The sequence below is a fragment of the Hevea brasiliensis genome, chromosome 14 (assembly GCF_030052815.1).
Source record: "Hevea brasiliensis isolate MT/VB/25A 57/8 chromosome 14, ASM3005281v1, whole genome shotgun sequence".
Lineage (NCBI taxonomy): Eukaryota > Viridiplantae > Streptophyta > Magnoliopsida > Malpighiales > Euphorbiaceae > Hevea > Hevea brasiliensis.
The window spans coordinates 23,470,333-23,542,421 of record NC_079506.1 but is presented as its reverse complement, the minus strand read 5'-3'; the positions used below and the strand labels follow the sequence as shown (position 1 = coordinate 23,542,421).

At 31.5% G+C, this 72,089-nt stretch overlaps 2 protein-coding genes, 2 non-coding genes and 1 pseudogene across 7 annotated transcripts; all 5 read left to right on the top strand.

Annotated features, from left to right (window-relative positions):
• Positions 1-1,789: 1,789 nt before the first annotated feature.
• On the top strand, positions 1,790-2,839 carry LOC110651409 (G-type lectin S-receptor-like serine/threonine-protein kinase LECRK3). Its single transcript, XM_058134459.1, has one exon. It carries the CDS (start codon positions 1,790-1,792, stop codon positions 2,837-2,839), a length of 1,050 nt encoding a protein of 349 aa, XP_057990442.1.
• Positions 2,840-2,900: 61 nt separating this feature from the next.
• Positions 2,901-4,223, top strand: LOC131172915 (G-type lectin S-receptor-like serine/threonine-protein kinase LECRK3; annotated as a pseudogene).
• A 13,142-nt stretch (positions 4,224-17,365) lies between these two features.
• Positions 17,366-22,886, top strand: LOC110651408 (protein NLP2). Of its 4 annotated transcripts, XM_058135318.1 has the most exons (6): positions 17,367-17,531; positions 18,996-19,313; positions 19,390-20,027; positions 20,407-20,454; positions 20,531-21,539; positions 21,764-22,886. In XM_058135318.1, exons 3-6 carry the CDS (start codon positions 19,419-19,421, stop codon positions 22,621-22,623), a joined length of 2,526 nt encoding a protein of 841 aa, XP_057991301.1. In that variant the 5' UTR covers positions 17,367-17,531; positions 18,996-19,313; positions 19,390-19,418; the 3' UTR covers positions 22,624-22,886. The 4 variants fall into 4 exon arrangements, with proteins under 4 accessions (XP_021662438.2, XP_021662436.2, XP_057991300.1 ...); XM_021806746.2 differs by having other exon boundaries at positions 17,366-17,531; positions 19,160-20,027; XM_021806744.2 differs by having other exon boundaries at positions 17,366-17,531; positions 18,996-20,027.
• A 33,776-nt stretch (positions 22,887-56,662) lies between these two features.
• Positions 56,663-56,769, top strand: LOC131173703 (small nucleolar RNA R71). Its single transcript, XR_009144016.1, has one exon. It is a non-coding gene; the product is annotated as a small nucleolar RNA R71 (small nucleolar RNA).
• Positions 56,770-65,139: 8,370 nt separating this feature from the next.
• Positions 65,140-65,210, top strand: TRNAC-GCA (transfer RNA cysteine (anticodon GCA)). Its single transcript has one exon. It is a non-coding gene; the product is annotated as a tRNA-Cys (tRNA).
• The last annotated feature ends 6,879 nt before the right edge of the window (positions 65,211-72,089 follow it).

Below are 72,089 nucleotides of genomic sequence, written 5' to 3'. Positions count from 1 at the left end.
CAGTAATTAAATTTTATCAACTAAATCAACCTCATTCACGATAAAAACGTAATTATTGAAAACTCATGAGGTTGTCAAAGTCTGAAAGAGTTCATGAGTTTTCAATGATCAAGACCCAACAATGATCATAAAATCCTGGAAGTTGCCTCTGAGTCCGTGCAACTGTAAACCCGTCAATGGGTGTCTTGCCTTCGTACACGCTAAGGTATCATATCTAATAATGCACAGTCATGGGAAAATAATACATAGTTAAAAGATAGTCTGTAATCCATTCTTCATTCCCATGCATGAGGATGTAGGTCTTTTAAGTTTATTCGGTGATGTTGTTGAAATTGTTGTTAAAAAATTATTTTTTAAAATATATTAAATAAAAAATATTAAAATATAATTTAAAATTAAATTTAATAAAATTTAATAATAAAAATATTAAATTAATAAAATAATTTTTTAATTATTTTATAATAACAATTAAAATGATATTTTTATTAAAAAAACAATTTAAATCTTCTAAACTCGTTGCTAAATAAGAACTAAGTTATTAAACCAGGGTTGACATGAGAGGATTTGAATATATATATATATATATATGAGTTTGAGGTTCAGTTTAGCGTTACTTTTTATAAGAAATACTAAAAAATAAAATGTATATTTTAAATATACACAAGATTTTTATTATATTTTTATAAGGAAAATCTTGTATATATATATAAATGATTTTAAGCTTATTGTCTTTTGGATATTGAAATTAATGGATTTAACTGCTTTGAAATTTAGACCAAATTGTAGTTTAATTTAAAATACCCGGAACAATTTTATAATGTTATAGGCCTAATAATAGAAAAAAAAATGAAATTTTTAAAATTATGTTATAATCTTTTAATTTTAATAATTATTGAAATAACTTTTTTTCAAATTTTTTTCAAATATTGGTTTTAATTTAGCTAGATAAGGATTTTTATTTTAAATTTTCCTTAAAAATTATTAAAAGAAGGATTAATTACTTATATATATATATATATATATATATATATATATATATATATATATATATATATATATATATATATTTATTTATTTATTTATTTAAAATGAAAATTCTAAAAAATTGTATTATCCCTCCCTCCCTCCCTCCTCTTAAATATATTTATGTGATATTTATGTGAAATTTTATTATTAAAAAAAATATCATAAGTAGCAATTTAAGAATTAATTATTGCATATTTTTCTTAATTTTGATTATAATTGGCATAAATTTTAAAAGAAGTTTATATATTTAATAAAATTAAAAAAATTGACTATAATTATAAATTTTAGTAAATATTAAGATTTTTATCAACATTTACCTTTTTATAAAAGTTAATTATTTTTTATACTTATTTTTTTACAAAGTATGTATATATATATAGATCTTCATCCACCAAACATAATCAAAGAATTAAATATTACGTAAATAAATAAAGAGGTAAAAGAAATCAACTTTCAAATCAATGGTTTGATTTTTTTTTTTTAATATGGATTTCAGATGTGTAGAAAGAAGATTTTAATTTTGAAAAATACATGTTTAGATTTAGCATTTCTTAGACTCAGGACATAAACAGTTAGATTTTATATACTTCATGACAAATTTTATAGTAAATAATTGATTATGATGAATACCTTGTAGAACGGTCATGGAAATTTATATGTAGAATCCACCATTCACATTATGTTTGCTCTTTACTTTGTAATGTGCATTTATAGAATGGTTACAAGGTCTGACCTGCATGCCCATCGACAAAGCAAATAAGCAATGGCTTCCTTCAATCTCCATTATCTTTATTCTCTCAGTTTGCTTCTGCTTCTTCTTCTTCTTCTTCCTTTCCTTTCAACCGTCTTCTCCCTTAATTGTATGATAAATTTCAATGCAAGCCTATCTTCTGGAGATGCGAACTCTTATTGGCTTTCACCAAATGAAGAATTTGCCTTTGGATTTCGTTCGCTCCCCAGCAATAAAAATCTCTTCTTGCTTGCTATTTGGTTCCATAAAATACCTGATACTATAGTTTGGTCCGCAAATCCTAACAGTCCTGTACTCCCAGGGTCTACGGTCCAGCTGACTAGCGAGGGAAAGTTTGAACTTCTTAACCCAAACAACAGCAAAGTATGGGTGCGCCCAACAAACCAAGCCAAACCAATATGCGGGGCAATGAATGACAATGGCAACTTTGTGGTCCTAGATGAAGCTAATAATGTCATATGGCAGAGCTTCCAAGAACCTACTGATACAATCTTGCCTGGCCAGTCACTAGGAACACCCAGTACTCTCACGTCTCGCCTCGCACCGGACGATTACAGAGACGGGCATTTCGGTCTTGTGTTGCAGGAAGATGGCAATCTGGTGCTCTACTACAATGCTAAGGTAAACGGAACTATTGCTCTGCCATATTGGGCTACTGAGACGATAAAAAATAATGCATCATATAATTTTGTCTATGATGTGAATGGGCATATTTTTCTTCAAGATGGGGTCAAAATTATCTATCGCTTCACGGAAAATGTTGCTGGCCTTAGTCAAGATTTCTACCACATGGCCAGGATGGATTTCAATGGAATCTTTGCGCAATATCGTTACCCAAAGAGTTGCAACTGCAACGGAAATTGGAGTGTGGTGCATAAAATTCCTACTGATATTTGTATGGCAATTTCACCAGAGTCGAGTAGTGGAGTCTGTGGGTTCAACAGCTACTCTTTTATCATAAATGGGGAGCCGGATTGTCTATGCCTCGACAATTACTCTTACCTGAACCGATCGGACCACTATAGAGGCTGCAGACTGCAGACCAAATTTTCAACTGCCTAGCTGCCAGCCTGAAGGATGGGAAGCAAATCAAGAGCTAGTAAATTTTATTCAATATGACAACATGGATTGGTCACCATCTAATTATGATGCTCCTGCTGGAAGCTCTGTAGACTCACATACCTGTAAGCAGTTATGCCTCAATGACTGTCTCTGTGCAGTAGCTGTTTTTGATGGGAAAAGGTGTTGGAAGAAGAAGTATCCTCTGTCAAATGGAAGACAGAGCTCAAGCTTGAACAAAACAACTTTTGTCAAGGTACCCATGAAGGAGGCATTTGTCTCTGTCAAAGAACGTTGCAAGAATCATGATAAGTCAACTTTGCTCCTTGTCATATCTGTACTCCTCGGAAGCTCTGTGTTTCTAAATTTTCTTCTGATATTAGCTGTGTTCTTGTATAACAAGAAATTATTCAACTTCTCATCAGTTTCAAGTGTTTCTGAGGTAAATGTGAAAAGGTACAGTTACAAAGAACTTGAAGAAGAAACCGGTGGCTTCGAGCAGATACTGGGCAAAGGCGCTTTCGGAACAGTTTATAAAGGAGTCTTAGCATCAGATCCTAGGAGGTTTGCAGCAGTGAAGAAGCTAGACAAGTTGGCACAAGAAGGGGAGAAAGAATTCAAGACAGAAGTTAGCGTGATTGGTCAGACACACCACAAGAATTTGGTTCGTCTGCTTGGCTACTGCGATGAGGACGAGCATCGGCTTCTAGTGTATGAGTACATGAGCAATGGTTCTTTAGCAAGCTGCTTGTTTGGAATCACTAGGCCAGATTGGAATCAAAGAGTACAAATTGCTGTTGGTATTGCAAGGGGTCTAATGTACTTACATGAAGAGTGCAGTAGTCAGATCATTCATTGCGATATAAAGCCTCAAAACATACTCTTGGATGAGTTCTTTACGCCAAGAATTGCTGACTTTGGATTAGCAAAGCTTTTGTTGGCTGAACAAACTCTAGCAGCTCGCACAAACATAAGAGGGACAGTTGGGTACTTCGCTCCTGAATGGTTCAAGAAAGCATCAATAACAGTTAAAGTTGATGTATACAGTTTTGGTGTTATGTTGCTAGAGATCATTTGCTGCAAGTCTAGTGTTGTATTTGGATCGGGAGATCAAGAGGAGGCACTAATAGATTGGATTTATGAATGCTATTGCAAAAAGAAGTTGAATAAGTTAGTTGAAAATGATGAAGAAGCAAAAAATGACATGAAGAGGCTAGAGAGGGTGGTGATGGTGGCAATTTGGTGCATTCAAGAGAATCCTTCACAAAGACCCTCAATGAAGAAGGTGACACAAATGCTTGAGGGTGTTACCCTTGTTTCTGTGCCCCCATCCCCTTCAAGCTTTAGTTCAATATGAACTTCGCCAATCTGGTTATATTTGCTTTGAATAAAATCTAAAATGTATTGCTTTGTGTGAATGTTTTGTTTGCTCAATAGTAAATAAAGTCCAGCACTAAAACCAACTGAATGGAGTTGGCTTTATGAAATTCTATTTCATCATAATATGCCATTATTATATTCCAGTTAATTACTATTTAGTTCCTTAATTATGTCAAAATCATTGAGAGAAGCTAGCCCAACCTGGGAACATCACTTCAACTAGTGGTAGGTCGTGGAATTGAAGGAAAGCAGCAACTAATTGAACTCTTATATTTAATTCGGTCAATTATTTAATTTTTCGATCAATTTTTATCAATGTAACCATTACTAAGGGACTAAAAAGTATCAAAGAGGCATAAAATTGTTAATAATGATAAAAACTCAAAGGTAAAAATATTTATAATAGTAAAAACTCAATAATAAAAGTGTTTATTATTAATGATAAAAATTAAAAAAAAAAGATAAAGAGATGAAAATATGACAAAATTAAATTTTAAGAATTAATAAATATATTTTTTAAAATATAAAGATCAAGTCATTAATTTCGCTATGATATAGAGATTAAATAGTAAATTTCTCTTCCATAACTTCACATCACAATGCATCTAAATAAAAAGCAAGGATGAACTCACCACAACACAACCATTTTTCTGCTTCATTTACTCAAAAACCAGATAGAATTTTAATGGAGTATCCTAGACCATCTATTAAATATGAGCTCATAGTAAATCAAGTGCTCAAGAAGCTCAATTGGGCATCTTTGGCTCTCTCAATATGCGTGGTGAATCAAGAAGGGCATTGATCAACTCTGCCACTGCAGTTCCAAACGCCTCTGCATATATCTAGACATGGGCCCAAAGGGAGAATTCTTTACCCAAGCCCAAGGAAAATTTATGTGTCTGGCTGGATACTTTGAAAAAATCAAGGACCTTCCAACAAAACAGAGAAAAAGAAAGCAATATGGTTCCTCAAATGCAGAAGATTTTTGTATTTTTTTTAATTGTTAATAATAATTCAAAATGTATAAAATCTTTAATAAGAAGTGCAACATTTCCTCTAAAAGAATACAGTAACCTACTAAAACTTACAACTTGTTTGGATTATAATTCAAATTTACTTTTTTTTTTAAATGTCACTTTAGAAAATTATTGAAAAAAATATTTTGAAAAGGTTGTTTAATTATTTTAAAAAATCTAATTTATAATTAATTTTTAAGTAAAATATTAAATATTTAAAAATATTATAATATTTATAATAGTATTTTTTTACACTACAACTCAAATAATAATATCAATTAGACTCTTAATCTGAGAATTTTTAGAGTTATAATAATTCAATTTGAGATTTGGTAAAATTAGAAAATTGGAGTACAATCGATGATATAATAAATGTAATTTTATCTTAACTATAAATTAAGGGAAAAAGAGAATAATTGAATACTTGTGCCAATTGGGGCGCTTAAACTCTTAATGCATCTCATTTTCATTTTTAGTTCTCAATCGAATCTGGCTAAAAGAATTTTAACTTATATAAAATTAATGTTAGATGATTGTTAACTCCGCCTAAGTAGTTTGCGCTTAACAAGTCCCAAGCCCGGATAAAAGAGGAGGGTTACGGTAGGTGACAACCAGCGTAAAAATTTTGTCACACCCTATGATATGGATTCAAATGATATAAACGTCGGGGCGTCCTATACTAACGACGTGCTACATCGGAGCTCGGGTGTAGTGAGAAATATGCAAGGGTGAATGGCATTCACCGAAAGCGACGCGCCATGCCGGCGCTCGGGTGTGGTGTTAAGTGAGCAAGGGTTCCCACATCATGGACGGGTGTGGGTAAAGAAGTTAGTCCATAGGACAGATAGTAGAATAAATAGTGGAACAGAACACAAGATAGACATAGAAAATAATAAAAGATATCATAGAAGAAGACCAATTAGAAAGGAGCAGGATAGGAGGAGGATCAGGGTTGGTACTTGGAATGTTGGATCACTTACAAGAAAATTAATGGAGCTTGTGGATACCTTGGAAAGGAGAAGGGTGAATATTGCTTGCATTCAGGAGACTAAATGGGTAGGAGAGAAAAGTAAGAAAGTAGGTAATTCAGGGTACAAACTGTGATTTACCGGAAAGAAGAGAAATAAGAACGGAGTGGGCATAATCATAGACAGGACATTGAAAGACTCAGTAATAGCTGTGAAAAGAGTAGGAAATAGAATTATACTAGTAAAGCTAGTACTAGAAGGAGAAACAATAAATATAGTTAGTGCTTATGCCCCACAAATAGGACTAGACAGTGAGAGTAAACAAAGGTTTTGGGAAGATATGAATGATTTAATGCAAAGCATACCGAATGAAGAGAATGTTTTCATTGGTGGAGATTTGAATGGGCATGTAGGAAGTGATAGACAAGGTTATGAGAATGTTCATGGAGGTTTTGGTTTTGGCAATCGAAATGAGGAGGGAAAAAACATCCTGGATTTTGCTATGGCATACGACTTAATACTAGCAAATACCTACTTTATAAAAAGAGAGTCACATTTAGTGACTTTCAAAAGTGGGCAACATAGAAGCCAAATCGACTTCCTCTTAAATAGGAAGACAAATAGAGCTCTATGCAAGGATTGCAAGGTCATTCCAAGAGAGGCTTTAACAAGTCAACATCGGTTGGTGGTCTTGGATGTCAAGTTTATGAACAATTCAAGTAAGGTCAGAAGAAATAGTGTAGCTCGAACAAAGTGGTGGGAGTTCAAAGGAGTAAAGCAAGTGAAGTTCAAAAATGCGCTTCTCGAGTCCGAAGTATGGAAGCTGGATATGGAGGCAAATGATATGTGGATACAGATGGCATCAAAAATTAGAGAAATAGCTAGAAAAGTACTTGGAGAGTCTAAAGGACATGGACCACCCTCAAAAGAGATGGTGGTGGAATGAGGAAGTACAAAAGGCAGTGAAGAGAAAAAGGGAATGGTATAAGAAATTACGTAAATATGATAATAATGAGGCATATGAACAGTATAAGATAGTAAAAAAGAGGCAAAAAAGGCAGTTATTCAAGCAATAGCACAGGCCTTTGAAAAGTTATATGAGAAATTTAGAACTAAAAAAGGGGAGAAAGATATTTATAGATTAGCAAGGAGGAGAGAAAGGAAATGTCAAGATCTCAATCAAGTTAGGTGCATTAAGTATAAAGAAGAAAAAATGTTAGTGAAATATGAGGACATTAAAGAAAGATGGAGAAATTATTTTAATAATCTCTTTAATAATAGTCAAAATGGTAATAGCGTGAATATAGATTATAGAACAATAGAAAAGAATGTGAATTATACTAGAAGGATTAGATCTTTAGAAGTAAATGAAGCACTTAAGAGAATGAAAGTGGGTAAAGCCTGTGGACCCAATGAAATATCAATTAAAGTGTGGAAGTATTTGGGAGATATGAGAGTGGAATGGTTAACTAAATTATTTAATAAGATTCTAAATTCAAAGAAAATGCCTGATGAATGGAGGAAGAGTATTTTAGTACCTATTTTTAAAAATAAGGGAGACATACAGAATTGCTCAAACTATAGGGGAATTAAAATCATGAGCCATACTATGAAGTTGTGTGAGAGAGTTGTGGAGCATCGACTACGTCATGATACTTCTATCTCTTTCAATCAATTTGGTTTCATGCCCGATCGTTCAACTATGAAAGCGATCTTTCTCATTAGAAGCTTGATGGAGAAATATAAAGATGTGAAAAAAGATCTACACATGGTTTTTATTGATTTGGAGAAGGCTTATGATAGTGTTCCAAGAGAGGTCTTATGAAATGTGTTAGAACAAAATAGGGTATCTATTAGGTACATACAAGTATTGAAAGATATGTATGAAGGAGCAATTACTATTGTGCGCACAGTGGGACGAGACACAAGAGATTTTCCAATCTCAATTGGATTACACCAAGGATCAGCCATAAGCCCTTACCTTTTTACATTAGTTTTAGATGAACTGACGAAACATATAAAAGAGAGTATTCCTTGGTGCATGATGTTTGCGGATGATATTGTTCTGATAGATGAGACACGAGAAGGAGTCAATAGAAAGCTAGAACTTTGGAGAAGTACTCTAGAGTCAAAGGGTTTTAAGTTAAGTAGAACGAAGACAGAATACGTGCATTGCAAGTTCAGTGAAGGCCAAACTGGTGATAGGGAATGAGTTAGTTTGAATGGAGTGATACTGCCCCAAAGTAATCACTTTAAATATCTAGGCTCAGTCCTTCAAGTAGATGGGGGATGTAAGGAGGATGTTAGTCATAGGATTAAAGCCGGATGGTTGAAGTGGAGACGTGCCACGGGAGTTTTATGTGATCGTAAGATTCCCAATAAATTGAAAGGAAAATTTTACCGTACAGCCATACGACCGGCTATGTTATATGGTAGTGAGTGTTGGGCACTGAAAGAGTCGTATGCATCTAAGATAAGAGTTGCAGAGATGAGAATGTTAAGGTGGATGAGTAGCCATACTAGACTAGATAAAGTCCGTAATGAGAGTATTAGAGAAAAGGTAGGAGTGGTGCCAATTGAAGAAAAGTTGAGAGAAGGGAGATTAAGGTGGTTTGTCATGTGAAGCGTAAACATACGGAGGCTCCAGTTAGACAAGTAGAGCACATTAGGTTAGAGGATAGAAAGAAAAAAAGGGGTAGACCTAAATTGACTTGGAGGAGAGTAGTACAACATGACCTAGAAGCATTACACATTTCTGAGGATTTAACCCAAAATCGTTCAGAGTGGAGAAAGCGAATCCATATAGCCGACCCCAAATTTTTGGGATAAAGGCTTAGTTGAGTTGAGTTGAGTTAGATGATTGTTGTGATACAAATTCAAGTTTAGGGATTTTGTTAAAATAACCCATAAAATTTAAGGATGGTGGGTGAAAATTAGTTTTATATTTTCTATACTTTTTTGGGTAATAAAGAAAAGAAATAGTTCAATAATTTTTATGTGTGTATGTGTGTACATCCATTCATAAAAGTTAGCCCATGAAATTAGTTAAGTGTGATTTAATAAAAAAAAAAAAAAAGAAAGAAAAGAAGGATGTGTGCAATAGGAGGGTGATGGGGAGCTAGGGTTTTATAAAGAAATTTGTAAATTTTTTTTTTCTCATTTTTCCTATGATTCATTCTTAACTTCTCTATGAAAACTTCTCTATGAAAACAACATCGAAGATAGAAACTGCAAGCATTCAGAATATAAGGAAAAAAAAAACCTTAAATCATTCAAATTGCAAGCATTCAGAATTCAAAGTCTCTTAAACTAATATATGGTCGTGGCTACCTCATGCTACTGTACAGCACAAGCAAACCCACTTATAGATTCTGAATCTATTTAATGCAATATAGAAATGGGTAGTGGGTTTGACATTTGATATTAATTAGTTAATGATCAATGACAAATTTTAGATCATCAACCTTGCCAATTTTTTAAACATCATTTCACAATTTTATTATTATTATTTTTTTTTACTTTGTTGAATTTTATGTAATCATAATCTAGAAATATAATATGTTTGTAAAATAAGCAAAGTCCATGAAATTGCAAGATTGATTATGACATTACCGGCCATTGAAAGCTCCACATAACCGGAGAAAAATCATAATTGAACTATTCCAAGTCAACTGCTTGCTTCTTCTAATTGCAGCATAGATGATGATTCTATGAATCTTGAATAGTTACCCAACTTTAGCTCAAGTATTTTCCTTAATTAGTTCACCTGCTCATTTCTGATGCAATCATGGTAAACTTCCTTGATATAGCCTTTTTATTTATTTATTTTTCTCAATAAAGCAGAAAATTATTTTCAGCAAATGGTTCCCTTGATACCAACTTAGCTGAAGAAATTTACAAAACAAAATTTAAATTTACCATAGATATGGGTAATAAATTTTTACCTACTCCCCAACTCAATATAAATTATAGAAAATATTTGATTTAACTTATAAAGATCAGTCAATGCTTATAAACTTATAAACATTTAAAGCATGTTTAATTAAAGTGCTTATATTTGATTAATAAATATCTAATACATTTAACAAAATTACTCTTAAAAATTAAATAAAAATAATATAAAAAAATATTTAATTAAATTAATTTATAAATATTAAAATAAAAAATTAATTCTCTCAATTTATTTTTTATTTTCATAAATTTAAAAATTATAAATAAATATATAAATTTATTTTACAGTTTATAAACTGTTGATACAAATGCTACAAGATAAGGGCCCCTCCCTCTCACACAAGGTGGTGTGATCAGTGGTTGTACCATTAGGCAACAGCGAGGTGGATATAGAAGAGTCTCTAATAGCATTGAAATATTAATTTATGGATATATTCCACAAGGAATCCTTTGGTGGACTAGCCTGTGGAATCCATGGGACCTTTTTTTTTTTTTTTAATTTTTCAGATAATATATATTATAGAGAGATGATTTCATCAACTGCAAGCCTGACTTAATCCTTCACGTTACTGTGTGCTTTTTCTGGTTGCTGCGTCATGGGTACAGCATTATTTATTCAACCATACCTGGAATTTATTATACATATTTTATTTTATACAATTCACTAATGCTTAATGAGGCTAAAAATGCAATGAAATTATTAAGAATTAATGTGTTCTATTGCAGCCTACTAAATAAAGTTATATTTCGCAATAATTTTAAGGTAATATTTAGTATTTTAATTAAAATTAAAATATTATTATTTTTATTTATACTATTTAATAGCATATATTTATATTAATATTTAAAAATTAAAAAAATAATTCATATAAAATTACTCATTATAACTTTTATATGTTAAATGAAAGTTTTAATTAAATCAATAAAATAATAATATTATTTTTATATTTAATAATTAATTTAATATTTATTTTTATAAAAAAAATTTATTTTAAATTAATATATAAATAATTAATTAATTATTAATTAATATATAATTATAAATAATTAATAAAATTAATTAATAACTAATAAAATAATTAATCACTGTTAGCGGAAGAAGTAATATCTGAGAAGAGTTTATTTACCTTGTATACAACAATCATTGATGAAAATTAGTTGTCATTATCGTGGTGATAGTCATCATCGATGGAAAATATTTTAAGTGAAATGATGGGTATGTATCTATAAAATATTATTAGGATCGAGTTTCTGCATAAAGTTGCTGCCACTCACAAGCAATTATCAACAAGCTGTGACGTAAGATATGATTCAATCATGAAAGGGAAATGTTTTATAAATTAATTTTCTAATGTAATTGTCCTCTCATTATATTTAATTATTAAAGGGCCCACATTTATATTTGTGTAAAAAAAACTCCCATTTATTTAATAAAATTGATTAATAACAATAATTTGAAATTGTATATGCCTCAAGTTTAATCAATTCCAATTAATTGTAGATACAGTTGATTGCTTTTGTTCTTGTTGGACATGAACAATCACCATTGGGTAACATATAGCTCTAATCAATTACCTATTTTATAATTGATACTATTTTCCTTTCTTGCGGTTAATGGATATTGGGTTGAATCTGCAAGGAAAAATAGCAATGGATAAATTAGATAATCATCATTCTGCTTAAATTAACGATGAAAACTGAAAAATAGGATGAATCGAAAACTAGGCATTACGCATGCCTGATGAGCCTTGTATAGATCTTTTAGATAATCTTCTAATAGAATTAGGAGTTCTGTACTTGAGTAGAATTAAGAGTCTACTTTGCTTGTTGAGTCTTTTAACGAATATGATTCTAATTATGGCAAATATGTCAGGATCTTTATCCTTGTTAATATAGTCCGAGTATCACTGATATAGTTGGACGAGTGTCCAAATATTAAAATCCGTTACTCGGTTACCCATTATTCGGTCTTTATTATTATTTTGGTTATTGTAATATCAATAATTAAATCAACATCCACCATGACTAAGTTTTCCATTTTTCCCTTTAAAAAAGAAGTCTTCCATTTTATGTTATCATCATATGGACTTTACCAGTCATTTTATAACCATAATAAAATTAAGGGAAATTTACAAATTGATCTTTGATTTTTTTTTTTTATATTATATTTTAGTTTTTGAATTTTGGATATAATCATTTAATTTCTGACTTTTTTTAAATTGTATTACACTTTAGTACTTGAATTTTGATAAATGAATTATTTAACCTTTTAATTTTAATATATACAGTAATTTAGTCCTATAATTTTAATATTTACAATAATTTTATCCATTGACAGGACTAAATTATTCTATATATTAAAATTAAAAGAACTAAAATATAATATAATATAAAATTCAGAGACTAAATAATTAATTTTTTAAAATTCAAAGATTAAGATATAATATAAAGCAAAACCCAAATATCAAATACCAAATTACTTGTAAATTCACAACATAATCAATTAAATTAAATACATGTTTATCTAACTTATCCAAAGAATAAAGACATATTATTTACCTTAGAAAGCTAGATTCAAGTCTTTATTCTCATAATCTCTTATAAAAAAAATAATAATAAATACATTATCCTTGCAATGGTGACCCCAGCTTAATGTATGAACCTTGGAAATTCAAGATCGACTTCTCTCCTCTTATGTTTGTAATTAAAAAAAAAATATAGTTTTTATTACTCTTTTCATCCACATTTATTTATCATTTAAAACTTATTTTATCTATAATTATATGTCGTCTTTGAGAATATTAAGTGGTATTAATTAATTTTTTCTTATTTTACTCCTATTTTTATTAAACACAATATTTATTCCATTCACTTTTATGTTGTTTAAAATTTTTACATAATAATTAAAGAAGCAATTAAATCAATTAAATCATGATAAAATACCTTGTAATAATTTAAACATGTCATTCAATTGAGACTGTGCTACAGATTGAGGGACTATCAACTACATGCCATATTTTCCAAGGGCAAGTTTTGGTTAGATAGTGTTGCTTTGCTTAAACATATGAATAATCGATAAGGAATCAACAACATCAATTGTAGGACTGTGTACGTTTTCAAGGCATCGAATTGAATTAAAAAATCATATTGAATCGACAAGAATTGTATCAAACTAAAATTATTTTGATACTTTAGTTCGGTTTTGATTTTTCATTAAGAAAAAAACGAGAACTGTACTGAACCGAAAATTGAATTTATACATGTATTTTTCTTTTTTTTTTTTAAATATATTATATGCTTTTAATATAATTATATATATTTATATAAGTATATTTAATTATGAATTAAATATAATTTAATATTATATTTTATTTTTTATATTTTCTTAATAATTTTAGTTATAAATATATTAAATTACTTTATAATTTTTAATTATAAATGTACTTTTATATTCTCTCTATTTATATAGTAATTCATAATTATATTTATAGTTAATATTATATGATATACTTATATTATTATATTATATATGTACTTATAGGTGGGGATTATATAATTTAGAAATAGCTAAGAGATATATTATATGTTAATAACTCCATTCAAAATTTAGCTAATTCAAACATGATTTTTTTCAAGGAAATAATTACATTATTTCAGGAATTGAGAATTGAATCAAAACCATATCAGAGCGGAATTGAAGAACTAAGAACCATACTGAATTTGAACCAAAATCATGAAAAATAAAACCAAAATTGTATCAAAATTTTGATTCAATTTCGATTCCTAAGCAGACCTCAGATCAAATCAGAACCACACGCCCCCTAAATCAATTGCACGCCAAATTTCGCAGTTTGATTTATTTTCTATGTATGTCTAACATATTTCTTCACGAAAACAAGTGAAAGGGGAGAGAAAATTTCAAATAAATTTACTATTTAATTCATGAATTTTGTCATTATAAATACTTTCATCCTTTATTTAAAATATATATATATATATATATATATATATATATATATATATATATATATATATTAAAACATCTCTAATTCACTTGTGTTGAGTATTTATCAGCTATCAGCTGCATCCAATAGACGAATCAAACACTCTCTCAACTTAAAATTTAAATTTGTAAGTTAGGAATCTAAAATTAATTTTATATCTCTAACACAGTATGGTACGGGAATGTTCACTAATTTTGAAGTGTGAACAAATACAAGCATGTTTTATTTTGTGTTGAAATATTTAATTAATAAATGGGATTGATAAGATTCGATCTTTGAATCTTTGGATTTAAATGACTATAATATTATGTTAAGAAACCATTTAATTTAAAAATTTAAGCTTATAGGTGAATGATCATATCATAGTTTTATAAATGTGTTTCAAAATTTACCTTTATTTAATTACATTTCCTTAATTAAATCAAACTTACTTTCATAAAATTAAAAAAAAAAAAATCATTTTTCATACACTTTTACAAGACATAGCCTCAACTTTCAAGTAGGATTAAATCTAATAGCAGCTAGCATCATTTTGTCTAAAAAGTCATTAACTAGGAAGCTTACCAATTGAGTTAAATTCTAACTACATTTACTAACTCATGGGTAAGAAGCATGAATCCATACAGGAGAAACCATTAGCTGAGAAAATATATAATACACAAATATAAAAATATACATATTTTTGTGTGTATAAGAGGGCACTTGCAAGTGAATGGTCAGCCTTTTCAAGCTGATTAACTTATTTATGCGCATGCTAATCGCCACATCCCACGCTTTAGACCTTGCCAATTAATTATTGAATTATTAATTACGGGTAATAATCTAAATAATTAATCTTTATAAGACTAATTAGGCAAGTAACTTTGATTCATTGGTTATGCATAGTTCACTTTCAATTGAGGTTTTTATAATCTTGAATCAATTTTTAATTGAGTAATTAACTTGGTTTACATGATGTTATTAACTTTGTTATGATGGTATTTCAAGAATCAATGAATGTGTAATGTTTTAGGAAAAATGGTAACTCTTTTGATTAGTGGAGTTGTCTATTTCCTAAAACTAATTAATTAGTAGTGCTCAAGTTAAATTAATTCTTTATGATTTTGATATGTCTACACGGCCACTAAATCTTGTGGGTTTTTGCCATATTATTAATGCAGCTTGATTAATTAATTAATTAATCAAATGTTGTACATGGTGTTCTTCTTTCGTTTGGTTCCTTCTATTGTCTCTCTTTTCTATTAAAATTGCATCAATGGTATCAGAGGAAACGATTCTCGGCCATGGGTTTTGCTGCTACTAATTGTTCTTTTCTCCTTCCTTTTTCTTAAACCTAGAATTCTTCCGATTCATCTCTGTTCTTCTGATCTTTCCTTTCTCTTCTATTCTTATTATCTCTATTATTTTTTCTCTTCTGATTCTATCTAATTTCTTTTTAATTTCTCTATAATTCTTTTAAGGTAGTATTTGTAATAAATGAATTCTATAAAATTTTATGAAATTAATCATTTATAAATCTAAAATTTTCATATTTGATTTAAATAAAAATTTATTTAAAATTCTTAATAATTAATTTTATGAAATTTATTATAATTAAATTAAATTTCATCAAAATTGATAGAATTTATAAATAAATTTCAGACTTAAAATTATATATATATTTCAAATGATAAAATTATCATTTTATTATATATTATTTTATTTTATTTTATTATTCTAAACACGAAAGTCATTTCATTTAAAATAAATTTTACATTTAATATAAAATATATTAAATAAAAAAAATTATTAATTAATAGATTCTATCATAAAATTTATTCACAAATAAAATAAATTTTACTATAAAATTAAATCAAACAGTATCAAAAAAAAATTCTTCAAGATGAATCCATGTTAGAGATGAATCTCAATAGACAAAGAATTGAGTTAGGTCAAATAAATTGAAAAGATTTCAAGTCAATAAATAAATATTTTTACTCAAAATTCAGTTTTTATTTTTATTTTTATTTTTATTTTGGTACGTCTGAAATATAATTTAATTAGATGTGTGAAATGATTTGAGTATATGGTCCTTAAAAGTAACCCATGTTCCTTGCTGGTTTTTCCAGAAATTATTAGTTACTTGGCTTATTATTTGGATTCTGAATAGAAAAGTCATGAGTCGTGAATCACGAGGAATCCTCCACGTACCGTCAACATTAACAAAATGAATATTCTCTTATTGGTCGGACACACGTGACGACTCGATCCAGCAAGGAAGAGTCATGCCGATTCTAAGTCATAATCCTTGAATCTTGACAAAGGTTTGGTTTGACTATTTATTTTAATTTTTAATATATTTTATAAATTAATTTAAAAATTAATAATTAATTATTTAATAAAATTATTAAAAATTAATTTTTAAATAATTTAAATATTTAATTAAAAAGCATTTAAAAATAACTTAATTCAAAATGACTAAAAAAAATATATCATTTAGTATTATATTATTAAAATAAAATAATATTGATATTATTTTAGGGCCAACAATCAACATAACTAATAAATTTAATTGTCTTTTAATATGCTCGATCATAATTTTAATTTTTTTAAATATATTTTTTTATTATTAAAAAGAATTTTAAAAATTATTACTATTTTTTCTTATTTTAGTTGAATCAATAAAAATAAATTTTTAAGTTTTTAGAATATGACTTACTTCATTTTTTTTAATTGAATTAATACATAAATATAATTATTTTAAACTTTTGCCAGAAAATGTTTTTAATCAAATATAAGAGTTAATTTCATCCTAAACTTTTATAATTATAAATATTTTTTCTGAATTTTACTATTATTAATTTTTTTTAATTACCATTTAACCCTTCAATAATTAAAGATTTTTTTGGGTCAAATTTAAAAATTAAAGATTAAATCAATAAAAATGAACAAATGAATGAGTAGGTATGAAATAAACTAAAATTTAGAGATTTTTCATCTATTTTTAAAATATAAAAACATTACAACATAATAAAAAAAATAAAAAGGTAATTTGCCTTATATTTAAATATTTTTAACCATGGATGCATGCATAAGCACAACTCTTCAACCCTATTTGTCCTTTTTGTACTATTAAAAATTGACTTTGTAAGGAGATAGTTTGAGAGAAGAGATTCTTCCAGCGCTCACCCTTGGGCCTTGCTATTATAAAAGGAGCTCTTGCAAGGCTCTTGACATACACAATAACCAAGAAAGAGTAGTATAACACAATCCATCTCTCTTTGTTCCTTTTTGAAGTCTCATTTGGTTTTTCTTTTAAGAGGAAACTAAAGTAGCTTTGAAAGATCCTTAGCACCATAACAACCCATTTCTGTTTCAAGAATCTTTCCTAAAGTAGGTAAGTTAATTACTTCACCCTCTTCTTCCTTTTGCTTCTGCTTATCTTCTTTCGCTTTCTATTATTGTTTTGTCAGTTTTTTTTTGCGCTCCCTGAACTATGTATATGTTGAATATTTTTTTTTTTGATGGGTCATTGTTTGTTGAAAGGTCTGTATTGTTCTCAAACTCAATAGCCTCAATCATGCAACTTAACTTCCCCTTCCCATATGGGTTAATTACAATTTGCAAGTTTGTTGTTATTTTGGCTTAATCACTTTAAACGTTTCAATTTTTATGTAAATTTATAATTATAATGGCCTTAACCATATAAAAAGTTAATTGTAGAGTGATCATTAACTTAATTGGGTTTCTTTTACATTGGATAACTCTTCTCTTGCTAAGAAAATGGTTATTTTTTTTATTATTTAGTTTCAATATTAATAATTAATTATAAAATATTTTATTTTTTTCTAGTTGCAGCTAAATAAGAGAGGAAATTACATAAAAATGATAAAATTATAATGATCAGTGGTCAATGAAATAATATATATGTACCTATGTGATTCATTTGGAAGTTTCTTGCTTTTGATAATCTGGTAAATGATTTTTCATTTGAAAAAACTAAATCATTTTTCTTTAAAATAGTTGGTTTACTTTTAAGGTCATATGCATATGCTTTCCCCTGTAGAAAACTACATATGCCAGTTTTCCTTTTGTTTTAAAAAGTAAAGGGGAACCTTCTACAATGTTTTTAAATAGAAAAGAGTGATTGATAATGACTCAATTGTAATTAGATTAATTGTATATTATAATAGAAATTATATAAAATGTTTTCAGTTTTCCAAATTTAAAAATAAATTTTGGTTTTTAACAAATGAACATGTTCTTTCAAGTTTTACAAAGAAAATAAAATTTGATATTTTTTATCAAAATTAGAAATGAATGGCAGAAAATTATTTTTCATAATATTTTTTAAATAGTTTAGTTTTCCTTTGATCACAAGATGATTTTCCAAGTGTTTCAAACACCATAAAAGATAGAGGAAATATTTTCTGCTGATGAAACAGAGCCTAATTACATAAACACAAGAGAGGGGACATATATTTGTGTTGCTAGAGTTCAGTTCCAAAGGCCAATAAACAGAAAAAAGAAATAAATAATTACATTATTGCAAAGTCCCAAGTTCCAAACACCATAAAAGATGAAGGAAACTGTTTTACGGCTCAATAAATGAATCATAACCTTACAACTGAATTGATCCATTAGAGGTTTCTTTGTTATCATTTTTTTTCTTTTTAGTTTTCTTGGAACTTTTGCCTGGAATAATCCAAAGCTTGTTCTATGTGTATTTGAATAATTTAAGGCAACGAAGATATGATTTGTAATTGTTATTAAATTAGTTTGGATATATTATATGTTTGTATTAGTTAATTATCAATTGCACTGGCAGGTTTCTGCCTCTGAAATGTATTTGTGATTGCAGTTCTCAAGACAATTTTAGTTGACGATGTTTCTGCGACTTGAGCATTTTGGATCTTTGGATACAAGCAATAGCAATCCTTCCTGGAAGTTCCTCATTTTGTTTTTCTTATTCATTGTTCTGATGTGTTCTGGCTCGTGACAATTTTTGCAATTTGGATTTGACAGGCTTTGTTAGATATAAATTCAAAGCAAGTTCTATATGGATCATGGTGCTTGTGCTCTCAATTCTACATTGTGGACCTTTTCAAGCACTACCATGGATTTGGATTCCATGGATAAACCCTTGTCTCAAGGATATGGCTTGGAGACCACTGATAGAGTAAACTTCTTGGAGCCAGAACCCTTCATCTCTAGTGTTCTATATGACTCTTCACTATATTCTCCATTTAGTGCAGACTCACATCATCAGATCTATCAAAAAGAGATGATGAACTTGGTTGAAAACTCACCTCCAGTTTATCCTGGAATTGAGGGAGTGGAGACTGCCACATCATTAGTACAATCTGAAAGCTTTGCACTTGAAGATGGCAATTCAGGCAGCAAATGGTTAATTGATCCATCTTATTCAGTGAAACGTAGATTGATGCTAGCTATTCAATACTTGAAAGAATATGTGGAAGATAGTGATGTACTTATTCAGATATGGGTGCCTACTAAGATAGGAGGTCAAAATGTGCTCACCACTATTGGCCAACCTTACTGTCTTAATCAGAATTACAAGAGTCTTGCAAGTTACAGAAATGTTTCAAAAACATTCCACCTCACAGCTGAGGAGAGTTCAAAGGAGTCAGCAGGGTTGCCTGGTCGAGTTTTCTTGGGGAAATTGCCTGAATGGACTCCTGATGTTCGTTTCTTCAGAAGCAATGAGTGCCCTCGAAAAAGTTATGCCAAGATGTACAATATCAGTGGGTGTCTTGCTCTGCCTGTTTTTGAAGAAGGCAATGGAATTTGCTTGGCTGTTGTTGAGATTGTAACTACTACTCAAAAGATCAGTTATCATCTGGAGCTAGAAATTGTTGGTAAAGCTCTTAAGGTCTGTTCTTATTGCTCTTTTTCTTTTTCTAATTCTAGCTTATATATGGACATTTTTGTTTTCAAACATATACTCCTCATCCATGATAATGCTCGATACACACAATGATTTGCATAGTATGTCATAATTATAAGATGTATCCATTTTGTGTTAGTTTTGGTTTGTCAAATGCCCTAAGAATTCTATCATTTTACTTCATTTCAGTCATCATTACATTGTTCAATGCATTATTTTTCATTGATCTTTAAGTTTTAAATAAAAATGGAATTTTCAAAAGCAACAACAATTATGGCTTCCTTTATAATAGAACTCAACTATCCCATAACTTATGATAAGAACTTCCTTATATTCTGATATAAATAAGGCCACTGGTTTACAGGCTGTTGATCTAAAGAGTTCACAAGATTTCTTCCCTCATGGTGTAAAGGTAAATGTACATTATCATATAAACACTAGATTTATGATTTATTAATGATATAACAATGATGCTTCCTTTTCAACAGGCTTGCAATGAATTCCACCAAATTTCAATTCCTGAGATATCAGAGATTTTACAATTTGTCTGCAAGACACATCGTTTGCCTTTAGCTGTAACGTGGGCCTTAAGTGATCGCCGAGGTGAAAATGAACATTGGCAGTTTTCTGAGAAGTATGATCACTGTATTGCTACTGTGGATTCTGCTTGCTATGTAGCTGACGGTGATCTCCTGGGATTCCAGGAAGCATGCTCCGAGCAATACCTTTTTCTAGATCAGGGGATAGTTGGCAAAGCATTCACAACAAACAAGCAATGGTTTGCTACTGATATAACCTCCTTTAGCAAAGCAAATTATCCTCTCTCTCACCATGCTAGGATGTTTAATTTGCATGCAGCTCTTGCAATTCCTCTACAAAACAGGTATACTGGATTGGTTGAACTTATGTTGGAGCTATTCTTGCCTAGGGATTGCAAAGATATTGAAGAACAAAAGCATTTGTGGGATACTTTGTCCATCATCATATCACAGGCTTGCAAGAGCTTTCATGTTATTTTGGAGAAGGAGCTAGATGATGAAGTCAATGAGCAAGTGATAGTAGCTTCAGATGGAAGTCATAATAAAGAAGGATTCCAGAAACTTGTGTCTTCTTCTTCTAAAGTACCCTCTCAAGAGGAGTCATTCTGGACTCCCCATGGGGGGGATACTCAGAAAAAGGACAAATTTGCTTTCATATCATGGGAGTGTCCAAAAGAAGAACCTGAAGAAGAGTTTAAGGTTATAACTCATTGGGAAAATGATGGGATGGACTTGTACCAAGAACATGTTTTTTCAGAGTTGGGGCAAGTTGAGCAAAGTTCTATGCTTAAACATGGTGTTGAGGGTGGAGAAAATTTTTCTATCGGTCAGTGTTGCTCATTAAGCAGCAAAAGACCAGGTGAGAAGAGACAGACCAAGATAGAGAAGACTATCAGTTTGCAAATTCTTCGACAGTATTTTGCTGGAAGCCTTAAGGATGCTGCTAAGAGTATTGGAGGTGAGAAATAGGTCACTAAAATTGAATCTACATGAACTATTGAGTAATATGATTGATAACGTGCTACAAAAATTTTAAGAAGAGGGTACTTTGTTTATATTGTATGGTATGCGGTATTCTACAAGGCATAAAACATTTTAGACGCTTGATTTCTGATTTCAATTGGTCTTGATACTATAGCATAGTTGACCAACAAGTACTCACCCAGTTTGTATCTATTGCAGTTTGCCCCACCACTCTGAAAAGGATATGCAGGCAACATGGTATCAACCGCTGGCCTTCTCGAAAAATCAAGAAAGTTAATCACTCGTTGAGGAAACTCCAACTTGTAGTTAACTCCATCCATGGTGCAGAGGGTCTCATTCAGATCGATTCCTTCTACAAAAGCTTCCCAGAATTGAACTCACCAAATTTTTCAGGGAAAGGTCCTTTTTCATTATCCAATATTAGTGAAAATTCCAACAAAGTAAACCCCCAACCTGAGAGTGGCCTGCTCAGCCCCAAAGACTCAGATTCAAATTCTCAGTCCTCTTCGTGCAGTCAGAATTCTGGTTCAACCATCTACTGTTCCAATGAAGAAAAGAACCTTGCCACCACCAACGGCTTGAACACTGGATCTTCTTTAGCAATAGAAGACCCTGTCCTGGCACTGAAAACTTATAGCAAAGAAGAACTGCATTCCTTGAATCAGGAAGAACCAAAGATCCCTACAAGCTCGCAAAGCCCTAAAACATTACATGGGAATCAACGTTCCCACACTTTACCACACTTACCAAAAAGTACTGACCATGGTTTACGAGATGGGGTGATCTTCAGAGTCAAAGCCACTTTTGGAGAAGAAAATGTAAGATTCAGCTTCCTGCCGAATTGGGGTTTCAGGGACTTGCAGCAAGAGATTGCTAAGCGTTTCAGAATAGACAATTTCAGCAGAATTGATCTCAAGTATTTGGACATTGATCATGAGCCCGTTCTGTTGACCTGTGATGCTGATCTTGAGGAGTGTATGGACTTGCTAAGATTCTCTCAGTGCAACACCATTAAAATATCACTTCATCAAGCTTCCAAACCAAATCTTGGAAGTTGATTCAGCAGCAATGGCCTATTCTACTCCCAGGAACAATTTGGTGTTTCAACTTAGAATTAGATATGTAGTTACTCAGATGTTTTTGTCTGGGGAGATTTTGATCAAAATCGTTCCACTTTAATGTTGGCAGTAAATTTCATTGATCTTATTTATTTATCAATGAAGATGTAAGAAGTCTACATAAATCATGGGACCAAAATATGCTCTGTCTTTGGCAGCAGATGGACAATGTATCAGAAATTCTGAAAGTTTGGCTTTTGATTTGCTCGTCTGCAGAAAAAAAAAAAGAAAAAAAAAAAAGAGCCAAGATGGTTGCAACAATTTCTGAGATTGGGAATCCTTAAGTATAAAAACTAAATTTGTCAAAATTTAATTAATTTAGAAATTATTAGGTTGTTTTTTAATAGTCAAGTGCCTTCATATGAGTGATATCAGAATCATAGATTGATCTTTTGGAAATTCTACACTGTAAAACAAACACTCGATAAAAGAATCAATTATTGATTAATGAGATAAAAATGGGCTAATATTTTATTTTTGACGAATTTATAGAATTAGTCACTGAGGTGAATTCATTTCTTGAGAAATATAAATTACTTTCTAATTTCTAACACTGAAATTGATGGTTTTTCGTGCTAATGGTCAAAGATCGAGGGCTTGTTATTTTCTTTTTGGGTGATAATTTGTTATCAAAGGATGATCAAATAGAATAGATTTCATAAATGAAAAAAAAAAAAGCCTACTAAAGCCCAGCCCAGGCTCATAATAGAGAAAGACCCAATGGCAAAAGAAACCCAAATCTAAAAAGCTCTGCTCATTGCTCCATACTGGGCACCAAAAACCAAAAACCATGAATAATGGGATCCATAGATTCCACATCGGGGGAAGCCTCACACCAGTAGATGAAAGATGAACCAATGCTCAGGTGAGGCTATATAAACAGATCCCCAGCACAGACGATAATATTAGGCTTCTCTTGCTTAAGCAGGGACTAAAATCTAACATGTTTAGGAGCAGTATGGTAGAGCTCTTTAAGAGATAGGAGCCTAATCAGTAGTAAGAGAGAGAGCTCCCAGAGATGCCATACCCGCTAAAATGGATTCCTATAGAACTTTATACCCAGCAAGTGGAACCACCACCCAGAAGGACAAAACCACCATCATTGCACAAGAGATCCATATACATTCCAGGTTCCTCAAAGACCCTTTCGTTGTCAACCAAAACTGCTTGCAATAAAAGGAAAACACAAAAGTATATTCACCTCACTCAGAAGAAGGGAGCGACCCATGTCCACGCCGGTACGGTAAAGGAGAGTTGTCCTCCGCCCATAGGGGTGGGGACAGCCAGCGACGGAGCCAAAATTTTGATTTGGAGAGCATAATTTATTAATAAATTACTTATTTAGGTATTAATTAAATAATTAAATAATTAATAATGATAATATTTTATAATTATAAAATAAAATTTATATAAAATTATTATTAAATTAGCTTAAAATTTTTAAAACTCTCAAGATTTTATATCCACCAAAATTTAATATAAAAATAATTTTTTTTTTTAGTTATCATTAAATTCTTAAAAATTTTTAAAATTTTAGAAGAGTCTAATGCCCTCCTCCACCCCTGATGACAGCCAACGAAGATCCTGGCAAAGACGAGACTGAGAGTCCCAAAAGAAAAAGCCTACTCAAGAGAATAGCGGAAGAGACGGGAAAAAGGTTTTTTTTTTTTTTTATTAATTAAAGTTTGAATTTGTTAAGGAATATTATAAGATTATTTATTTTAAAAGCATCACATTAGTATGAGAGAATGTACTCTTATAATCATTTAAGTAGAGACTTAATTTTAAAGCACTAAATCTGAGAATGAATACCTGACAGTAAATACTAAAAAAAAAACTTATCAAATCATAAAAAGAAAATTAGGCCCAAAAGCCCATTGATGTATTGGACATAAATGAGATCAATCACATGTGGTGGAATGCTAGGAACTTACTCAAACTCGGAAAATAAGGTGGTTTTTTCATATATAATTAATATTAATTTTTTTATATGAATATTAGTATTAATCAATAAAAATCAAAACACATTAAAAATTATGAATTTTTTCCACAATTAAAATGAATAATGCTAATTTGAGTGGCAATTTTGTAAATGTGTGTTGTTTTGAGGTTAAAATGGTAGAGTAAAAAAATTTGCCTTCTCAAAAAGGCACCGTGTAGTAGCTATAGGCAAAAAAAAATTTCTTATAGTATATACCTCTTTACATGCTATACTCCTTTTACTTACGCTATTCCATAAAAATAATATTTTAATCTAAAATTTACCGTTTTACCTTTCAAATTCAAGTAATTTTTTTCTCAACAAGTTTATATACTTTTTATACTTCAACTCAATCAATTTTTCCTGTAAGTTTATGTGCTTCTTATTCTTCAATGATTCCTTTCAAGCACAATCCAAAAAGTTGGTGCCATTTTGCCTTCCAAACTCAAACAACTTTTTTCTTCCAAGCTTATGTACTTTTTATGCTGTAACTCAAGCAATTTTTCCTCTAACCTTATATACTTTTTATGCTTTAATAATTCATTTTAAGCACAATTTCGAGAGTTGCTATATTGTTTTGCACGGTGGACTTTGCACCTCTTGCATTTCCCTTTCTCTAAATGGCATTGTGTATAGTTGCAGGGAAAGAAATTTTTCTATCCTTTCGTAGCATGAAGATGGCATCTCTACACTTTCATTTACTTCTTACTTATACTCATATTTTTCTTCTTACTTTGTCATTTTCATTCATCATCTGAGTTTTGCATGCCATAGAGGACAAAAGAATACGTTTTTCTTCTTGCTTTGCTCTCTCAACCTTATAAAACCAATCCTTTATTACATTCCTGTTGAAATTCAAAGCAGGATTATTTTCTCTCTTTTGTGTTTATTCTACTTCTCCACGTGCATGTGATTTATTTTTCTTTTCTTTTCTTTTGTTGATATATTACTTTCTTTTTTTTTTTGCTATTTACCATTGATTAGTGTTATTTATGCTTATAAAAGAACTTTTAAGAGTTATGCTTCCTTAATTTATTGATTTATTAAATATACAATTTTGCATTATATATTAATGTTGTGTGTGCTTTACTATTTTGGTTCTTTAAATGAGTTTGCCTGTATTTTGTTGATAGCACCATAATGGAGAAGATGATAGTTATAAATTCTTTTTTTTTTTGGGTAGAAATCATTGGTATCCGAAACTCACTAACTTAACTAATTCGGATTCGCGCCAGGCAAGTCCACAAAGGGAGACAAAGCGCTCTCTCCCAAGTTTTAAAGGTGCTCCATATCCAGAGCTTGAACCCAAGACCTGGTTAAGGGAGAAGGGACTTCTACCATCCAATGTTACCCCTTAAGGGTATAATTATAAATTCTTTAAAGCCTCTTTATAATTTCTTCTTTTTAATATTGTGCAAGTAAAGTTTTTGTTTTTTTTATCTTTCCAAATGATGTTCTACTTTGATATTTCATAACTATCTTATTATTAGCACCATAATGGAAATGACTATTGTTAGAAATCCTTCAATGCCTTTTCGTAAGTTTTTGTTTTAAATATTTGCAAGTGAATTTTTCCTTTTTTTAAGCTTTATTTCCTAATGATGTTCTTATTTAATGTTTGATAGTGAATCTAATTTTAGTTTATAATAATTGTTTTATGAAAATATATTTATGGATGCAGATATATGAAAGAAAATTTGCATACTCAATGAGAATTGTAGCCATAATATAGGTCTCTTCCTTTAACCATAATTTTCTTTGAAAGCAAATAATCCTATACACTCTAAAAATTTAAAAAAGTGCTCATCTGTAACAAATTTTTGTAAATTTGAATCCTCCTTATATTGAAAATAACAAAAAGTAAAATTTATTTTTTTTTAAAGACTTTAATCATATCAAGACTTCATTTGTTTCACGGAAAATAAAATGTATATAAAAATATTTTCTAAAAAAAATTTTCATGAAAATAATTTTTGTTATTTAGTTATAATGTTAAACTAATAATATATATTTATATCATGTATATATATATATATTTTCACAGTTTAATAAAATTATCAAAATATAGAAAATGAAAAATGAGTTTTTTCCTTTAAAAAGATGAAGTTATTTTTTTAAAAATAATTTAATTTTTCCTTTAATTAGAAAAATATTTTCTATTAACATCAAAACACTAAAAAATATAAAAAATGTTTTATAAAAAAATATTTTTGATAAAACAAATGGAGACTAAATACATAAATTAATATCTATAATTGACCCTTACTTTAAAGGGAATCGTTTCCCTTTTATTAATTACTAAATACTATTATTTTACGATACCAAAAAATACTATTATTTTACTTTATTGTAATTTTAAAATATCAAATTTTGTTTATAATATTATTTTTTAAATAATAATATAAAACCAACGTAAATTAAAAGCATATTTTTATTTGTTAAGAATTATTTCTGATATTACTATTTATAAAATTACTCTTTTTCAATATTTTCCATAATTAATAGAATTTATTTAAAATATTTTATACATTAATTTTATTACATTATAAATAATTTAAAAATATTTATGAATTAAAAATATATTTCATGACGTACAACCTATTTATCCAAAAAAATAACTAAATAAAAAATATTAGTAAAGTTTAAATATTTTTAAATTTAAAAACATATATATTTAATATATTATTAATAATATACACTACACACTATGCATATGCATCCTTATTCTTTTCAAAGTAATGCAATTAAATATTTTCATTAGCTAATTAAATATTTTATTAAAATATAAGTTTAATTTATGAAAATTATTTTAATAGAGCAAAACTTATTTACTATTTAATATAATTTTATTTTTATTATTTAAATATATTTTACGTTAATTATTTAATGTTAATTATGGATTAAGGCCAATTTCTCAATACAATCACCTAAAGTCATAAATTTTAGGTGTTAAATATTATAATATTATTAAATAACTTTTTTTTATAATTTAGCAATTGTAAAATATTGCATCATAATTATTAAATTTACTTTTTATTTAGTTAAAAATATTATTAGTTAAATTAAATAAATTTTATTTTGTTATTGATCAAAAGCAAATTATAAAATTCACAAAAGGTGTGGTTTCTGTAAGTCAACTTACAAGAATCAGATTTAGATTTTAATTTATCATTTGCTCTTGCAATTGTTTTTACCATGGCTCTTATTTAATGACTTCAACAAAATTTTATTTAATATAAAAAAATAATATAAAATTTTATTAACAAAATTTATTAAAAAAATAACAATTTTCAATAACTTATATTTATTAATTATTTACTATATATAAAAAAAAAAGAAGAAGCAAGAAACTGAGAGGGATATTGTTTTCCGAAACTCCTTGTATTTTATATTTTTATTGCCACAACATAGCACAAATTATAAGCAGACAACTCTACCATTAAAGATAAGAAAAAATATGTATATAAAGAGGAAAAAAAAAGCAATTTATTTATGAACTGAAGTGTATTGAAAATTGAAAATTTATAATAATAATAATAATAATAATTACACAAGCCTGGTTCTGGCAGAAGACCTCAAATTCACCTTCTCCTCACAGCAATAAAACAAGACACAGCAGAGAAGATAATAGCCATAGCAATGGAACTCATATCATAAAAAATGGCTGCATATCTCATTTCTTGAAGATCCCAAAGAGTTGAAACACAGAGACACAATCCTTCAATTACTACTACCAATACTGCCATAGCTCTGCCTCTAGCTATCAACTATAATAATTTAGCAGGAAAATGGCAAAACAAGATTAAAAAAAGGTGAACTTGGTCTGAAACATTTTGATATTATAGCTTGGAGCTTTGCTAATTTTATTGCCCAGATGGATAAATGCAGATTCCAGGATGCTTCCTGGTAATTGCTTGGTGATCCAAGTACAGGCCCTGGTGGTTGTCCACCAATTGGCACCTGTGAAAATGTCCATTGAAAATGAGACACGAAAAGGAAGGAATAGATTTCACATTATTCAAATTAGGCATTTAGTGCAATGAATTTATATATTGCTAATTATTTCATATTTAATGATGTATTGCTCACATATTAATTTGTTATCCAACACTAAATTAATACAAAAAATTAATTTAACTAAGTACTACAATAAATATTAGAATTAGAAGAAAAATTTTACCGTAACATAGACAATTATTACTAACGATACATAAAAAAAAATGATAATAATATTTCTGTTATTGAAATTTTTTGACGATAATAAATCATTAATGCGAATAACTTTTTTGCAGTAAAAATAATTTTATTATAAAATATTTATCGTTACAATTTTATAACAGTAACATGCAGTAGTATATATATTACTGACAGTAAAAATTTTTATTGCTAAATTTAATATTTTTTTATTGAAGTTCATAGGCTTTTTTTTTAATTTGATTTTATTAAAATTTAAATTTAAAATTTCATAATTTTAGAAATAATTTTAACATTACTAAATTAAAATTATTAATTTTTTATTCAATTAAGTGATTCATTTATATTTTTTAATTGATAATATTTAATGACTAAATAATGATTAGTGGATTACTTTTTTTTTTTCTTTTCCAATTCAATTAAGAGCAATCCATTCACATATATTTTTTTTTTTAAATTAAGATTCAATGGATCAGTAATAATTAATAGCTACAAAATGAAATATAAACTTTTTTTCTCATTATAAAATTGATAAAATCTTAAAATAAACTCGAGATTTGTTTATTCCTCGAGAAAAAAAAAAAAACTAATAAGACTAACTTAATACACTCCATTCACAGTAATTGAGCATGAACTCTATTTATAATATATGACACGTGCTATTTGTGAGGAGGGATATTAAAATTTATAAATAACTTTTTCTTTTTAAAAGAGAAAGTTTTTTTTTTTTAAAAAAAATAATTATTAAAGAAAAAATTATTTTTTTTAAAAATAATTATTTTTTCTATAATCAAAATAATAAATTTTATTACAAACATTAAAAAGTATAAACAATATTTTTTTAAAAAATATTTTTTATAAAATAGATGAAGCCTAAATAAGCGTTCTATTAAATTAAATGTAAGCAAAGAACTCTTTTAAACATGTGTGAAATAGTTTAATAGTCACTTAAGTACTGATGAATTCATTTAATCCACTTAAATTCTTAAAATTCAAAAAAATAAAAATAAAAATCCAATCCTTAACACTGTTAACTCTCCGTTTAGCTTAATTTGAGATGCGTGTTCTATACTCTCCATTCAAATCTGACAAATCACGAAGGAGAAGAAAGCGTTCAATATCCCTTTATTCCTCAATAATGGCAGGATTTGAAATCCAGACGATTGGAAGGCAGCTTGGTTATATCCTTAACGCTCCATTCGCATTTGAAATTCTAAAATTATTTTTCTGAATAAAAGTATTATTTTAAATATTATTAAAAAAATAATTAAAAAAATATATATTTTATTATTTTAATATTATTTTAATTAAAATTTATTAAATTTAATTTTAAATTATTTTTTAATACTTTTTAATTAATATATTTAAAAAAATAATTTTTTCATTAATAATTCAAACAACAATAACAACTAGGTCTAAAAGTATGTGTATATATTTATTTTTAATAAAAAAAGAAATACAATATATGAAGTCAACTTTGATAGAGTAGATGATTCGTTAACGTCCATGACTCCTGTGAAATATACGTGATCATTTTTCAGCTTATTTAGTCTGTTTTATAGATAATTAAAGAATTATTATATCGTGGTTATTAATAATTTTAATTTATATATATATATTAATTTTAATATATACAACTAACTTAATGTCTTAAATTTTTATTAATTATTTTATATTTTATTTTTATAACTTTTTATCTCTCAAATCTTTTAATAAATATTTCATAATAAAAATAATTAAAATCTATCTATATATAATATTGGTATAAATATATAAAATAAGTATAAATATATAAATGCATATGATTAATATATGTTAATATATTGTAACTTACCTTAAAATAATTAATATTTGTTATAGCATTCAGATGACGACTATTAAATAACTTATAAGTTACATATATATAATTAAGAAATTAACAATTTAATTATAATTTAAAGTAATTAAATAATTAATAAATAAAAAATAGAGAAAATCTGATAGAGAAAGTCACATGAAAATATAATAGAGAATGTCAGCCCATTGAGAATACTTGCTTGCTTTTTAATTATTATTTTTCTAACTGTATTTAGTTTGATTATTATTTTAATTATTTGTAAATCAATTTTATTGATTTGATTTATAATATTTATTTTAAAACAATTAATTTGAATGTGTGTAACATCCTCACTTTAGCTAGTCCGTACATTCTACTGTTCCGGTAACCAATATCTGTTCGGACAGTAAGAATGACTGGAATTATATGTAAACTAGAGTGAGGAGTCATAAATAATTGAAATAATGGTAAGGAAAAATTTAGAAAAATTTAAGCAAAGAAATACAACAAAGTTAAATGAGCCGGTACCCTAGCGATGGGTGACTTTGACAGGAACTTGCTGTCTTCACAGTTATAAGCTCTAAACCTGGGGGAAAATTAATGAAATAATTTTTGGGACTCCAGAGAAGAGTCATTGAGGTTTCGATGGCCTTAGAATACCAAGAAAATGCCCAAAGAATTTATTCAATTGGTACAGACAATTTTAGTCTGTTAAGCTAAACGAATGACATTTTGATCATTTTACTTTCAGAGATGATTTTTGACCGATTTGTTCATTTAAGTAAGTAAGGTATATAACATAAAATGTGAATAAATATTGAAGAAAAATTTATTAAAAATGAGTAATAAAAGAAGAAAGGAAAAGAAAAACAAAAATGAAAGTAAACAGGATTTATGACATATGCATGATGCAATTAAAAAGCCCCAACCAATTACCACTCAACAAGCACTCATAAAACACTTAAAAATAGATAAAAATCAAAGAAAATTTCAGATTGTCTTCTTCCCTCTTCATATGGCCGAACCTCCTTTTCCCAAAGCTTCCACTATTTTTGAATATTCAAGCTTAATTTCCCTTCAATTCATACAATATTTTTCTACACTCCAAACACAAAAATTTGTCAATAGACCTTGAAGAAGAGATTGAAAACAAAAAGAAGTAGAAAAATTGAAGAATTGGAGTTCTTGGAATTGGCTACAAGAGGTTAGTGCATTAACCAATCTTCTCTTCTTCCTTAATTTGTAGAAGCATGATAATCTAAGTGTAAATTTTATAAAATTTGAAGAAAACTTTGAATATATGGGAACTTTAAGTTTTTGGTAGCCTAGGGAGGTTTAAGAGTTAGAGTTGGATAATTTTGGTTCATCTAAACTTGATTAGTGAGGATAATTGATATATTACATACAATAGAAGTGGAATTGCATGGACATGATTGAAAATTGGACTTTGAGTTAGGGTTTGACCTAACTATTAGGGTTTTTATGGAATTGTTTGGAATTGATCAAATTGAGACTGATTGTTGCTTAATTGAAGTGCTATGAATGACAAATTGTAGTTTGGGAGTAAGGATGAATGAATATTGGGAGTGCATGTTCTTTGCAGGAAATTCAGACCTATGAGTCCCTTGTACTCTTTGAGTCATAACTGAAGTTGTTTGACTCCAATTGGTATGAGGCTAATTGAAGGTGGAACTAGACCCAAAATAACTCATTTTTCATGAAGAAACCATGCCCAAATTCTATCCATAAGTTGACCAATTTGCTAGTCCAATCCGGCTTACCAAATTCTGAATCCAGAAAAATGACCAAATGAACAGTACACCATAACTCCCTCTAGACAGGTCCAAATGACCTGAATTTTATATCGTTAGAAAGCTTAAACATAGGAATACAACTTTTATTCAAAACACCAAGCTTAGAAATGCCTCTAGCCAAATGAAATTACTGACCCAAGTTAGATCACAAAACTGACGAGAATCAATTCTGCCTAGAATTTCCTGGACATAAGCCTACCTGACCAGTTTTGGAAAAATTGCCATAACTTGGTCTATAAAAATTCAAATGCAATGAAAGCAATGGAAAAAGTTTTATAAGACATAGGTCTACAATATTGGTCTTTCGACCAAAACCCAGAACCCAAAGGAACTAGGTCAAATGGTTAGAAGAAATTAACAAATCAAAACTTGGAGTTTGACCAAATCACAATTGACCCCATAATAGTTTTTATAGCATATCTTTCATTAGGAAACTCTAATTAGGTTGAACCATACTGATCTAGAACCCTAAGAAATAGGGTTCCAACTTTGTTTTAGATATTGTCCTCAAATTATGAAATAAGAACCCTAAAATGGAGGTCAAATCTACTAACCTAAACTTGGACCTTGAAGGCACAGGGTATTGGAGTCTAGGCCAATTAAATTAGTATAATTAATTCTATAAAACTTGAAAATTTGTAATTAAAATTTCTAAATGACCATAAGACGTAGGGCAACAAATTATATAAAGAACGCTAAGCCTAAAAGTAACTATAACATATCCAATTAAATTGGTAAAAGGTAATGCCAAAATCTGCCTAATTAAAGAGACAGAATTAGGAAAATAACTAGTTATGGTTATTTGATCATATCTTGGGCTACAAAACTCCAAATGGAGTGATTCAAAAAGGGAATTAAATTAGATACATAAAGGAACAACTTTCATGAAGAAAGTTTAGCCAAATTCTCACTTTAGCATAGACCAATGGAATAGTAAACCTAAGATATAAAAACTGAATTTTTGAAAATGTTTTTAGGAGGTTTTAAATTGCAATTGGCAATCAATGCCAACAAATGTAGAACTCAAAATGTGGATCTTAGTGCAATTGGAATTAACACACCTATTATATAGAAAAAAAAGTGAACATTTTGAGTAAATAATAATGTGAATAGTGACCCCAATGATTTAGAAAATAGTAAATAAATTAGAGAAGCTAATATGATCATTAATATATAATGTGATTAATGAATTTTAATTTTTGAATTTGAGTGACTCTAGGATATAAAGAAAATTTAAGCTAAATTTAAAATCCATGAAATGGTCATAGATTACTTGAAATATGAATGATAATGATAATTATATAAATAGTATAATGAATAAATGATTGTATGAATGAAATATTAGTTCTCATTATTGGAGAAGAGAAAATGCTTTGAGTACAATTGTACATGAGAATAATTATTATGAATTGTGATCAATATAGATAATATAATGAATATATAAATTATGATGAATGCATAATTTATGTAAAATTGTATTTCAGGAAATTTATACTTCTGCTAGTAATAAAAATTAAAATGTTATAAATTATAATTGGAACATGTAATGATATATATGAACTCTTAATGGTGCTATGTGCCCATGTATTGCCTAGACACATGTGTCAGATTGGATAGATTGACATGCCAATAGGGTATTGTTTTAGCAGTACTGTGTAAGGCTTTATGCCTGTATTCATGGCTTTATGCCTGTACTTATGACTTTATGCCTGCACTCATGGCTTTTATGCCCAATTATATATTATCATGGCTTTTTAGCCATATTGACTGCATACGTGGTTGACGTTCCGCGTCCCATGGTATGACGGCCCAAGGCACCGCGGTGTCTAATGCCAATGACCCGTTATCCAGTTTAGTCAGCCTATCATAGGTTACCTGGGCAGTGTAAATTATTGAAATTATTTAAGAGCATTAGCAATTAAAAACATTAGAAAGTTTTGAATGAAATGAGGAAAAAGATTAGCAATAGAAACATAACAAAAATACAATTTGTAGAATCGTAGAGAGACCTCAAATACAATACTCTTAAAATAAAATATATATTGAATATTATTACTGTAAGGCTATAAACTCAGTACTTCCAAAGAGGAATGAATTAGCATATAAGATAGTTAATACTCAAATATCATTTTAAATCAAATTGATACTTGAATATTTAGAATGCTTGATTTTTTCTTTATTCGTATATATTATTTTCTTGTTATATTATTGTACCACTAAGCAGAAATGCTTAGCGCGATGGATTTGTTTCCTTCGCGCAGGTACTGAAGCTAAAACCCAGTAGACATTTGACTGAGATTTTTAGAGTCCAGATCTGCAGAAGTGTTAGAAGTGTTCAAGCTATCACCTCCTCAGCAATGCATGCAGATAGGGCTCACAAAAGTGATTTTTTGTATTTATAATTAGTTATTAATTGTAATATAGATTATGGAATTGTAATTAATTTGTATATCATGTAAATTATGAATTTATTCAATTAGTTTGCAAATTATGTAAATTAATGGAAATATGAGAATTTTGATATGTGAATGGAGCATGAATGATAATGTATGGAAATGAATGTAAAATTGAATTATATAGAGAATATTTGAACTGATCAGATGATTATGATTAGTATGGATGAGATTTTTATTTCAAGCTATTATAGAATTTTTAAAGCAGGTGAATCGTGAAAAACGACAAATGATAATAAAATAGAGAGAAACTCCGTTAGTTTCTCCATAGAATATGAATTATTTTAAATTATAACGAGTTCAAAATAAATTAAAGATTAAAGTAAGATAAGATATGGTGCTCCGGCACCGAGTGTGACATGTCTTGCTCGGCTACACTGTAGAAGGGTGAAAGGTGTTATAATGTGAATACCCCGATGAAAAGAAAAACTACTTATAATTAATTTTTAATTAATAAGAATGTCTATTTATTATCTATCTTGTCTATCTATAATTCATATCTATAATTTTTATATATTTATAATATTAATAATTTTAATATTACAAAAATATAATTAAGCTAAAAATTTGTTAAAACAAAAATATGAATAAAAAGTCCTTTTCTTTTCTTTTATAGTTCTATTTTTGACTTAAAATTCTAATGTTCTGCACCGCGAAAGCGTGTAAGCTGCAAAGAAATAAACCAAACACAGAAAATACTAATATTTATGTGGTTCACCCCCTCCACATTGGACTACATCCATGGGCATACAATCTTTCACTATCATCAATAAATAAATAATCATTACAAGCTCATAGCTATACTACTCATCAACCCAATTACACATAAGAGAACTCGCACTACATAACTGCTCATAGTAAATATATTAGTTAATCCCTCTTAGTCTCCTCTAGACATAACCCAATATATTTACTATTTTAACTACTACACCAAAAATGGTGTCTTCAACTATATGGGCAAGAACCCTCTCACCAATGGATAAAAATCCATTCCTCTTGAATTTTATGTCCTTTCTCCACCTTAAGCCAAAACCTCTCTTCATTGCAATGGGCAAAAGTCCCTCATCAATGGGCAGAGTCAAATCCGCAGTAATTGGCAAGGCCCCTCTCTACAATGGGTGACAGCCTCACTTCATGAGCTGAAAGCCACTTTCTTCAATGAGCAAAAGCTAAATAACTTTTTCCATCATTCTCCTATTTGTAGTGTTAATTCCCTCAATCCTTATCTGATTAGGAGTCTCACTCAATTTAGGAATAACACTAAAATAAGAGTTCTACTTATTATAGAAAATATTCCTCCATCCTATTGAGGAATATTTCTCCCACTCAAATTAGGAAAAGATCTCTCTCTAAATCCCATTAGGATTTTAAGTCATAATTCTAACGATCTCTACCTTGACTCAAAATCCATCAACCATTGCATACCTCGAATTCTTGGGTATCATCAAATCATCAATTCTCTATGCTTGAACTTGAACCCTTCAAATCATCAATCTCTCCAATCTTTATCTTGTGTGTAACTTTTCTTCAAAAAATATTCACGTCATCTTCTTGATTTTGTATCAAGAGCTCCACCATAATTTCAATCCTCCACCACCACCATTATTGCATGTGCGAATTTCTAAATTTCGCAATAGCTCCACCTTCAACTAAACTCACCTAGATCATCCCATGCTCTGATACCAATTTGTTGTGCACTGCGGAAGCGTGTGAATTGCAAAGAAATAAAGCAAATACACAAAACATCAATATTTACATGGTTCACCCTCTCAACCTAGGGCTACATCCACGGGCATGCCATATTTCACTATCATTAATAAATAAATCATCATTACAAACTCATAGCTATACTACCCATCAACCCAATTACACCCAAGAAAACTCATACTACATAACTGATCATAGTAAATATATTAGTTAGTCCCTCTCAGTTTCCTCTAGACATAACCCAATATATTTACTATTTTAACTACTACACCACAAAGGGTGTCTTCAACTATATGGACAAGAGCTCTCTCACTAATGGACAAGAATCCATTCCTCTTGAATTCTATGTCCTTTCTCCACCTTAAGCTGAAGCCTCTCTTCATTGCAATGGGCAAAAGTCCCTCATCAATGGGTAGAGCCAAATTCGCAGTAATTGGAAAAGCCCCTCTCCACAATGGGCGACGGCCTCACTCCATGAGCTAAAAAGCCACTTTCTTCAATGGGCAAAAGCCAAATAACCTTTTCCATCATTCTCCTATTTATAGTGTTAATTCCCTCAATCCTTATTTGATTAGGAGTCCCACTCAATTTAGGAATAACACTCATTATAGAAAATATTCCTCCATCCTATTGAGGAATATTTCTCCCACTTAAATTAGGAAAAGATCTCTCTCCAAATCTCATTAGGATTTTGAGTCATAATTCTAACATCTAATAACATAAAAATTTGGTTAAACTAAAAATTAAAAATTAAATATATAATTATTTGTTTAAGAAATGAAAAAAATCCATTTTTTTTAGTGTAAAAGCCTTATTCTTTTAATATTCTATTTTGACTTAAAATTCTAATAACATAAATTTTAATTAAACTAAAAATTAAAATAATAAATACATTATTAATTGTCAAAGAAAAGAAAAAAAATCCATCTTTTTTTAGTGAAAAAAAAAAAGAAATGTCTTTTTTCTAGTGTAAGTCTTTCTTTATTTTTTTTAAAGAATAATATTACCTAAAAAAAATTCTAGTAATGATCAAAATCATGCATACGATTGCATTATACTTTTAATTAATAATAGTAATAAAAATCAATTAAAAAAATCTTAATTAGAGAACATAAAAAAGCCATATATAAAATATACTGATATATAAGTGCATTATGATAAGAAGTTTTATTTCATTTTATACACCCATTTATCTCTTATAATTTATTAAATAAGAGATTAATTATTAATAATGCTACTACCAAATATCAGATAAAATTTAAAGAATAATAAAATATATTAAAAATAAATTAAATTGAACATTTTATAATAAAAAAATAACAATAATGTTTATAAAATTGTGAATATTAAATAAAACTAAATATTTTTTTTTAAATCTTTCAATATTATAAACTATAAAAAAAATTCAAACATAATAAATAATTTAAGTCAATTAGAGATAAATAATAATTTTAAGAACTAACTAAAAGTGCAATATCAAATGAATCTTATTTGATTAATTTGGTAAAAAAAAAATGATACTAACAATTTATTCCCCTTAGTGTAATTTATTTTATAATTATGGTTTCCTAAAAATTGATAATATATATAGATATATATAATTTTATTTTATTAGCATTGAAGGTAGGAGTGTGAAATTTTTTTTATTCTTTTGAACCATAAAACCAAATCAATAAGAATTAAAATTGAAAAAGATATCAAGAATCGAACCACAATGGTCTAAACTTATTTTACTCTTTTAATATAATTTTAAATTTTTATCATTAATTATATTTTATAAAAAATTATATAATATTATGCTAAATAAAAGAACAAAGTAAAAAAATCAATTTTATACATGTATTTTTCATATGTTTTAAACATATTATATAATTTTAATATAATTACATATTTATATATAATTAATATAACATATTTATAAAAATGAACATATCTATTTTAATATTATATTTTATTTTTTATTCGTCCTTTAAAAATTATATATATATATAAAACCAAAATTACTCTTAATTTTTATAGTATTTATAAATAATAAATTATTAATAATTTATAATTATTAATAAGAATTTTTTATTGTGATTTTATTCTGACTTAATAAGTAATACAAAATTAAATAAAATTCCAATGTTAAAAAGTCACATTTTTCATGATTTTTAACTATCATATGAATGGAATTATCTTTTACAGAAAATTCACGTTAATAATAAAAACTATAAAATCACATTATTAAAATCAACTATAAAGGCACGTGATGACTTTTTTCATGGCTTTATAAAAATAAAGTCAGATTATTTATAAAAATTCACGTTTTATAATAATTTTAAAAGAATATTGACTTGAAATTAAAGCTAATTGCAATAAAAAAAAATTTGCATATCAGCATTTCATTATCCAATAAAAAAAATAATATGACATCATAAAATTTCATAAAAATATCTCTTTTTAATGACATGTAATATAATAAATTAAAGGTTACAATTATTGAAATTATCCATAAAAATTATTATAATAGTCTATGAATTTTGTTTAGGATTTTTAACTAAAGTGTGAATTAACCAAATAAGAAAATAGAAGTATGAGAATTTTAAATCACTGGAGATTTTTAATAATTATTTTAATTTCTAATTCTACAGATAAATTTTATGTTAACCAAGATAATATAGTCTTACTAAAAAAAACAAACTTTAAATTATTAAAAATATTAAAATATAATAAAATAAAACATATTTTCTTTAAAATAACAAAAAACACAGTTTGAATAAATTTATTACTTTAAAAACTTGCAAGCAATATTAGTTTATAATTTTAATTTTTAATAATATTTTTACACATTATTATTTATTAGAGACTTATTATTATATTATATTATATTTTTGTTTTATTATATTTAAATTAATATTATATACTAAAAAATAGATTAATTATATAAAATTAGATTAATTATAACATATAACTTTTTATAAAAATTATAATCTTATTAAAAATATAATAATTTTTAAATTAATAAAATTTTTTATTATAAAATTAATTAGACTAACATTACAAATAATACTTTTAATTTGAATAGTTAAATTTAATATTTATATATGTTATAAATGAAATGATTATAGTTATAAATTATTTGATGCCCGTTGAACATATATATTTTAAAATATATATATAAGATACTATTATAGTTATTTTTATATATTTAAATAAGTTTATAATTATTAAATCACACAAATTATTTTTACATTTTAAGTTTTATGGTGCATTTTCTATAATTTTTTTTCTAATGAATTATCAATCCTAATATTTAATAGTTAATCATTGATAATATATCACTCTTAGTTACGGCATTTTTAAAATTTTTTATTTATTAATAAAAAATTATTGCATTGGAGATAAAGAAAAAAAAAATAAAAAGTGAGATAGAAGGGGAAGAAAGAAAAAGAGACAGATACAGGAGAGAAAAGAGAGAGAAAAAAAGAGTGAGAGACAAAGTTAGAGAAGTGTATTGCATGATATTTGGATTATTTTATTTTTTTTATAGTGATGTTATGTCACGACCCAACTTATGGGTCAGACCGGCATTAGGACCTAGGCCAGCTTAAAGCCCTCGAGGCCCGTAGTAAGTCTAACTATTCCTTAACCCAATCTTAAGGCCCATTTGGGCCCAATTTCAAGAATTTAACCATACAGAGTCTGGCCATAAAATGTGTTAGTAGTATGCCCTATAGCATATAATTTTGTATGTATCTAGTACATATTTTATTAATAAAAGATAATTTCACTTTTCCGTTTACATAATATATTTATGTGTAATAGAAAATGTCCATTGATATTTTGTTAGAAATTATATTCTTAAGTTGTTAAGAATATGAGTGACAGTATTTCTAGCACAGAGTATCATAAATTGGATCACAATCGAGGATACTTCACAAAGGACATAACTTATCCAGAAAGATTGTAATCATGTTTGTTCTCAAGGTATTTATATGAGATATAAATAAGATGGAGTAGTGAGTCTCATGCCACATAACAAACATGATAGGCACTTATACATGATAAGTACACCGAACCAGTGACGCTTATGACAAGCACATGGAGTTTACTCTTGTCCATACATTGTCATATATCATATCAGTGCATATAATCTTTAGAACTGAGATAATACAGTTATCTTATATATAGGTGGTTTGAGTTTGATACTGCTTTCATACTTGTATTGTGTATGGGTATATGGGCATGTGTTGGCTCCTACTAGTTATATATGGAGATAAGTGTTGATCAAGATGGAATCCGTTACCTTAAGTAAATAGAGATAAAATCCTATGTTCATTTAATTGTTCTTGATGTTTCAAAGTTTCTAGCCAGGACAGACATATCTAGTCATAAAAGAATTTCTGACAAGAAAATCTAATTAATCAAGGACTGAAATTAAAAGAGAATATAATGTTCATAGCAAATGGGGTTTGACATTAACCATGACTCCAGCTCGAATTAGGATTTTGTAACGGAGAGATTCTAGTGCATAGTAACATATGATTAAATGTTCATTTAAGGTATTCCTTATTACTGATTTGGTGGCCATGATATACTATGCTAGGTATCAACCATGGTTTATGAGATGCCTGAAATGATTTAGAGAATTTATTTACGGTAAGAAAGAGTTCTAATGATATTAAGAGTTAATATCATTTCTTATTGCCAATAAGTAATGAGCCTAGTAAGTCACACATCTACACAAGCTAATCACCATTTAAAATATGATTTAATTGATTAATTAAAGAGTTTAATTAATTAATTAATTAAAGAGGTTTCTTTTGCAATAAGATTGCAAATTCCCTAGCATGACTTGAAATCAAATCTAAGTTATTGGATGTATAGTATAAATTAAATTTATATTTAATTTGATTAAATATGAATTTAATTATGAGAAATTAATTAATGGAGATTAATTAATCAATTAATTTATATTTGATATAAATTGATTTAAAGAGGAGAAATTATAATTTTGGGTTGAGAACTCAAATTAAAGAGTAAGGGCAAATTGGTCTTTTCACATGGTGACACATGGCACCATGAGATGGTGACACATGGCACCATGAGATTGTGACACATGGCACCATTAGATGGTGACACATGGCACCATTAGATGGTGACACATGGCACCATTAGATGGTGACACATGGCACCATTAGATGGTGACATATGGCACCATTAGATGGTGACACATGGCACCATATGATCTTGCCACTTATCTTCTTATGATGGAAGACCACATGTTATGATTTAAATGGAGCTTGACACATGGCTTCATAGGATTAAATCAAATAATAAGAAGATGGGATCTTGTGGTGACATGTGGCAAGGGAGTTAGGGTTTGACCTAAGTATATAAATAAAGCTTATAAAGAAAAAATTAGCTCACCTCTCTTTTCTCTCATATATGGGACAACAACATTGCTCTATCTTTCTCCTCTCAATTTCTCAATTGATTCAAGAGAAAAACTAAGATTTCCTCTTGAATTAAATTATTAGAAAGTGTTTCTAACACCCAATACATTCATACAACCTTCACAAAGCATAAACCCCATTTCATAATTTGTCGATAAGGCTTGATAAGCCAATCTAGGGGCTGCCATTGCTACTTTGATGTGTGCTTGTGGTGGACAAACTAGAGGGACAACGTTTGGGGTCCTAAGAGTATCCTAAGATTGCATTAATTGTGCATCAAGAGGTTAGTACTAAAAATCTCTCTTTTAGTTAGGTTTTAATTGAATTAAATGTTAATTCATAATCTTTAATGGCAAATGAAATTTTAATGCATGCTAAAATATGTTTTGGTATACAATTGAGCATTGGAAATTGATTAGGTTCATAAGACACTTTGTATGGTGCATGTAACCTTAGAAATAATTTTTTAAAATTCAAAGTTCTAATGCCTAATAATCATGCTTCCACTCCTTCAATTGGTATCAGAGCCACTATATTTGCCATTAAGATTGTATATGAGGTTTAATTGTATGATTGGATCAAATTTGGATTGATTCAAAACTGTTCGGGTAATCGAAGGTGGCGGCATGGTTGAAATGCATACGCCAAGGGTGCATTTTGGTTTTGGGCTTGGGTTTTGGGCTTCTTTATACAATTGTTGTATATATTAAGGCCCATAATTAGGCTCATACCTAATTAAATTGTTTAATTAAGAATTTTAATCACATAATTAATTTTTGAAAATATTTTCAAGGTATTAAATTTGGAAAGGGTTTCCAAATTTAAATTTATTTTAATGAGATTCAAATCTGAATTTTTTGGTTGAACATGTGATATTCAATTTAATTTTTAGTATGTATATTTTATTTAATTTTTAAATTTTAATATGCATGATGGATGATCATGGACAATAAAAGACCAACATGATTGGATTTATTTCTTTTATTTTTTTTTGGGTTGTAAAATAATTAATTTTATTTAGTGGCATGTATTATAAATGTTGTAATAATTTGGGTTGTAATTTCATTTATTTAAGGACTTTAAAGTCCATATTCTTGTAAACTCGCCTTGGTATGCCAAGGATTACAATGTAATTGGATTACAAAAAGATCAAGGAGGTCAAAAGCATTGGTGGGACCAGTGGGAGGAAATCAAGATCAAGTGTTGATTATGTACTCCTTTAGCAACTCTTGTAAAATGAATGAATGAAATACACCTAGGAATGCCCTAATTCAATTCTTGGTGGCTCAGAATTGAATCCCTTAGAAAGTTCATGATCATACCAAATTATTTGTTTATCCATGTATGCATGAGATGTATGTGAATGTATGCAAGTATATGATATATGCATGCTAATTGGATAATATGCAAAGTGAGACCATAATAGTAATTAAGTCGACCACAAAATCTTCCAAACAAATGATTAAGTTGGAAATGGTATAATTAAAGTAATTATATTATGGCCCTCCATTGAGGCAATTATTTTAAGAAATTTTTAAATACTCGCATGTGATGCATTTCATTTAAGAGATTTTCTTAAAATAATTGTTAAGCATAAGATGTTGTAAATATGTAAATAGTTGGTGGCCAATAATGAATGTGCTTGAGGACATTAAAATTATTTGCATGTTTGCTAGCTCAATGGGATCAACTTAACTAATGCAAGATAAATCAATAATGGATGTGCCTGAGATTTTGAGCATTAGGGGCAAAGTAAATGATTGAACCTCACATGAGATGTGATAGGCAAGGAGTTGCTCACTTATAGTTTATTATAATTTTAATAATGGATGTGCCTGAGGATGATCAATAAGACTATAAGAATTCAATCACCCACTAGAAATCCATCCAACTAGGATTTCTGTTTCCTACTTTGGAAGTGAAGGATTCATCAAGTTAGTGGGAGGACCAATTTGATTAAAAGACCATAATCATTTTGGTTAATTACTTGATACATTTACTAATTAATCTAGTTATTTTCTGCAGTTAATTTTCTAATAATAATGAGCACACAACAACCACCACTATCCAATATCCTTGTAAGCATACTTGATCACAATAGGTTGATGGGACCTAATCTTTCTGATTGGCTAAGAAATTTAAAACTTGTCTTGAACCTAGAAAGTATTGAATATGTTTTAGACTCAAAGGTTCCTGGTCCCTGTTGCGTCCCTACCGCAAGTGCACGGGTCGTACAAGTAGTATAGAAAAGATATCGATCCCACGAGGAGTTGTGTTAATGGTTGAATTTTTGATATAAAAGTTGACTAAATCGAAGTATCTATGAAATTAAAGAAGTGAATTGATGAGCAATGGAGCGTGAAATCTATATGTGGAAAATCAATATTCTATTCAACAATGTATTGCATTAAGCTAAAATTGCATCAAATTGAAATAAGCAAGTTCAAATATGGCAATATTGAAAATGGCAAGCAATTAAATTCAATTGAAAATTAACAATGGTAAAAAGGCGATTCCGGAGTTCGGGATTTCATATTCGAGCTATTTTGGGATTTAAATCGGTTATCCAATTTTATGAAACTTACGGGTTTTAAGGAGATTAATTCTTAAATCCTTTGAATTCCCTTTTGAGTGAGACAAAGAGTGCCTTAATCAAACTAATCCTACTTTCGTGGAGTTAGAATTAATTAAGACCCATTAAGTTCTTTAATTAATCTGTGAATCCTCTTAATCCTTAGCCTATTTCTAGGTCTAAGTTAATTAAGTCCAATTTCTTGATTATCTATCACAAGGCCTTCTCCTTTCGGTGCTTCAACCATGGATTAAGAACATCACTTAATGGGATCCTACACTAAGCATGTCATTAAGCATACAAGAAATGAATAAAACTCATTAAGACCACAAAATACGGATTACCCAATCAAGATCCACAAAATATCTCAAATATTACAACCCTTACTCCAGAATCAAAAGTAAACTACTCACTATCCATAATTCTTACAAGATATTATGAGTTTATAAGGAGATAAAGCTTTAATCTAAACTAAGAAGTAAGAAATTAAACACTAGAAATGTAGAAAAGTGTAAGGAAAGAAAGAAATCTGCAAATCTTGGTTAAAAATGGTGTGGAAGGTGGAAGTGACTCTTCAAATTCTGCTCAGCCCCTCCTTTCCTTTTCTGCTCCTTGTCCCCCCTTTAAAATGGGAAAATGAGACTATTTATAGCATTTTTCTAACATGGAGCCCTAAAATGGTATGTTCTAGGAGGAATTATTTGAGGGAATCTTCTGCCAGCTCATTAATGAACTCTTTATGGATCATAAGTGGATGCATAAGTTATGCGATCCCTTATGCGATTTTACTGGTTCTGAGTCACTTATGCGAAACTGCATGACTTGGTGCATAGGTTATGCACAATTCCGTGAAGGTGCATAAGGGAGGCGAGAATGTGCATAAGCTATGCAGTCTCCTTATGCACATTTCGGCTGGTTCTGGAATAGTGATCTTTCTCCTTATGCAGATCTGCATAGCTTATGCGGCAAGTTATGCACAGTTTGGTCAATGCATATTTCAGCTTGAAAACTTGTTTTTGACATCTTTTGGCTGTAGAAGACACTCCTCAATGGCAAAATTCTCTATAGTCCTTTAAAAACACCATTTTTCCTACAAAACAAAGTAAAAATTACAAATTAATGCAAAATTGACAACTATGAAAAACTAACTAATTAACTAATGAAATTAGCTAAAAATGACTAATAATCAAATAAAAAGGGTTATAAAATTAGACCTAAATGACTATGCAAAATGTATGCATCAAATACCCCTAAACTTAAGCTTTTGCTTGTCCTCAAGCAAACTTTAAAATGTGGTGCAAAAATTTTAGGGGTGCCTTATCCAAAGAGTTATGAAAATCACCCATTAAGGTAACTTAACACCCTTTTAGCCATACCAGCAATCCATATACCCATCCTTCAAAATGCAAGTAATTTAATGCTTATCCAAACTTTCACCGCTTAGCCATCAAGTCAATTATCATTCAAAATCCCCAAACCAACCAATCAAAAGAGAGAGTCATGCTCAAAAGGAGTTCTAGAACAATCAATAGTCAAAGTGTCTCTATATGGAATGATGGAATTGAATGAATAGATGAATAGTTTTCCAATCCCATAGGCAAATTCCCTACTCCTATCTCCACTAATGTAGCAAGTACTATCAAGAGATCAAAGGTCTTTTTAGGGATGTAATGGGGCCATGGGATTCAAAAAGAGGCTAAGAAGAAAAATGGGTAAAAAGTATTCAAAGCATGAGAATATGTTGCAATTTTGAAACATAAGGTACACTTTATTATATCTTTTTCTCTTTTCTTTATATATATATATATAGGAGAGAGAAATACATAATGAGGATTGTCAAGTGCTAGCATATTTTACAAGACACATAAAATGGAGGGACATTTTGATACTTTAGACTTGTATTTTGCATTTTCTTTTGATGATTGTCCCTAAAAATGCCACCCCCAAACTCATTTCTTTTAATACTTTGGGTGGATTTCTTTCATTTTGAATGACAATAGTGAAAAGCACATATACTAGCACTTTTACAAGGTGACAAGCATTTCTTCTCCCTTTTATTGTATTTTTTTCTTTTTTTTTATTTTTTTTATGTACCTGATATTATGAATAATTATTCTCATGAAAAGGGTTGGAGTGTTTGGTTCATTGGCTAGGTAGTAATAAGAATTTCAAGAAAAATTAGGGATAAAAAAGGCTCAAAGGGGTTTGCAAGGGTAAATTTTAATTGGGAAAAAGGGCCAAAGGTTTAAAATGAGAAGGTTTTAAATCAAAGAATGCCTAATCATCTCTCTCTTCAAGTACAAGCTGGTATTTCGCCTTGAAAGGTTTAGAAAATTTGTTCTAGGATTGGTGAGACATCATTTGACTACCTTATATCCAATAATTCCCTCTAAACACTTCCATCTCCAAATGACTAGTTGGGTGGCTTTTTGGCTAAGAGGATATAGGCAAGGGATAGACACTTCAAAACCTTGCACCTTTTAGGAAACCTTCAATCCACAAACCCAACTAAAAGGTGAGTCAAATCACTCTCATAGGCACATTTTCAATACTCAAGGGATTTGGCAAAAGATTTTAATGCATGGTGCATGATTCCTAAAATGAGTAATGCATTAACTAAATGGAGGAAGTCTATTTGTATGCAATGTGTACAATTTCTAAGTGATGTATAATGTGTGTGAAAATGTGTTATGTATATGTATGTGTGGAAATATATGTAAAATATTTACAATATATGTAAATGAAATGGGATGAGATGTTCCTATACTCAAAATGTGAAAAATGAAGCAAAAATTAAGCAAAAATCAGAATGTGCAGCCCCAAACTCAAAATTGGACATTGTCATCAATGTCTCATTCAATGTATTATCAAAGGTTAAAGCAAATAGTAATTACCAGGAATTATAAAGAGTAAGAGTAAAAAGAAAGAGTTACCTGGTATGGAGCAGATGAGAATTCAAGATAAAGGGATGCATAAGAAACCGCATGAGTTATGCGAGTTAAGTCTGTCAGAATATGTGCATAAGTAAGGTGCATAAGCCGTGCGGTTCTGCATAAGAGGCAATATATGTTGCATAGGCTATGCAAGACAGTTGCAAAAGGGGAATATAACATGCGATCTTTGCATAAGTAGCGAAAGGGTTACCTGAGCTATGCAAAACAGTTGCAAAAGGGGAATATAACCTGTGCAGTGCTGCATAAGTAGCAGAAAGGGTTGCATAGGCTATGCAAAACAGTTGCAGGAGGAAATTCATAGCTGTGCAATGTGTACAAAAGCTGCTGCATGGGAATTGGCAAAAGAAATGTACAACCAGCAGTAGAAACATTTGAAATAAATACAAAGTATGGGCAAATATGTACAAAAGGGCAATAAGTGCAATGAAAATTAAAGAAGACTAATGTAATAGCTATTCAATAAAACTTCAAGAAAAACAGAATTTAAAACAAACTAATTCAAAACAAACAAACATAATTTTAAACAAACTATAAATGTTTGAACATATTTACAAAGAAAAGGTCCTACAAGATTGAACAAAAGTAAAATAGAAGCTAATCTATGTCTATTGTTTTGCCTTTGTCCAAGGATGTTGCTAAGGGTGGTTCTTTTGCCATTTGTCGAAATGATGGTCTTTGGAGGAGGTGATGGAGGTGGGGGTGGCATGCCCAAAAAGATCATGAGTTGCTTCACCATTTCCTTCAATTCTTTCTGCTTGTCCCTGGTTTCCATGACAAGGTCAAATAGGTGATCATGACGATCCTTAAGTGTATCAAGACCAGTGTCAAGCTTCCTATCCATAAAGAATATATCATCACTAAGCCTTTCAAGATAGGTGAATAAGGCTTTAGTGTTGAATGCAGGAGAGTCTTGTGGATGAGGAAGGTTCAATTTGTAGGAGGTATGGGTGAGCAGAGGTCTTTGGGATGTCTGTGCGGTGAGGGTGGGGTAGGTGTAGTAGGGTCTTTGTGGGACGGATGGGAAAGCTTGGGTTTACGGTTTGTACAAGGGCTCGGTTTACTGCTGCAGGGTGGGCGATATCAAAATATGACAAATTGAACCTGTTTTGGTTAAGTGTGCGATATCAAAATATGAAGTGTCCTCAAGTCTTTGGTATTGAGTGCTCTGCAGGATTAAAACCAAAATGCTTGGCTATGACAGTGATGAGCCCACCCAAAACAATGTCACCTATGGATTTGGTGGCAATATGCAGCACATGCTCACAAAAGAAATAACCAGGAGAAACTTTAACTTTGTGAAATGCACACCATAACATAAAGAGTTCAGATTTTCCCACAGCACCAGAACTAGTCCCTCTGCCCAATATGGTGCTAGCCATCAGCCTATGAATAAACCTAAGTGCAGGGTCAAGTATTTGGGATGTTTTTGATCTTCCAGCAGAGAAAGTATGAGGTTGGTTTGTGATGATTCTCCAAAATTGGGCAGCATTCCAAATGCCCTTGTTGGCTACCTCTACTCCAGTATGTGGTACTCTAAATAACCCATCAATTGCAAAACCGAAAATGCTATGAAATTGGTCTAATGACAGCTCTCTATTTTGCCCCAAGCATCTAAATTTCATAATTGGCTTATGGTCTACATCATGCAAGTTGAGGGTAGCAGAGAATGAAGAAATAAACTCCAAAACTAGAATTGGATAAACTATCTCTTGCTTATGCACAAATTCTGTCCAACCCATACCATCAAGATATGCAACTACATTGTCAAATAAACCAAGAGATTGTAAAGCATCAGCAGATATATACCTAGTGGGTTGTACCTTCCTATCCTTAAGTTGCTTAAAAGCTGCTTTTTGAATCGTATCAAGGAGAGGCCATGGTAGCTTTGATACAAATGAGGTTGCCGAAATTGTCTTTTTGCTGGAAGAGGGTGTAGAGGCTGGAGCTTTTGGCTTTTTGGGTGGCAGTTCCGACAATGGGGTGGGTGGGTCTTTGCGTTTGGACAGAGGAAGGGCCAAGGACATGGGTCGCACGGATTTTGATCGGATTTTGCGTTTGTATGTGGTTGGGGGAGGTGGTGGGGGCGTCGCTTGTGGAGGGGACTTAGGAGTGGGGGGTATCGATGACAATGGTGAAACTTGGAGAGGCGGGCGCGGGAATGTGGAGGGGACTCCATTGCCGATGGAGAAGATGGAAGAGATAAGGGTGAAAGAAGAAAATGTAGGGAAATTTAGGGTTTACGTGATGAAAGTGCTAGTGGAGAAGAAGGGAGAGAGACGGTGAGAATGCCGGAAGGAATGGAGGTTGAAGGACGGTCGTGGGGGGAAAAGTCGGGAAGTGGAGGTGGGAATTTTATTTGCCGAAAATGAATTTGAATCGGGTTTGTAAAAGACTGCATAAGTGAAAAATGATTGATGCATAACCTGTGCACTCGTTTATACATGTTTCAGAATAATTTGAAATTCAGAGAAATAGCTTATGCACAAGTGCATAGGTCATGCACTGTCCTTATGCACTGTTCGGCAGGTATTGAAATCTTAGGTTAGTGGTCATGCAGTTGTGCATGAGTCATGCACCTTCCTTATGCAAGTTTCGGTGACCCTTGAAATTTTGAGGAGCGAAGTCATGCGGGAGTGCATAAGTTATGCACTCCCCTTATGCATCTCTCGGCAGAAGTGGTTTTTCAGAAAATCGGGTCATGCAGAAGTGCATAGGTCATGCACTCTGCTCATGCACTGTTCGGCAATTTTTGGAATTTTGGGTTGGTGGTCATGCAGATGTGCATAAGCTATGCACTCTGCTTATGCACTCTTCGGTGGGTTTTGAGATTTAGAGTATGAGGTCATGCAGAAGTGCATAAGCTATGCACTCTGCTTATGCAGGTCTCGACAACTTTGGTTTTTCTAGGTTTCTGGTCATGTAGAAGTACATAGGTCATGCACTCTGCTTATGCACCCCTCGGCAAGTTTGAATTTTTGGAGTTTCTTGGTTATGCGGAAGTGCATAACTTATGCACCTTCCTTATGCACCCCTCGGCAAGTTTGAATTTTTGGAGTTTCTGGTCATGCAGAAGTGCATAGGTTATGCACTCTGCTTATGCAGACTTCGGCAGAGAGAGAAAATGCAGAATTTGAAGTTGTGCAAATGTGCATAAGTCATGCACTCACCTTATGCAAGTTTTGACAGATATGAAATTTGACAAAATGAGGTTATGCAGAGTTGCATAAGCTATGCACTCTCCTTATGCACTTGCAATAAAGGTGGAAAATGGCAAGAATTGTGGTTATGCAGGATTGCATAAGCTATGCAGTTGCTTATGCACAATTCAACAAAATTAGGATTGCAATGGAACATGATTTGCAAGTGTGAAAAATACCCTAAAATGAAGAAATATAATTCCATGAAGCATAAACCATGAGAAATTTTCACTAAAAACACATCAATATATACAAAGTGTATCAAAAAGGCATCACACAAGCATGTAAAAATGGATCCTACATAAAAGACCTTTGAGAACTATGCCATTTTAAGTCAAATTCTGCAAATCAACATTTAGCACATAAAACTCCATAAAATCTGCATGAAGTTGCATCTAACCACAAATGAGAAATGAACTCTCCAAGTTTTGCCAAGAAAATGCAGCATTTCTACCTTGTATCCTATAACCCAAAGAAGCTCAAAACTGCAAAAATGACTCACTTACCACCATATTAACATTATAAGCACAAGTATTAAAAAAAATACACACCCAACCTCACCAAGAACTTAAGTGATCTGCTGCAGATTTTATTTTTCTGCTCTGCATAAACCAGATAGCAACTTCAGCAGTTCACCAACCTTCCTCCATTGAAATACATCCAACCTCACCAAAAACACAAGCCATTTGCTGCAGACACCCTTTTTGCTGCAGATTTCACTTTTCCTCTGCATAAACCAGATTGCAGCTCCTGCACAGGTTATGCAGCAAAAACCAATCAGTTTTTGGGAAAATATGAAGGACAAAATTTTCAAGTTAAGAATTACTTCCCCAACAGTTCACCAGCCTTTCTTCATTGAATTACATCTACAAGGGACAAGATTTAACAATGTCAAAAATTAAATTTGGGGAGATTTAAGATAAAACAAAATCAATGAAAATGAAAGTAAATTAGCAAAAGCAAAATAAAAGGACTTGGGATGCCTCCCAAGAGGGCTAATTTATAGTCCTTAGCTGGACTCTTCATGAATTTCACTGAAAAGAGGTGAGGGATTGGAGAGCTTGTAACAGCTTGCTCCCTTTATTGGGTCTCCAGTTATGTAATGCTTCAATCTATGCCCATTGACCTTAAAATTCCCAGATTTTTCACTCCAAATTTCAATTGCTCCATAAGGGAAAACCTTAGAAACTCTATATGGACCTGTCCACCTTGACCTGAGTTTTCCGGGGAACAATTTCAATCTTGAGTTAAGCAACAAAACTAAATCACCTTCTTTGAATTCCTTTTTTCTCAGATGCTTATCATGCCAAACTTTAGTTCTTTCTTTGTAAATACGGGCACTTTCATAAGCATCCATCCTCAATTCCTCAAGCTCATTAAGTTGTAACAACCTTTTCTCACCAGCTTGCTTAAGATCAAAATTCAAGGTTTGAATGGCCCAATATGCTCTATGTTCTAGCTCCACAGGTAAATGACAAGACTTACCATACACCAACCTAAAGGGAGTAGTTCCTATAGGGGTTTTGTAGGCAGTCCTATATGCCCATAAAGCATCATCTAGTTTGATAGACCAATCTTTCCGAGAATTGTTCACTGTTTTCTCCAAAATATGCTTGAGCTCTCTGTTAGAAATTTCAACTTGTCCTGAAGTTTGAGGGTGGTATGGGGTAGCTATCTTGTGCACTACACCATACTTCCTCATTAAGCTCTCAAATTGCTTATTGCAAAAATGGGAACCCCCATCACTAATTATAGCCCTAGGAGCTCCAAATCTGCTCAAGACAAATTTCTTCAAAAATTTCACTACCACTCTAGCATCATTAGTTGGAGTTGCAATAGCTTCCACCCACTTTGACACATAGTCAACCCCAACTAAGATGTATCTATTACCATATGAAGGAGGGAATGGCCCCATAAAATCTATTCCCCAAACATCAAATAATTCCACTTCAAGAATATTATTTAGGGGCATTTGATCTCTTTTTGACAAATTTCCACTCCTTTGACATTTATCACAATCCAACACAAATTTCCTCACATCCTTAAAAAGATTTGGCCAAAAGAAACCAGCTTGCAAAATTTTACTAGCTGTCTTAGAGATTCCAAAATGACCTCCATAATCAGAAGCATGGCAATGATGCATAATACTCTGTACCTCCTCTTCAGGAATACATCTTCTAATTAGACCATCACAACATCTCCTAAAGAGTAAAGGGTCATCCCACCTATAAAATTTTACCTCATGCAAAAACTTTTTCTTTTGTTGCCATGTCATACCTAGAGGTAAAACTCCACAAGATAGATAATTCACAAAGTCTGCATACCAAGGTAGTTTAGCAACAAGAGAGAAAAGTTGTTCATCCAAGAAAAACTCATCAATAGGGATTTCATCCGATTCTTCATCATCCAATTTCAGCCTACTAAGGTTATCAGCAACTACATTTTCAGCTCCCTTCTTATCTCTAATCTCCAAATCAAACTCTTGTAGCATTAGAATCCACCTAATGAGCCTAGGTTTGGCCTCCTTTTTACGGAGCAAATACGATGGTGCATGATCTGAAAATATAACCACCTTTGAGTCAATAATGTAAGGTCTGAACTTTTCCAATGCAAAGACAATTGCCAAAAATTCTTTTTCAGTTGTTGCATAATTTGTTTGAGCCTCATCCAGTGTTCTACTAGCATAATAAATAGCATAAGCCTTTTTGTCCTTTCTTTGACCAAGAACAGCCCCAATTGCATAGTTGCTAGCATCACACATAATTTCAAAAGGTAGGCTCCAATCAGGTGGTTGCATGATAGGTGCAGTGATAAGAGCTTGCTTCAACCTGCAAAAGGCATCCAAACACTCTTGGTCAAATACAAATGGTGTGTCATTACTTAACAAATTAGATAAAGGTTTAGCTATTTTAGAAAAATCCTTAATAAAGCGTCTGTAGAACCCGGCGTGTCCTAGGAAACTTCGAATTCCCTTGACATTGGTAGAAGGAGCCATCTTCTCTATCACTTCGACTTTGGCTTTATCAACCTCTATTCCTCTGTTAGACACCAAATGTCCAAGCACTATCCCTTCCTGAACCATGAAATGACACTTTTCCCAGTTTAACACAAGGTCGAGATTCGCACATCGCAAAACTTTAGAAAGGTTAGCCAAGCATATATCAAATGAAGATCCATAAACAGAAAAATCATCCATAAAAACCTCCATTATGTCTTCGATGAAATCTGAGAAGATTGCCATCATGCACCTTTGAAAAGTGACCGGTGCATTACACAACCCAAATGGCATCCTCCTATAAGCAAAGGTTCCATATGGACAAGTAAAAGTGGTTTTCTCTTGATCATTTGGATGGATAGGGATTTGAAAAAAACCTGAATATCCATCTAAATAGCAAAAGTAAGAATGCCTAGCTAGTCTTTCCAACATCTGATCAATGAAGGGAAGTGGAAAATGATCTTTTCTAGTGGCAACATTTAATTTTCTGTAATCTATGCACATTCGCCAACTAGTCACTGTTCTGGTGGGAATTAATTCATTATTTTCATTTTTGACCACTGTCATTCTACCCTTTTTTGGGACAACATGTACTGGGCTCACCCAAGTCTTATGCGAGATGGGATATATGATCCTGCATCAAGCAACTTCAAAATTTCCTTTTTAACAACTTCTTTCATATTTGGGTTCAACCTCCTCTGATGTTCAATAGATGGTTTACAATTTTCTTCCAAACTGATTCTATGCATGCAAAAGTGTGGGCTTATTCCCTTAATGTCATCTATGGTGTATCCCAAAACTTTCCTAAATTGTCTCAACACTCTTAACAACTTATCAGCTTCTAAAGTATTCAAATTTGCATTTACAATTACTGGATAAGTGTTATTGGTGCCAAGAAATTCATACCTGAGCTGAGAAGGAAGTTGCTTAAGTTCTACCTTAGGTGCATCTTCTTCCTTGAATGATGGTTGCTTAAATTCGACTTTTTCCTTTTGTGTGAGTTAAAAAACTGGAGCAGAAATGAATGGTAGACTACCCTCTAAGTGTTGAGCATATGCAGCTACATGAGGGTTGTCATAGTCTATGCCTCCTCCATGAACCAAACAATTTTCAAGTGGATCTTCTGGATATTTCTTTCTGAAGTGTTCTTCAACCAGCTCATCAATAATATCAACTCTCAAGCAAGTATCAGCTTCAGAATGATGCTTTTTCATAGTGTTATTAATATTGAAAACCAATTGCTCTTCACCAACCCTAAGAGTTAATTTTTCTCCCTTGACATCAATCAATGCTCCTGCTGTAGCCAGGAAAGGCCTTCCCAAGATAATTGGAATATTAAAATCTTCCTCCATGTCCAAGATGACAAAGTCAACAGGTATGTAGAACTTCCCAACCTTCAGAGGCACATTCTCCAAAATCCCTTCAGGATACTTGATTGATCTGTCAGCTAACTGAAGAGAAATGTGGGTTGGCTTTAGATCTCCCATGTTGAGCTTCTCATAAATGGAGAGGGGCATAAGGCTAACACTAGCCCCTAAATCACATAGAGCTTTTGTAGAACAAGACTCTCCAATGTGGCATGGAATTGAAAAACTCCCTGGATCCTTGAGCTTTGGGGGAAGTTTCCTTTGAAGGATAGCACTACATTCTTCTGTCAAAGCTACAGTTTCATCATCTTCAAGTTTTCTCTTGTTTGAGAGAATTTCTTTCAAGAATTTGGCATAAGAGGGCATTTGTGAAAGAGCACCAACAAAAGGTACATTTATGTAAAGTTTCTTCAAAACTTCTAAGAACTTCCCAAATTGCCTATCAAGCTTGGCTTTGTGAAATCTTTGTGGGAAAGGAAGTTGTGGCTTGTAGGGTTCAGGAGGTATATATTTCTCTTCTTTCTCTTCAAATTTTTCCTTACATTTTTCTGCACTCTCTTGTTTTTCACTCCCATCAGTTTCTTTCTCATTTTCTCTCTTCTCACTGTTTTCACTCTTCTCATCATTTATAACTTTTCCACTTCTTAAAGTAATAGCTTGACACTGCTCTCTTGGATTTTCTGGTTGACTTGGAAGCTTTCCAAAAGATTTGGCACTTGAGGAGGATGCTTGTTGTGCAATCTGGTTTTCCAGCATTCTGTTATGTGTCTGCATCTGTTCCAGCCTTGCTTTCATCTCTCTCATCTCCTCATCTCCTCATCATGCTTATTTTGGTTAGCAAGAATCTGTTGCAATAAAGCTTCAGTGGTGGAATTTCGTTCTTGCTGTTTTGGTGGAGAGTTCATATTTTTCTGCTGAAAATTAGGCAGTGGTTGCCTATTTTGCTGATATGGAACTCCTTGTTGCTGATGTGGTTGAAAATTCTGATTTTGAACTTGATTTTGCTGATTTCCCCATGAAAAGTTGGGATGATTCCTCCAATTTGGATTGTAAGTTTGAGAGTAAGGATTTCCCATTTGCTTGTTTCCATAATTACCAACATATGCTGCTTGTTCTCCATAATCTACTCCACAGCTGGTAGTTTCTTCTGCATAAGCCACTTGTTGTGAACTTCCAGCTGATGATGTTGAACTAACCAACATACTCAAGTCTTCCATCTTCTTAGCCAAAACATTAGTAAGTGCATCAAATTTTGCATTAATCATGTTGAATGGGTCAAGATCATACATTCCAGCAGCTTGCCTCTTTTGAGTTTGAGCTGATCCTCTTGGACTACTCCAAAGATGAGTATTCTTTGCAATTTTCTCCAATAGCTCATAAGCTTCATCTTCATGCTTTATAATAAATTCTCCTCCTGTTTGAGCATCAATAATTCCTCTAATTGCAGGAGTGACATTTGTGTAAAAATTCTGGTTTATCATCCATTTCGGAATGGCATGATGTGGGCATAATCTCTCTAATTCCTTCCATCTCATCCATAACTCATAAAGAGTTTCATCCTCTCTTGGTCTGAAAGCTGTCATTTGATTCCTCAGCTCTTGAGTTTTTCCAGGTGGAAAATATTGTGCAAGAAATGCATCAGTGAGTTGCTCCCAATTTGTAATGGAGTTGTGAGGTAAAGAATCAAGCCAATCCAATGCTCTATCTTTCAAAGAGAATGGGAATAGCTTCAATCTTGCTGCATCATCAGACACTCCAGGTTGTTTTTGCATGTCGCAAATCATAGCAAACTTCTTCAGGTGTGTGTGTGGATTTTCAGAAGGATGACCTCCAAATTGAGAATTTTGAATCATTTGAAGAACTCCAAAATCCATCTTGTAACTATTTGCATCAATCCTTGGTCTTGCTATGCTCTCTCTCAAGTCATCAAAACGTGGAAAAGCATGATCCATCATACTTCCCCTAGGCACGTTTGCATTAACAACTTCTTCTCCGTGGGCTTCATTTTCATTGTTTTGACCATTTCCAGCATTACCAACACCAATTCTAATTCTTTCATCAGCCATGTCTGCTTCAATTTCAATCTCTCTCAAAGCTTCCTTCCTTTTTCTGGTTTCTTTCTTGTTGGCTTTACAAAACTTTTCAATTTCAGGATTGAACAATAAGGATGTGTCACTTGAGCTTCTAGCTCTTCTCATAAAAGATTAAAAGTACCTGAAAAAGAACAAACAAACACAAAATGAAAAGATAACAAAAAAAATAAAACTATAAACAACTAAAATAATCAAGAATTCAATCTTAAACAAACAACTCCCCGGCAACGGCGCCAAAAACTTGTTGCGTCCCTACCGCAAGTGCACGGGTCGTACAAGTAGTATAGAAAAGATATCGATCCCACGAGGAGTTGTGTTAATGGTTGAATTTTTGATATAAAAGTTGACTAAATCGAAGTATCTATGAAATTAAAGAAGTGAATTGATGAGCAATGGAGCGTGAAATCTATATGTGGAAAATCAATATTCTATTCAACAATGTATTGCATTAAGCTAAAATTGCATCAAATTGAAATAAGCAAGTTCAAATATGGCAATATTGAAAATGGCAAGCAATTAAATTCAATTGAAAATTAACAATGGTAAAAAGGCGATTCCGGAGTTCGGGATTTCATATTCGAGCTATTTTGGGATTTAAATCGGTTATCCAATTTTATGAAACTTACGGGTTTTAAGGAGATTAATTCTTAAATCCTTTGAATTCCCTTTCGAGTGAGACAAAGAGTGCCTTAATCAAACTAATCCTACTTTCGTGGAGTTAGAATTAATTAAGACCCATTAAGTTCTTTAATTAATCTGTGAATCCTCTTAATCCTTAGCCTATTTCTAGGTCTAAGTTAATTAAGTCCAATTTCTTGATTATCTATCACAAGGCCTTCTTCTTTCGGTGCTTCAACCATGGATTAAGAACATCACTTAATGGGATCCTACACTAAGCATGTCATTAAGCATACAAGAAATGAATAAAACTCATTAAGACCACAAAATACGGATTACCCAATCAAGATCCACAAAATATCTCAAATATTACAACCCTTACTCCAGAATCAAAAGTAAACTACTCACTATCCATAATTCTTACAAGATATTATGAGTTTATAAGGAGATAAAGCTTTAATCTAAACTAAGAAGTAAGAAATTAAACACTAGAAATGTAGAAAAGTGTAAGGAAAGAAAGAAATCTGCAAATCTTGGTTAAAAATGGTGTGGAAGGTGGAAGTGACTCTTCAAATTCTGCTCAGCCCCTCCTTTCCTTTTCTGCTCCTTGTCCCCCCTCTAAAATGGGAAAATGAGACTATTTATAGCATTTTTCTGACATGGAGCCCTAAAATGGTATGTTCTAGGAGGAATTATTTGAGGGAATCTTCTGCCAGCTCATTAATGAACTCTTTATGGGACTGCATAAGTGGACTGCATAAGTTATGCAGTCCCTTATGCGATTTTAACTGGTTACGAGTCACTTATGCAATCGCATGACTTGGTGCATAGGTTATACACAATTCCATGAAGGTGCATAAGGGAGGCGAGAATGTGCATAAGCTATGCGATCTCCTTATGCACATTTCGGCTGGTTACGAGCAGTGATCTTTCTCCTTATGCAGATCTGCATAGCTTATGCGGCAAGTTATGCACAGTTTGGTCAATGCATATTTCAGCTTGAAAACTTGTTTTTGACATCTTTTGGCTGTAGAAGACACTCCTCAATGGCAAAATTCTCTATAGTCCTTTAAAAACACCATTTTTCCTACAAAAGAAAGTAAAAATTACAAATTAATGCAAAATTGACAACTATGAAAAACTAACTAATTAACTAATGAAATTAGCTAAAAATGACTAATAATCAAATAAAAAGGGTTATAAAATTAGACCTAAATGACTATGCAAAATGTATGCATCAGTCCCTTACCTCCAGAGGCCACTCAAGAGGAACTAAATACTTTGGACAAGTGGAAGGAGCATGATATGAGAGTCAAATGTTAAATGCTTGCTTCTATGAGTAATGAGTTACAGAAGCAGCATGAAAATATGCAAAATGTAAGTGAGATCCTCCTTCATCTGCAAGAGTTATATGGTGAGCACAGTAGGAATGCTTGGTATGAGATATCTAGACAGCTATTCCGCATGAGGATGTCTGACGGACAGAATGTAGGAGATCATATCCACAAGATGATTCGGCTTATTGAGCAGCTGGAACATCTTGATTTTCACATGGATTTCCAATTGCAGACGGATCTGATCCTTCAGTCCCTGCCTGAGTCATTTTTGAATTTTGTGACAAATTTTCATATAACAAAGCAAGAGTGTACTTTGGCTGGATTGCTTAACATGCTGGTTATTGCCTAAAAGAATATGCCGAGCAATAAAGGAAAAGAGGTGGCTTTGATTGTATCTTCTTCTTCTGCTGGAAAGTCCAGAAAGAAGAAAGGAAATAAGAATAAGAAACCTCAAATTCATGGACCTTCCAAAAAGATAGCCAAACAGAAGGGCAAGACCGAAAATGACAAAAGCAAGGGAAAGTGTTTCCATTGCCAGAAGGATGGGCACTGAAAAAGAAACTGCCTAGAGTATCTTGCTTATCTGAAGGACAAGAAGGATAGACCTTTAGAAGGTATGTTTGTGTCTTGTTATTTTGATTCTAATGATGCTCATAGTTCATCTACAGCTTGGATTTTAGATACTGGTGCTAGTTCTCATATTACTTATGATATGCAGGAACTAGCAAATAGCAGCAGCTTGTAGTCATGAGATATTAGACTCCGGGTTGGCAATGGCTCAACTGTTGAAGCTTTAGCCATAGGATCTAAATCTTTATATATGTGTGGACATATTTTGTATTTAAATAATGTTTTGCATGTACCTGATGCTTTTAAGAACATCATTTCTATATCTAGTTTGACTAGAAATGGTTATGAATTTCAGTTCACAAATGATGTTTACAATATTTATTTTGGAAATAAATATGTTGGCTCAGGTTATATGGATGATGGACTTTATTATTTAGATAATAATGTTAAATACAAATCTAATGCAAGCAATCTAAATGAATATAATGCCATGATGAAAATCAACTCAAGTTTAAAATATATTTGGCACTTAAGATTAGGTCATGTTGCAGAAGATAGGATTGTAAAGCTGGAGAAAATGGGGATTTTATCCTCATTGGGTTCTAAATCTACTCCAACTTGTGAATCCTGCCTTCAAGACAAAATGACTAGATCACCTTTTGTTGGACAAGGGTTAAGAGCTGAAAATATTTTGGAATTGATAGACTGTAATGTGTGTGGTCCATTTAAGAAAATGGCTAGAGGCGGTTTTCATTACTTTATTACCTTTACTAATGATAAATCAAGGTTTAGGTATTTTTATTTGATGAAATACAAACATAAATCCTTTGAAAAGTTCAAAGAATTTAAATGTGAAGTAGAAAATCAAACAGGAAAAAGTATTAAACTCTTCGACCAGATCGTGGAGGTGAATACTTAAGTACTAAATTCGATGAATACTTGAAAGAGCATGGCATTGTCTCCCAACTGAAACTTCCAGGAATGCCACAACTGAATGGTGTATTTGAAAGGAGAAATCGTACCCTATTAGATATGGTACACAGTATGATGAGCTATACTGATATGCCAATCTCTTTTTTAGGGATTTGCATTAGAATCAGCTTTGCATATTCTAAATAGGATTCCATCAAAATCAGTTTCTTCCACACCTTATGAGATATGGCATGGAAGAAAACCGAGTCTTAAGCATGTTAAGATTTGGGGTTGTCCAGCTTATATTAAAAAGCTGAACACTGATAAATTAGAAACTAGATCAGAAAAAGGTCGATTTATTGGATATCTAAAAGAAAGTTTTGAATATTATTTTTATTTGCCTACATCACAAAATGTTGTGGTAAGCAGAGATGCTATATTTTTTGAACAACAGTTTATTCAAGAAGGTGGCAAAGGAAAGCAAATAGAGTTAGAATTAGAGAATTCTAACCAACCAACAGATCAAATGGATATAGATCTATCTAGTCAACCTACACCTATTGATAAAATATCTACAGTAATTCCTCGCAGATCGACTAGGATATCTCACCCACCAGTGAAATATGGTTTTCTTTATGAAGATGAACAAGAGTTGTTTACTCATGAAGAAATAGATCATAGAGATGATCCTCTTACCTATGAAGAAGCTATATAAGATATAGACTCTTCAAAATGGATTGAAGCTATGAAATTCGAAAATGATTCCATGCATAAGAACCAAGTTTGGGACCTTGTTGACCCACCTGAAGGTATTGTACCTATAGGGAATAAATGGGTTTTTAAGAAGAAAATTGGTTCTGATGGAAAGGTAGAGACCTATAAAGCAAGGCTAGTAGTGAAAGAGTTTCGCCTAAGGCAAGGAATCGACTATGAGGAGACTTTCTCGCCTGTTGCCATGCTTAAATCAATTAGGATTCTATTAGCAATAGCTGCATACTATGATTATGAGATTTGGCAGATGGATGTCAAAATAACTTTTCTCAATGGATACATTGATGAAAACATTTTCATGGAATAACCTAGGGGTTTTGAATCCCAAGATAGTTCCAAGGTGTGCAAGCTGAAGCGATCCATTTATGGGTTAAAACAAGCTTCAAGGAGTTGGAACATCTGTTTTGATGAAGCCATTAAGTCATTTGGTTTTATAAAAAATGTGGATGAACCATGTGTATATAAGAAGGTTAGTGATAGTGCTGTCACTTTTCTTGTCTTATATGTGGATGACATTCTGTTGATAGGTAATGACATAGGTATGTTGACAACTGTTAAGATATGGTTGTCAAATACATTCTCCATGAAAGACTTAGGGGAGGCAACCTGTATTCTTGGAATTCACATTTATAGAGATAGAGCGAAAAGAATAATTGGTTTATCCCAAAGTCTACACTTGGAAAAGGTGTTAAAGAGATTTAACATGCTTGATTCCAAGAGAGGATTGTTACCAGTAAGACATGGTATCCACCTTTCTAAAGAGATGTCTCCAAAGACACCCGAAGAAAGAGATAAAATAACTAAGATTTCATATGCTTCGGCTATTGGAAGTTTGATGTATGCAATGATGTGTACTAGGCCGGATATCGCATATGCTATTAGTTTGACTAGCAGGTTTCAATCCAATCCAGGTTTGAAATACTGGATAGCTGTCAAGAATATCCTTAAGTACTTGAGAAGAACTAAGAATTTATTCTTGATTTATGGAGGTGGTGACTTGCAATTGGATGATTATACTGATTCTGATTTTCAATTAGATATCGATAATAAAAAGTCTACCTCTGGGTTTGTGTTCATTTGTAATGGAGGTGTAGTCAGTTGGAAGAGTTCCAAACAGAGTACGACTACTGATTCCACTGCAGAGGCCGAGTACATTGTTGCATCAGATGTTACAAAAGAGGCTGTTTGGATAAAGAAGTTCGTGACAGAACTTGCAGTAGTTTCTTCCATTGAGTCAGCAGTTCCTCTTTACTGTGACAACAATGGGGCGGTCTACAGGCTAAGGAACCTCGATCTCACCAGAAATCCAAACACATAGAAAGGCGCCACCGCATTATCAGAGAGATAGTTGGGCGAGGCGATGTAGCCATGCAGAAAATAGCATCAGCTGAAAATCTAGCTGATCCATTTACGAAGCCTATGTCACAAGCTCAGTTAGACCGACATCTTGAGAAGATGGGTCTAAGATATTATAATGAATGACTCTAGTGCTAGTAGGAGATTGTTAGTAGTATGCCCTAGAGCATATCATTTTGTATGTATCTAGTATATATTTTATTAATAAAAGGCATTTTCACTTTTCCATTTACATAATATATTTATATGTAATAGAAAAGGTCCATTGATATTTTGTTAGAAATTCTATTCTTAAGTTATTAAGAATATGAGTGATAGTATTTCTAGCACAAAGTATCATAAATTGGTTCACAATCGAGGATACTTCACAAAGGACATGACTTATCCAGAAAGATTATAATCATGTTTGTTCCCAAGGTATCTATATGAGATATAAATAAGATGGAGTGGTGAGTCTCATGCCACATAACAAATATGATAGGAACTTATACATGATAAGTAGGCCAAACTAGCGACGCTTATGACAAGCACATGGAGTTTACTCTTGTCAATGCATTGTCATATATCATATCAGTGCATATAATCTTTAGACCTGAGATAACACATTTATCTTGTATATAGGTGGTTTGAGTTTGATACTGCTTTCATACTTGTACTGCGTATGGGTATATGGGCATGTGTTGTCTCCTATTAGTTATATATGGTGATAGGTGTTGATCAAGATGAAATCCGTTACCCTAAGTAAATAGGGATAAAGTCCTATGTTCATTTAATTGTTCTTGATGTTTCAAAGTTCCTAGCCAGGATATATAGATTTAGTCAGAAAAGAGTTTCTGACAAGAAAATATAATTAATCAAGAACTGGAATTAAAAGAAAACATAATGTTCATAGCAAATGGGGTTTGACATTAACCATGACTCCAGCTCGAATTGGAATTTTGTAACGGAGAGATTCTAGTACATGGTAACATATGATTAAAGGTTCATTTAAGGTATTCCTTATTACTGATTGAGTGGTCATGGCATACTATGCTAGGTGTCAACCATGGTCTATGAGATGCCTAAAATGATTTAGAGAAATCATTTATGGTAAGAAAGAGTTCTAATAATATTAAGAGTTAGGCTCATTACTTATTGCCAATAAGTGTTACATTTTAGTAACACTTTTTTGATCATTCTTCATTCAATTATATGGATTGGATCGGTCTAGCAATGATGGAATTTATATTCTGTTTACAGAATCACATAAAATTTTATCTAAATCCATAGATGGATATGGAATGTATGAAATACATATGAACGGAGGAATAAAAAGAATTTTATACTCAAATTAGAATTTGTAACAGATACAACTGGAAAAGAATTGAGAAATTTCACTTAACTTAGACTTATAAAATTTTGTATAGAATAGCAAAACAAAAAGTGATTCAATTTCAACCATTATTATGATATTACATATTCCAATACGATTGAATACCCGTAAAATAAATGGATTAGGGATTTAATCTTTCGATGAGATAAAGAACCAATAATCAGAAACAATATAAAGTTGATTTTTTTTAGTACTTAGTTTTTTCGTGGATTTCATTGTTTAGTCCAAAAAAAAACATAGAAGAAATATATTTTTATCTATTTTTTTAATCGAGTTCATATAATACGATTGAAGTGCATAAGAAGGTTTGTTTATTAAACATACGCAGACATAGCTATAACTATCTATTGTTATACGTCTCTTCTTTTACTACAGTTCTATTTTGGACAGCGCATGTCATGCTCTATCAAAATTTCTATTCAATGAAAAATTGAATAGAAATTTTCTTATAGGAATCATAGACAGATAAGATATCAAATTAGATATCTGTGTAAAATTTTATGTTCTAGGGTTTACATATATTCATAATTGTTGTTATAATTGAAATTGAGAAGAATTTTTTTTTATTGAAAATAATCAATACTGATCGGTTATGTAACAATTTTCTTATATAATTAGGATTAGGGAAATACTATTTTAGATTCAAACCCAAGAATTGTTCATGAATTACAGTCAAGTCAATAGTTAATGGTTCCAATTTATCCTTAATTTTGGCTTTTGTGGCTGAAAATTCATTTTTCATTTCAATAGACAATAGAAAGGGGAAAGAATTTAGAATTTAGATAGTGTATGTTTTGAGATACTATAAAAAAAATTAATCGAAAAAATATATCCAATCGAAAGGATTTGTTTTTAGGAAAGGGATTAATAAAAATGGAATTCAAGATGCAAGTGCAAAAAAAATGAGGGGGGATATTTTCATCTATTTTGTGTTGCCTTGGCAGCATGGCCGAGTGGTAAGGCGGGGGACTGCAAATCCTTTTTCCCCAGTTCAAATCCGGGTGTCGCCTGATCAACAAAAGGTGCAAAATGCTTTATTCCCTTTTGCTGATATAACTTGTTGAACTTTCCCCCAACAGAAGCACGCGAAGGAAAGGACATCTTGATACTTCCTTGATTCTAAACATCGGAAAATTCTGTTCTCTAAAGTACTGTAAATTCTTACATCTAGGATTCGGGGAAAGTTTACAGTGGTGAAAGGGAATCGGTAAATCTTGATATAATAGTCCTTCCACTACTAAGGTCTTTTGTATACAAACTCATGAGAATTCCTGAGTACTCAGGAATTCAATCAATCAAATAGTGATTGAATAGATAATTGGCCTTTACTTATACATATCTATTTTTTTCTTACATTTTAGTAACACTTTTTTGATATTTCCAAGGGAAGGGACAAAAGAAACATCTTATTCTTTCTTCAACAATTTCTGATCTCTAGTGGACCTCTCAGTGGGATTCGAACCCAGATAAAGTTCTGACGATCTGTCAAAGAAAAAAGAACGAATGGATCTTGTAGGATTCCTAAAAAATTCTTCGATTTCTTCCGGAAGCAGATGATTATTCATCTCCTTCTCACCTTCCGTGAATAGCCGGGACATTGAGAAATATCCAGAAAGGCATTTAGGGAATCAGTCTGATTCTATCTCTGTTCGTTCTGTTTGAAGAAAGGAAGGATCCCAAAGAATCGATCTTTCTTTTAGTTGTTGAATCTTTCTTTGATTGATCAATGTGTGATATTCTGAATCCTCATTACTAATGGAATCAAAATGATCTCTGGATTGATCAGAAGATCCCTTCAATTGGCTAGAATTCCTTCCTTGAATGAAATTAGATCTTGTGGAATCATATTGAATATTTGACGATATATTCCGTGCCTTGCTAAAAAACTGATCCTTGTTTACCAACCACACATTGTCTAACCAAATTCTCGATATGTTACTCAAAAAATCCGATTCGTGCGGATTATTCCCCCAACTAATGAAGAGATCTTGGCGGAATTGCCACATATGAAATTGAGCACAATTTTGCAAAGAAATAGCCCACTTCTTTCTCGAGAAGAGATAGGAAACATGATCAAATCATTTGATTGAATAGTTGACCCAGCTCCTTGTTGTTTGAAGAAACCCTCCACTTCAATTGGTATTTTTTCAAGAAAAGCAAACATGAGACAACAAATCCAGTCTTTCACTAAGATTTCGAATAGCTGTCCCGAATTCAAGTTGATTATGTTTCGCCCCTTCCTCGGAGAAAGACGATCAAACAATTCCCAATCATGGTCCTTGCGGATCGGATCATCCATGCCAATAAGTAATGAGCCTAGTAAGTCACACATCTACACAAGCTAATCACCATTTAAAATGTGATTTAATTGATTAATTAAAGAGTTTAATTAATTAATTAAAGAGGTTTAGTTTGCAATAAGATTGCAAAGTCCTTAGCATGACTTGAATCCAAATATAGGTTATTGGATGTATAGTATAAATTAAATTTATATTTAATTTGATTAAATATGAATTTAATTATGAGAAATTAATTAATGAAGATTAATTAATTAATTAATTTATATTTGATATAAATTGATTTAAAGAGGAGAAATTATAATTTTGGGTTGAGAACTCAAATTAAAGAGTAAGGGCAAATTGATTTTTTCACATGGTGATATGTGGCACATATCACCATATGATCTTGCCAATTGTCTTTCTATTGTAACACCCCCGTTTGCATAGCCTGGTAGATTTCACTGTTCCGGTGACCGGTGTCGGTCTGGATAATTAAGGAGATTAGAACCATATTAAAGACAATTTGAGAAGCCATAAACACAAATAATTAGTAATGTTCAATTAGTTAAGTATAAATAAGAAAAACAGAACATAAGAAGTTAAACGAGCCGAGAGTCACAGCGATGGGTGACCTCCTCGGGAACGATTGCGAAGTCATTTTAAACTCAAATTTCGAATCGTAAAATGTGACGCTGTGGTCCTTAAGACTATTATGAACACAGTGGAAAAGAGAAAATTACGAAAAAGAACTGTTAAGTCAGTCAAATAATTAGGTCAGGAAGCCGGAAGAAATATTGGATTATTTGCAAACCGGGATGAACCAGCGAGGGGCAATTTGGTCAATTGACCCCGAGAGTTGACTCCTAACCTAACTGTCAAATAAAATTGGAGAAAAGAAAATTTCGGAATCGATAATTAAATTAAAGAACTAATAGAAAAAAAAAAGAGGAAAATCAAAAAGTAAAAAGGTGATGACATCATGCATGACCTTATGCATGATGCCATAACTAAACTAATTAATTTAATTAATTAATTAGAATTTTTGTGGTATTCCATAAGTTAAATTAGATAAAAGAAAACAAAAAAAAAAAAATTTAAAGTTGTCTTCTTTCTTTCCATCTTGCCGCCCCACCTTCTCCCTAACTCTTCCATGAAAATCCTCCATTAAAGCTTACACTCAAGCTTAATTTTCTCCACTTAATCTTCATAAATCCCATAAAAAGCTTACTAGAGCTTGCAATCTCAACTTAGGAAGAAGATTATAAGAAGAAAGAAGGGCTAAAGATAGAGATTTGAAGCTTTAAGTTGAGGTTAGTATGTTAACTTCTTATTTTTCCATTTAAATGCATAATTAGTTATTGAAATGAGCTTGGAACTAATGAAATGAAATAAAAACATGGGAGAGGGACCAAATTGAAATTTTGGCCTGGTTGAAGGGAGTATGATTTTGTATGGTTTGATGTGTTTAGAATGAATTAAAGGTGTTAGTAAACTTACATGAGTATGGTAGTAAGATGGAAATGCATAAATGTGATTAATTGTAACAATTAAGTGAATTAGGGTTTGGAGACCTAGGCTTTTGAGGCAAATTTTGGAGAAATGCTTAAATGATGACTTTGACCTATTGTGAGCTGAAAAATGGTCAATAATGACCAAAGGAGATGCGTGGGAATTGTTGGAATGGAAGTCAAATTCGTAGGGTAAATGGTCATGCTGCTGGCAGCATGAACAAGCCAACTTTGAAGGACCAAAACGGAAATTTTATAAGTCCAATTGATATGGCACCAATTGGGGATGAAAATAGACATAAAATGGCACAATTTTCATTAAGGAACCATGCCCAAAAACTGACTAAAACCTAATGAACCAATTGACCAAAGTTGGTTAAGAGCAGTCTGCCACTGTACAAACTGACCAAATGAACAGTATTTGTTCATTTGGTCATAACTCAAGCTAGGCAAGTCAAATTGACCTGAAATTTTACCAGTGGTTATATCACATATAGACCTAAAACTTTCATGAAGAACACAAGTCCAAATTCTGCCAGAAACCAAGCCATTTGGCCACCCCAAGTTGGTGACCCAAATCTGCCAGCACCAAACTTTGCCCAGAAAATCTAGGTTATTTTCCATCCTGCAGCCCTGATTCAAAGGGCCATAACTTGAGCTACAAAACTCCAATTGAGGTGATCCAAAAATGAGAATAAACTTAAGACATTAAGGAACATTTTCTATGAAGAAAGGTTTGCCAAATTCCAACAGTAAAATTACCAATGGAACAGTGCAACTTGGAGCACCAAAACTGAAAATTTGATAATTTGGCCAAAAGGACTTAAACTCTGAGAAAATGACCAAAACCAACAAATTTAATGACCAAAATGTGGTATGTGGGTGAAGTTGGAGTCCCCATACCTATTAAGCCTTAAAAAGTCAACAATTTGACTTGAATAGTGTAGTGAATAGTAACCCGAAACACAAAAACTTCGAGAACGTCGAAATTAGCGCAATAAAGCTAATTAAAAATGAAGTGAAATTTATTTTTGGATTTATGCTAAGTTATGATACTGAAACACTGTGAAATTGTGTGTTTCAGCTGAAAAAGACTTGGAAACTCAAAGAGACTGAGTCAAGGCCTAAAGGTGACTCGCGTTAGGTTTGTGCACAATAATAATTGTTTAAATATTTTAATCTCAAAAATTTGACTTCTTTGATTAATTATGTACTGTGTTGCCATTTTATAATCATAAATGTGACTTTGGAAAATTGATCAGATTTCTCATAAATTGTTTGAATAAATTGTTTCGAATTGATTTTATTTTCACACTTAGCATGACAGTACCACATTATTCCTCCTCCATTTATGGGGTTGAGATCGTTTATTTTCCTCCCTCTCTGGCTTGCCAGTTGAGGTTGTAGATCGGATGAGTACTCATTAGCTAGCTAGCCACCTCCCTCATTGTTTTCGATTAATGGGGTTGAGATTGCTTTGTCGTGGTGTACAACGCGGCATTGATTGGAAATTTTGTGTCATGGTTTAAGTTGTGTATGACTTTGGCAACACTGTGTTTATGAAATTGTTTGACTAAACTGTGTTTAATAGATTATTTAACAAAATGATGTTAGTATGAACTTTAATATTTGTGAAATGTGATTGAGAAACATTTAAATTGTGTTTGGCAATGAATGATTTATTTATTTCATTTTAAATTTTTATTGTGTACCACTGAGTAATTTTATACTCAGCGATAGCTTATTTTGCTGTCGCAGATAAGAGCAAGGAAAAAGCAGTAGAGTGAGCTGCTACTGAGTTGAAGATCACACCAATCTTTTGTACGGGTACTATTTTTATACCCTTGTAGATAATTTTGATGTAAATATAGAAATGTTGTATGTATCAATGAAAGTTGAACAGTTGTAAATAAATTGTAATAATATTTTTTTGGATTTCCTTCTGTAAATTAATATTTGTACTTATGAATTTCTTACTTTATGCTTTGTGATTGGAGATATTAAATATTTTGAGATGACAAGTCTTGAATTGTATTGTGAAATTATTTTGAAGTGCGTTGAACTGAGTTGATTGAGTTATTGAAGGTTGGGAGTTGTGAAATATTTTTGGAAGTGTTTTTTTTAGGTAATTGAAGAACTGTTTTCTCCAGTTTTCAAACGGAACTCTGTCAAAATTTTTATAAAATTTGCGGCAAAATTTAAATGGACAAAAAAAAAAATTTTACTAGTCTTTAAGCTTTGAATAAATGGTTTATAAATATCACTAAAATGCTCACCACTTCCAAAATGTAAGAAAATCGTTTTAAAATCCCTTGTAGGGTACTTAATGAGTTATCGGTAGGTGAAGTTCGATAGTTCATTAAGTATTCTACGGGATCATGTTATGCCTTACAGAGGGGTAAGGTGTGACATATTTTAGTGGTATCAGAGCATGGTTTTTTAAATAAATTTTGACTATGTGTATGAATATTTTATTGATAAGTACAACTGCTCAAGTGTCTTTAATTGATACATATGACGTATTTACATCATGAATATGCACTAATGGATGTCAACCTCCTTGTGTTTAATCTCAGAAAGTAGAAAATTTGAGAAAACGGAATGAAAGGAGGAGATCATTCCGAAGAACAATCTGTTGAGGCTGAGGTTCAAGGGGAAGCCCACACTCGAGCGTGAGTGGGTCACCACTCCGGCTCTGCTCAAAGATCGCGATTCCTGCTCAATTTGTACAGCAGATGGCTGCGTTCTTCCAGCAAATGGCGGGTAATGTGCCACCCCAAGTGCAAATGCCAGTACCTGTAGCACAACCACAGCCCTTAGCTCGGCAATATGAAAAATTGATGAAATTTGGGGCCACCGAGTTTAAAGGCACTATGGATCCACTGGAGGCAGAACAGTGGTTGGGAAGAATGGAGCAGGTTTCTGAGAAAGCTGCGATTATACGGAAGAGATGAAGTTTGAGTATTCAGTATCTCTTCTCCAAGGGGATGCATATGAATGGTGGAAAACCATCCCCCACAGCCTGGTCGAGCTGCCTGTGCTGACATGGGCAGACTTCCTGAGGGAATTCAGGCAGAAATGGGTTCTTGATGCATATGTAGATAAGAAATTACAAGAATTCCTGAGTTTGAAGTAAGGGGACCGAACCATAGCAGAGTATGAGAGAGACTTCTCAAGGCTAAGCCACTATGCTGGAAGCTTAGTCTCCACCCCCAGAGATAGATGCAAGAGGTTTGAGTCTGGGCTAAGGCTAAGTCTGAGGATGCAAGTTGTGGGTTTTCGACATCAGAATTTCGCTGAATTGATCTCACAGGCCCTGGAACTGGAAAGGATAGAATCAGAAGGGGCAGTGAAGAAGGGTCCTCAAGAGAAAACTGAAAAAACTACGGGGCAAGCATCTGAAAGTGGTTCTGGAAAGAGGAAACAGTTTGGGGGATCCAGCTCCCGTAAATCTGGCAGAGGCAGATTTTATGGCCAAAGGCCACCCCGGTCTGGTCAGCCGACCCAACAAGCTTCTCGAGGATCTCTATCAGTACGACAGTGTGAAATTTGTGGGAAAACTCATGGCGGGGTTTGTTTCAAAGCTACTGGCGCATGTTTTAACTGTGGAGGGAGTGGACATTTCGTGAAGGATTGCACTAGTCCGCGCCGGTCTGGATCTTTTGCTACATCGGAAGGATCAGCCCAAGTTTCTGCACCTAGAGGGTCACCGTCAGCTGCTAGAGGTAGAGGTAGAGGTAGAGGTAGGGGTCCTAGTAACACTCCTGGAAGTCAAAGCACTGTTAACTAGCCAGCACCCAGTGGTGCACCAGTCAGAGTGTATACCATGCGTTAAAGGGAGGAAGCCGAAACATCAGATGTAGTAGCTGGTATTTTCTCCATCCTTGACCAAGATGTGTATGTGTTATTTGATCCTGGCTCCACACATTCGTATGTTAGTGCTAGTGTGATGTATTCTACTGCTATTCAGTGTGTACCAATGGACTATGATGTGCTAGTAACTAGTCCATTAGGCCAGGAGGTCAGGGTAAATAGGCTATATAGGGATTGTCCTTTGGTGATCCAAGGACACACTTTTTTATCTGATTTAATTGAAATGCCC

Coding starts and splice junctions, on each gene's coding strand:
- LOC110651409 (XM_058134459.1), top strand. CDS start 1,790: ATGGCTTCCTTCAATCTCCATTATCTTTATTCTCTCAGTTTGCTTCTG.
- LOC110651408 (XM_021806746.2), top strand. CDS start 19,194: ATGGATCATGGTGCTTGTGCTCTCAATTCTACATTGTGGACCTTTTCA. Junction 20,028..20,406: donor TTGTTGGTAAAGCTCTTAAG/GTCTGTTCTTAT, acceptor ACTGGTTTACAG/GCTGTTGATCTAAAGAGTTC. Junction 20,455..20,530: donor TCTTCCCTCATGGTGTAAAG/GTAAATGTACAT, acceptor CCTTTTCAACAG/GCTTGCAATGAATTCCACCA.